The sequence below is a fragment of the Mchenga conophoros genome, linkage group LG7 (genome assembly GCF_057382185.1).
Source record: "Mchenga conophoros isolate Kocher_MC1m ecotype Shallow Benthic linkage group LG7, M_conophoros_male_GT1.1, whole genome shotgun sequence".
NCBI classification, from domain to species: Eukaryota; Metazoa; Chordata; class Actinopteri; order Cichliformes; family Cichlidae; genus Mchenga; species Mchenga conophoros.
The window spans coordinates 43,481,986-43,549,279 of NC_140532.1; the positions used below are offsets into that span (position 1 = coordinate 43,481,986).

A 67,294-nucleotide genomic window follows, 5' to 3' on the forward strand; every position below is an offset into this window, starting at 1 on the left:
ACACACACACAGACACACGCACACAAAAGACGGAAAAAAGTATTTTTAACTGGCTAACAGCATTAGACTATCACACTTGACCAAAGCTAAACACAGGAGCTACTTCGTCCTGTATGTGCTTTCCTGGAACCAAAATAGTAAAAAAAGGAGGAAGTGATTCATTGCAGAATAAGACAAATGGCAAAGCAGCTACTGTGCATCACTATTTCACTGATCAGTTCCTGCTGGCCTTGTGTTAGTGTGACTGTCTCTATATCTGTCAGTCTGACAATTTCTGACACCTCATCAGTTGGCACTGCTGCAGGGACACGCATTGGAAGCAGGAAGCCGACGAGGGTTGCTGTGGGTTGGCGGTGCTGGTGTTAGTTTTGTGGTTTCATTGGATTGGTGGTGGTGAATTTACTGTCAGACTTTTTTTTGTTTTGTTTGTTTTTTGTCAGAGGTTTTTGCTCGTTCAGTCACTGAGACTGAGGAACCCTGTGAAACAAGTGTTTTGGTGATTTACTGTTGCAACATTAACTGAATAGGAAGTGAAAGTTCACAAATGCAATCCTGCATTTTGCGCAACAGTTTAACTGCAACTCAGTGACAACGTAGCTGCCAGTGTTTGGCAATTTTGTAACTTTATTGCCCATACTGTGAACATAACTAAAGGCTTGGTACAAAGTTAAATATGGAAACCATTTACTGGAATGGATTTAAGCTTCAAATTTAAGACTAGTAGGACTGGGCCCTAACCCTCAGCCTTTTTTGTGATTCAGTCTATATTGCCTGGCGTTGTGCAATCACAGCCAAACTGCAGCTGAGTGAAATATTATTTTATAGCCTCTGCTTCAGCAGAGGAATGTTGGCATACTTTATCTGATGCCCACAGGCACTGTGATATGGACTTGACCAAGGCCTTCCCCACCACTTCAGACCTGTTAAGGCCTGTTTTCAGTACAGAGAGTTCTGCTTTTGCCTCTCATACCAGTATATTAAAGACTTGTTGTGGTGGACATTGTTTTTCTTATGATAGAAACATTTGAACCACTATTAGAAAGATAGAATTACAAGTTTTTCTTTATAGATATTGATGGTGCATAACCATCCAACTTGATGTACGTTTTTTCAGATTGATATTTGCACATTTAATAATCAATTTATCAGGAATATTTGTTTTCTTTCAGACACAAAATGTAAACTGATTTTGCGTAGATATTTATTTACTTGTTCACGCAGCTTGGATCAGCTGGTTGTTACAAACAGGGCAGTTGCATAGTGCCCTCTGGTGGACAAGCTATGCAAACTCACACTCGTAACATCTGAATGGTGATCTCTTCAATCATCTCTTCAATCATCTCTTCATTTTTCCCTTATCATTAATAGAATGATATCGATAAATAAATATCGATACTGATAGATTAATATCAGCATTTATAGACAGCTGATACTGGTTGATGATATCGGCCCGCTGAGTTCGTAATCCTTTGAGTTTTGTTTTTTAGCCTAAATCTCAGCACACAAAGTTGCGCCTCCACCATGATGCATTGCAGAAACTTTTTGAATTCTGGATTTATTTATGTTTTTAACATCTACCATCATCAGATATTATTATATTACTGTAATTATCATAATTGTGTTCTAGTTCTTGACTAATGCTTGCATAACTAACGCCAATGCAATCAACCACATGTTGTTTCTTGTTAGCATAATTTAATAAAACAAAGCATGCTCATAAATTACTAAATGATAAGCATGCATTGTAGCTGCTTACTGGATATTTGCAGTTATAGTGATCCTGGAATTGTGCTGTAGATCGTCAAAGAAGAGGACCTGCACACTTGCTCGTTCATTTTCCGGAAAAATAAATAAATGTAAGTTCTAAATTTATTACTCTGTAATTTATGATTGAGCTTTTATTGGGGTTTCACAAAATGATTTAACAGAATGTAAATCTTGCTTTTAAATTGAGCTCACCTCTCTACCCATACACTGATAAGTGTGCATTATCCACCCATTAAAATCCAGTAAAATGGCATTGCTAAAATTTAAAAAATGACTTAATATTTGGCAATAACTTATTGTTTTTGACAGCTGATGTCACAGGGTCCAGAAGATGTTTTGTGAGGGTAACTTTAGCTCAGAGAGCTGACTCAAAGGCAGATGGTTCACAGCCAGATGTCAGGGACAGTTGATAATACTCATTAGGAAGTAGTGCAGATCAGCAGCAGTGGTCCGGGACAGCAAGCAGGAGGTCGTTTCAAGAGGACAGAAGTTAAGTCTGTTTTTCAGAACTTCATTTAGGGCGTTAAGCTTGTGTTACAGGGGTCAGAGGAGGAGACAGTGTCCAAAGGTTAGTTTGAAGGATGAGGCTTGGCTGTCATCATTCTTTTTACAAAGCAAACAGAGGAGGGAGGAGTAAGCTGAGCAGTGCTGAGATGAGATGAGAGGATCGACTGGATTTAAAGTGGTAAATGGCAGATTTGCCACCAGATACAGGCAAAGAAAGACAGAGATGAAATACTAAAACTCTTCCAAGAAAGCCAGACCTGTGGAATTTTCCTACAGCTGCTTGAGGTTTGTCCATTTGATTCACAAGGCTGTTTACAGCCAAGAAGCAGGTGGGAGCAGATAGGAAAGCTTAGAGGGAAAGAGGGAGAGAGCGCCCTGAGGGAAATAGAGTGCAAGAATAAATGTGGAGGTCAGTGCGGAGACACAGGGAAAAGTCAGCTGAAGTAAGTTAAAAGAGTTGAGCTGAGGACAAGCGGAAACACAGAATCACAAGACATACCTAGTGGGAATGGCGTGAGGAAGAGTACTTATAGAGGTCTGGTTCTGGTCAACAACATGGAAACAGACAAGACCAGTTAGTGGGAAAGGCTTTGTTTTCCTTCTCTTTCTTTGAAAAATGTCTGAATGATTCAGGAGGCCTACAAATAGACAGGGCTGGAGCATGCCAGGAATTACAGATATTTATTGTTTCAGAGCTGTCATCATATGGCCAAAAATGTCTCTTTCTGTGCCTGTGGTTGTTTTTTGAACTACTTCTTATTTTTAGAAATGCTTCAGTCCTTTTTCCTTATTATTTATTGTATGTCCCAATACTGATGACAAACCGGAGGTTTCTGGCCCCCGTTTAAGTCTTAGATTTTTGGGCAATGCTTCACAATCTAAAAGTAAAAACAGTCAGAGGTTTTGTTATAAGCCGGTAATTTTTTTATAGGCCCATCAATCTGTTTCCATGTACTGTATTTCCATCACGTAAAACAGCAAAAACCTGACCCTGACCTCTGAATTCATATGAGAACGCACTGACCCATACAGACTACTAGGTGACAAAGTTTCTTGTAATATTCTGATAGATTTTTTTCATTTTGGTAAGTTTAAAATATAGCAGATCACAAGATTTTATATTCTTTTTTTTAAATATCTCAAAATGTTGGGAACACTGACCATTGAAAAGTTAGGGAACCTTCCATCATCTTTATTTTAGCCCTGTTACCATCCTAATTTTTGTTACTCTAGATCACTCTTTGTTAATTTTCTTGGGGAATAATTATTTTTGCATCTTTTTACAATGTATATACACAATGTACTGAAAAAATTATCATGTCACATGTATTGGTGAAGTCCTGAGCATTTCTTCCAGTTTCTTCTGCAGGGATGAAATATGCCAGCTATTTTGATCATAGAGGCTGCTGTCTGACAGGTCAGTCCAAAATCGGACTTTGTTCTGGCTACAAAGGCAGCATGTGATTCACATTATTTTCATACTTACCAAAGCATTCAGTGACAAACTCTTGGTCTATCACTCTGAACTCAATGCATTTAGAAACGTAGACGAGACGACCTGCTGGAGGTCAAATTGAGCATCGAATGAGGATGAAAGGTGATTTATATTAATTTGAACATTGCTGGTTTCCAGATGGACTGCTGTGAGTATTTCAAAAATTGTTAAAACTACTGGGATTGGCCAACAAGAGTGCATTTTTATTTTTACTGTATTTAGAAAATGAAATTTTAAGCTGTCATGAGTTTTGGCAAGCTAAACTGCGATCATTTCTAGCGAATTTCTTAAGAGTTATTAGACCACAAAACCCAGATCTGTACACATCACCAAAGGTTTGTTGAGTGTGTTGAAACATTTTACTGCTACTTTTTGTGTTATTTTTCTTTAAAAACCTCTGTCAGTGTCACAATGAGCTGCTTAGTGCTACCCTCTGACAGCATAAGGCCGACCAGTTTGTACTTCAAATTTTATTTGGAAAATAAATAAATAAACAAATAAATTATTTAAACTCCAGTCTCATTTGAATTAATAAACAAATTAATGAAAGAAATGCAGGACTTTGACCTTCTTTTTTTTTGCAGCGACTTCTCTCTCAGTTTTCAAAGTTGGCACCAACTCCAACCACATGACAGTCATAAGGCACAATTTCAGCCTTCTCAGAAATGAATTTTATTTATGTTCATCCCTCAAACAGATTCCCACTGTTGGTTCAATCAGTCCACAAAACAATATCCCCATGACCTGAAGACATTTCCCACACATGGATGTAGATCATGATGAAAGGAGGAGGATGTAAAAGGCAAAATAGTAGTTTTATTTAACGCTTGGTCCCCTGTGTGACATACTGAATGCTAAATCAAACACGAAAAAGTTTGTTCCACTTGAGTGTACTAGGATGGCCACAGGGTCATATCATCCTATTATAGGTTTGAATACAGTGAAAGTATTTTTTTAATAGCATATCTTCTTCCTTTAGAGTAGGGAAGTTTGAAATGACTACTTGACTAAAAACTAAGAAGTGCAAAAATCCAAAAGTATTTGTGGACTCTATCAGCCCACCTGGTGATGCTGGAGTTTATACACTAATTAGAATGAAGTCTGTGTGCTGCTGTGCACCGTCACCCAATCACACGTAGGCCAAGTTCATTCTGCAGTGATTTAATTGCATACTTTAGGTCCGAGTTCTGCTTGGCCCAGTGGCTACATTGTACGAGGAGGACAAACACTTTTTTGTCATCGTTTGGACACTGAAGATGGAAGCAAAGTTTCAGAAAGGGTGCTCTATTCCGAGTTGCAAAAAAATCACTCGATGCAGCATAATTACGAAAGAATATGGAGGGCCTGCGGCAGTCCGTCCTCTATAAACATTCCCCTCACGAACACATTTAAAACACCGTTGACACAATCACCACCCAAAAACACATTTACTACACCATAAAAATTTGCATAAGTTGTTTTATTAATAGTTATTGTCCTTTTATACGTCCTTTTTTGTTTGTTTGTTTCATCGTTTTAGTCTGTTGTTGAAGTGGACATCCTGTAAAGTCAAGCCCTTGGCTGAGTTGTTCTCTGAACTAAAAAAAGAAAGGGTAAGAGGAGGAGTGGAGTGGGATCTTCCTCCTCTGTCTCTCACTCTCTCTTTATCGCACTCACAGCATCCCAACTCAACCGTTATTTTTCATGTTGTTTGAACAAAGAGTGTACCTTACAGTATATTTACACATCATACTGACTGACTGGTTTAACAATTTCCATTTAGATAATGCAAGGACGATTGAACTTTGAAAGTTTGCTTCTTTGTTTTCAGGTTCTTCTACAGTCTCCCCTTTCACCCCCAAACTTCTGTAGTGAGGTTATCTTCATCACCAGTATATTCATCATCGCCGTTAGCATTGTCACCATAAAAATTCTGATCATCATTATTATATTTATATAACTCTTTTCAATAGATTCCTCTCTGACAACTGTACAATCGTACACAGTGTTTGACTTTAATATATATTTTTGGGAATATATTATTTAGAACCTAGGAAAAGAGGAACATAATCCCAAAGAAAATATATTAGTATCCCAAAGTAACAAAATCATGCATGATTTAATGTCTTCGTCCATAAAAACTAAACCAAAAAAAGAAAAAAAAAGTAACATAAAGGATGGGATCCAGATTTATTTACAAACTGATCTTGGCACTGTTTTTTTTTTTTTTTTTTTGTCTCTTGCTGGAAACGGTAATGAAAAATACTTTTGACTCTTCCGAGTGTAACATACTCCTGGTTTTAAGTCAGGGACCTGCTGTAAAAGCTGGTTTGAGAGACATGTTCTTTTTTTCTTTTCTTTTTTTTTAAGCGCAAAAAGATAAAAGAAAGAGAGGAAAAGAACAACAACAGACAGCTGATAAGGAAAGAACAGAAATGGTGCGTAAAAAACATGTTTCACTTCAACTTTAGACTGTGGCAGTTTCCTCTTTTCGGCAGAAAACCTGTGACGTCATGTTTACTGACTTCTCTTTCCCCCAGAAATACAGGCTCTCTCTCTGTCTCTATATCTGTGTCTCCTCAGGTGCCCTCGCCGTTTACTATTGTTTGGGTAAAAAGCCAAAAGAGAGCATTGATTCTGCAGAAATTATTTTCAATTAAGCAGCATTAACTGACTCAGGTTTCAGGTTTGACAGGCAGTTGGGGGCAGCTTTCTAAAAATTTTCCAGTGTTGCCTTGTCAAACCAGTGTCTGACTGAAGATCGCACGTGTGAGCAAACTATAAGGATGTGTGTTGGTGTGCATGTGTTTGGGTGTCTCTGCATACTCATATTCAGTGCAAACATGTAGGGTAGAAATCCCACCTCAACCATGGACCTTCAGCTCTGTTGTTTCCATTGAAACACTTGAATCTACAGTATTGTCCATCCCTCACTGTCTTATTAACTCATTTCCTTTCCAGTCCTCTGTTGCCCCCTCTTCAAAGAGATAAACTGCCCGGCAGGCTAACATGCCTTTGTTTATCCAGCCTCGCGGCAGGCTAACAGCAGCCCGCTTTTCACCCCCTACCACCACCCCACCCCACCCGTGTCAGGTCCTAGCATAGCCCAATGTATTTCAGATTGTTCTGGATGATCACGTCCGTGACAGCATCAAACACGAACTGGATGTTGCTGGTGTCGGTGGCACAGGTGAAGTGCGAATAGATCTCCTTGGTCTCCTTGTTGCGGTTGAGGTCCTCGAACTGCCGTTGCACATAGACAGCTGCCTCCTCATAGGTATTTTGACCTTTGTAATCGGGGAAGCACACTGTCAGGGGAATGCGTTTTATCTTCTCAGCCAACAGGTCCTTCTTGTTGAGGAAGAGGATGAGCGACGTGTTGGTGAACCAGTTGTTGTTGCAGATGGAGTCGAACAGACGCAAGCTCTCGGCCATACGGCTCTGTGTGAAGGAGAAAGGGGAAGAAAAGTAGTGGGGGGGGGGGGGGGGGGGGGGGAGAAAAAAGATCATGAGAAAAATGACTTCATGACAAAGAAAATGTAGCATTTAGTTTGTAATAACAACTCAAGCCAGCCCAGATTTTCGCATTGTGAAGAGTTAAGAACATAGACTAACCGAACTGGACTCATTCTGGTAGCTCGAGATTTCAGGTAAATGAGGACATGTTAAGTCTGAAATCATCCAGCACATGTCACAGACATCTACTAGACTAGCCAAAGGTACGCCTTCTCTGTTATGTCAACACAGACTTGAGACTAAGACAGCCGCAGACCTTTGTTTGAACTCTTATGCTCTCCTCTAAAACTGCTGATTATCTCTTCTTCCGCTGCTTGCTTAATCCAAGTCCTACACAGTGAAATGATCAGTCAGGGAAAACGTGTTCAAGTCTTTAGTCAAACAAACTAACTTATTCCCTAAAGAGTAGCTCACATATAAGAAAATGTGAGTGGCTCATGTGGAACACACTTCTATGGCCTTATATAGTTTGTCATAACAGAAACACTGTGCAGCTGAGACTTAGGAAAGCTTACAGAAGGATAATAAGAACAACACTGATTTCTCCCTCTCAGTGCCTACCTCTTTTCCGTTATGGTTCATTTGGATGCTGAAAACTTTTTTTTCCTAGCATGCTATAACTGTTGTGGCTTGATGACAAAGTTCACCTTCAGCCTTAAACTTTGATAAATAACATTGGAGCTTTTCAAAAAGTGGGTCAATTATCACATTTAGCCGTAGGACCACATTAGATGTCACATTCATTTTCTCTAAAGTGAGATAAAAAAATAGATTTCACAACTCTCTGATGGAAATCGCTGATGCCTGCTGTGTCCTGCAGACAAATCCGTTAGCCATGACTTAAAGTAAGGGTTGAGCAGAGAGGACTACTAGCGAGAGAAATGAGACTACCACAGTTATGTGTTTTTTTGAAACTTTATGCAGCTCATTTTTGATAGCGTGTTGCAGTAATCTTTAAAAACATGCAGGTTAGGGTGCTTAAGAAAAAACAAAAAGCCTGCGAACATGAGTATGTATGCACTTTCTTACAGCTGTGCTCATGTGATGTTGATTGTATAAGGCAAAGCTAAGAAAGAGAAAGCTGATCTGTTCATGGCATCTGCTGGCATGTGGCGAGTGGCCAGTAGCTTGTGACTGGGAGGTTGTCAGATGAAACGCTGCTGTTTAAAAGGTTACAGAAACAACATGATGCTCTGAGCAAATCACAAGATCTGCACAGCATGAAAAAAAAGAGATACTGAGGGAAATAGCACAGGATTAGGAAATCGCTGCCAGATTCAAAGTAAACCCTCATAATTCAGTGGTGTAAGTGCATTATTTTTGGATAATGATGAAAAGACTGCAGTTATGAGAAACTTGTATTGCAGGTATCCCTTAGATACTGCTCCAAAAAATGCATTTAAAGCTGTTAATGTGTGCCAAGAAGACCGCATTCACATGCACAAACTGTGTTAGTGCACTTTTTATGTTTTCTTATAATTATTTTATTCATTTCAGTGCTAGTTTTAAGCAATAAAAGCACACTCACGCACATATACATCACAATCTCCATACACTTTCACCAAAGTTTCCTCAGGCTTGATATTTACCCCCTAATTAACCTCTATATATTGTTTATACTTTAGCTAGTTTTATTTTTTGTACATCCAGTGATTATTCATTTTAACTACAGTACCCTTGATTATGCTAATTGTTTTGCAGTTCACTGAAAGAGCAGAAATGCCACCAGGGGTGTATTGACTGTGAAACTGAAAATGAATTTGTGATACAAACAGTCCGAAGTTTCAGTCCTGGTTCCTTGTACATTCTGCCTCTTCCTGACCGGCAGCCACCTTTTAAGCCTTATTAACAGAGGTGCCGTGCACAACAACTGTCTTCATCAAGGCACTGTAAATAGATAATTATGTAATGTTAAATAATAGTATATCAAGCTACTAGTTGAATCCTGAATGGGAAACAATACCTGAATACAATACTTTACAGTGGCTTGGTCCATTGCCTGTCGTCATCTAAGGCCTCAGTCACACAGACCAGTTGAGTGCCACCTGGCAACCACTGTCGCTAGGGAAAAATGAGCACTCCGTGACTGTTTGCTAGTGGGTATGTGGATTGCTGGCTGTTGTTTGGTGAAATCTACTAAAAACCTCTTTGTGATTGCTTTCATCGCTAGTAGATTACCGCAGTCACCCGTAGCTTGTACGGAAGATGCCAAATTTTTGCACACTCTGTAACTAACCATGGAGCAGTAATGAAATTTTGAAAAGTGCGACACAGATTGGAAACACAGACCATAGTAAATGCCGTGCCTAAACCACGAAACCATCACATTTCAAAATATGCTAATTTTAATTTGAGGGCAAAGTTTCACAGTATCACCACCGCTTAGCAAATAGCTGGCTATTGTTTGAACACAACTAAACATCTTCCAATGGGCAATGGCTACAATCTTCTAGAGACCAAAGCAATTTGAAGGACGTTGTCGATGCAGTGCTATAGTGCAACTATTTTCACTTAGCAACAGCAGGCAACTTCCACCGTCCACTCAGCAACAGAAAAACATGTGATTGGTCGTTACCAGGGGTCTCTACCAGACTGGTCTCTAAGTCTTTACAACTGGGATTTTGGCAATCAATTTCAATTTCAGCCACTGACAGCAACCCCCAACCGCTGCTTGGTAGGTAGTTGCCAACCAGTCTAACTCTTCTAGCACTCAGTAAAATGTAACATATTTTGATTTTTCTAACTAGATTATGTTACCTTTACCTTGCTTGTGTGTGATTCAGTGCAGCTGCTGTCTTATTATGGAGGTAGCAACATCTTCTAATCCATGTTTAAGGAAGCAGGTCTGTGCACATATTTCTGCTTTCCTGGGTTTAAAATTAAAAAATTTCCAATGACCCTCCTTTTACTGGTTATTGGCACAGCTTGTGCCACCCCACTTTAAAAATCCTGGAGGCACCCCTGCATGTTGAAAAAATTAGGTTGAGAAATAACTGTGATAAAGTGGATTGAGTGGTGATAGTTAGCCAGATGAAATGAAAGCAAGCTAGTCTGGTGAAAGCTGTAATCTTTACAGACTGTTCAAGTAAAGAGTGAACTGTAAAGCCAGAATAATATATGCTTTTTTGAGCATAATTTAAATAGTGTAGTAGAAAGCTAAAGAAAAACTGAAAATCAAAGTATGCACTAAACCATTAACTTTGAGAATCATTAAATGGCTCCCTGGCAGTCATTTTCGCTATCAATGCAACAGTTTGACAGAGTATCCAATAATAAATGCACCACTGAAGGAAGCAGCCTCAAAAGTAAAAAAGAAAATCTGTTGTAACAGAAGGTGATCAACTCACCGAGCTCTGTCTAAATGTCTTTTTAAAGCCTTATTGTCCCATCCAGAAATGAGCTAATTGCTTGAAAAAATCAAAATGAGACACAACAGGAAGAAGGAAATAATTTTGGCTTTAGTGTTCAATACAAATTGCATAAGAGTGTGTTTGCCAAATCTGCTCTGCACTTAAGCATTTAAGTGCCTTTTTCTTTTATTGTCTGTCTATTTTCCTTTCTGTTACCAGTCCCATGTCGCTACCTAATCAGATTGAATCACAAGCTCTCCTTCCTTCACAAGTGTGCATCCCAGGTGCTGAGACCTAAACATTGTATACCGCATATGGTCCTGTCAGGCTGTTTGAGTTCACTCCTCCTTTTTCCAGGGTGTCAAAACAAGAGCCCAGATGGTAAAGAGAGCATAGCAGGAGACAGCCAGCTGAGCCAAGGGACTCTCAAGTCTCCTCACCTGGCCACCTATCACTTTACAGCAAGTGTTTCCTAACGGGGGGTGGAAGGAGAGCAGGGTTGGGGGGTCCCCAAAGTACGCAGACCCCCTCCTTTGCTTCAAGCACCCACTGATGCAGACATGCTCACACATATGTGCACGCACACACACCCTGCTTCCCCCTCACCTCCTCCTGCCAGAGTACTCAAGAGAGCGGTGTGGGCTTTAATTAAGCTTAAGTATTAATGAGGAAGTTCATCACTGTGTCATTGCTTTGTTTCCCAAATACAAGCCATTTAAGTGTGCAGCCATCTCTCCATTACTCATTAAGGTTAAATTTACATGTCACTGCCTGACAAGAAATGACACCCTGCATCTGTCTGCCAAGGTTGCTTTTTTTCTGTCAACATATTTCTTTTTTTTCCCTGTTGCACCTGAGAGTTGCATTATTCAGACCGCTCCCTTTCTATTTCCGCTCTCTTTTTAATTACTAATGTTGTTACTGTGGGCAGCAACACTGCAGGGTGTAGCTGTTAAGAACAGGCAAACAAACATAAACACAATGTATTTGTACACATGACCAGAAGCACTTTAAAAAAAAAAAGTTGAACATGAGCTAAACAAATTTAACAAATTCATCTAGGCTATTTTGTTTAATATTTTTGTCTGTCATCTTATTATGACAATGATGTGAATAAGACAAAGTTCAAAGCACTCTAAGAAAAATATAGAGGCCATGACAGGTACTAGGCTTGTATGTCGCTATAACAAGGGTCATATATATCTTCTGTATTCTTAGTCATATAATGGAAAGCTCTTTTTCCAAAACACCATTATTTGATACGAAGAAACATGATGGTAATGCCTTTGAGAACCCATTAGCCAGTTAAGAAGCACAGGGCTGGAAATATTTCTGAAAAAAACTATCTGTCTGAAACACATTTAATGCCCGAGCGATTCTGAAAAACAGCCACTACTGTTCAAAGTCACCGATCAGGGAAAATGTTTTACATCCAGGCCCGTTCACACATCATCTCTGCTGTAGCTTGAAAGATAAGGCACACACAACAAAGGTCCACATTCGAAAACGTGAAACCCTATTCGTTGATTTCCAGCGTCCTTTCATGTGACAGGTAATGAATTCCCATTTGAGAGATTACTGAAATAATAAATGAAACAATAGAAGTAGAGCTGACAGTACAGTCAGCGTCTGTGCTCATGTTTGGCAAACACAAGCTTAAGCAAGCGCTAATCTCATATCTATGCTTTTCATTTTCCCCTCACAGATAAAAAGAATTGACTGCAGTTGCTCGGCGTCAGCCGTTGCATATAAACCTGCGCTACATATTCATAATAACACAAACACTCGAACAGGAACACAATACATGCATGAAACTTCATCTATTCTCTCCAGCGCTGCTGTTTATTGTACCCCCCCCCCCCCCCGCTCCTTTCCCTTCTCATCCTCCCTTCCCTAGTCACAGCTCACTGTCAACAGCACAGGATTAGGAGCATTTGACTGGCCTGTTGCTAAGCAACAGTAGCCGTGGTAACCGATTCATTATGAAGACAGGGATGGGACAGCGAAAATGCATCAGGCAATGGGATGATGGGTAAATATACTGTAATTATTATGGTGCATTTTCTGTCTTGCGCGAGTTGATGCATGGAAACGGAACCAGTGTTTTATCGGTCAGATGAGTTCTGATTTTTTTCTGCTTGTATGAATCCTGAATGCTGAAACCACTTAAGTGATCACCGGTCACAGCATTAAGGTATCACAATAAAATGGGACCTTTTGTTCTTGAAAGCAGCTTAAATGTATTTGTAAACATGCGCAGAAAAATCTGATGAATGTCTCAAAAGTTCTAATGACTGTTAAGAACACCAACAACGACCACACACCAAATGTGGTTGTGCAATTCAGCTTTCCTTTTCAGTCCTCTTGTGTTGTTTGTCACTATGTTTAATATATTTCTTATATATTTCTTACAAAGCCTCAGGGCAAACTTTTCTATTAAACCATCCTGCAATGACTGGGTTCAAACCTACAGCACTTCCACCTTACTCTGAGAAATCAGTGAGTCAGAGATGCACTTAAATGAAAACTGATGAGTCACTCCTGGGTAGGACTATTGAATCAGTACCCTGGTTTTTGTTCATGAGAAACTTGTTGTAATGCAAAGTTTTAATTCCCACGAACTAATGGTTTTACACTCTGTGACTCAATTGTGGCACTTCTAATGTAGATGTTAATAATCTTTCCAAGTGTTTTCATTGAATAAAATGTTCGATATTTGTGATGCAATAAAAAAAAATATGAATGAGTCTACGCAAATAATTTGCATACTGTGCAAATTTATTCAGTGTTACTGACATGCTTTTAACAAGGTCAGAGATATTTAAAGACCTTTAAAATGCCTCATTATGGAGCCAGCTGCTCTAACAACATTATTATAATGTGTCAACCCAGCTTCATTTTGCTGCTTTTGATTTCAACTTTATTGCAGATTATCTTGCAAAATGTTAAAGCAAGGATGTGGTCATGCCTTGTTATCTAAATCTTTGGAGTCTACATTGCTGACTCCCTATAACCTAACTTAAAAAGATGGAAAATGTAACATTTCTCAGAAATGTATAAAAAATGTTTCCCCTGAACGGAAGCTGCTTGTTTCCAGCAACCTTTGCGATGTAGCTGTGGTGTAATACTGCAACCTGATGATCATGTAGATTTATTGGGTGTGGTGTGGCAGCTGTACTAAATTGCCAGAATTTATACCCAAGTTCCTCAATTTTAAACCACTAAGTATCCAATATAAATATCTGTTATACATATGTATTTTATATGTAGCACTGTATAAACAACAGACTTTGGACATGTATAGTCTTTGTTGTGTCTGTTGTAAGACAAGCCATAGCGTTTTGACACTGCTTGTTGTGTCTGTTGTAAGACAAGACATAGAGTTTTGACACTGCTTGTTACATAAGAGTCTTACACTTCCTGCTTCACACACGTGTGCCCTGCATTCTGTACTGAATACTAATTCATTTTAGTTTTAATGTTTTAAAAGTCACCAATGTTTCACTTCGTAATCACCATTTTTGTCAGAATCTGCACTTTTTTTTTAATTTTTGCTTTTTTTCTAACCACAAAAAGTAAATGACAGTAAAGTACAGAACAACATCTAATGATCTGTAGGCCTCACTTTCATCAGTTAAGGTCAGAGTTCATGATTCAACAATGAGAAAGAGATGGTAGTGTGATGGTCTGGGTCTGGTTTCTGCTTCAGGACCTGGACGAATGACAGAACCATGAGTTCTGTTCTCTACCAGAAAATTCTGAAGGAAAATATCCAGATATTAGTTTATGTCCAACAGCAGCAAGTCCACCTCTGAATGAAGGTTTTTAAAGTGGCCTAGTCTGGATTTAAATTAGATTGAGATGCACTGGCATCACCTTAGAAGAGGCCTTTTCTGCTTGAAAAGTCCTCCAAGGTGAATGAATTAAAACAATTCTGCAAGGAAGTGTGGGCCAAAATTCCTCCAAAGTGATGTGCAAGACTCATCGTCAGTTATCACCAACACTTGATTGCATGTTTTCAACCAAGTATTAGATTTAAGGGGTAATTACTTTTCACAAAGAGTCGGGTAGCTTTGGTAGATTAATTCAGACACACAATTTCTCTGTGTAACAAACATGTTAACTTGTTCTTCTCTGGCTGTTTTTGAGCAGCTTACCTTGCCTGTATGCTAATGTAGTTTTAAACTTTGTGCAGAGCTTTAGATTTTTAACCAGATTTTTCAGCACTGTAATACTATTGGTTTTGGTTTGTCTCATCACATGAACCCATATGAATCGTGAGATTTGTCTTGCTGATACAGCACAAACCTCAAAGTACGCCTGGTTTGTATGCTAGATACTATCCGCTTTGAGAAAACTGCAGTATTTGATACTTTTGGACTGAAAACTACCTGATTATCAAACTTTTGTTTTAAAATGGCAGCATGTGTTAACCACTAAGACATGCTTAAAATGGCATATAAAATATAATGTGTGCCCATGTCATCCACATCTTATAGCTACAGTACAGTAAACAACACAAACTACCATAAATTAGAACATTAGTAATAAGCATTATTTTTTATTAGTTTTCACTAGAGTTAAAAATTATTGTTGACAATGGTTATTATAAAGCAATATTAGTTACATGCTCTCTTGTGTAATTTTGACGAGTATGATTGATGTGACTCGGTGATTAGCCCCTAGAGACAAAGCACGTACAAACTCCAAAACACATGCAAACCCCAAAACACATGCAAATTCCAAAACACAACGGAAGTGCTCCAGGACGCTAGGGGCAGTGTTGAGCTTTTGTTACCTAGTAACTACACAAGCCAGGAAGTACCAATGACAGGATTTACGCTGTATCCCAATTCAGGGTCTGCAGCCTTTTTTTTTTTTTTTTAAACTTTATTTATCACATTATAGACATACAGTCAAGTAAAACAGGGATCACATAAAAGATGACATTGTGGTAGTACAATGAGGAACAGAAAGAGTGACAAGGACAGTGAGACAAAAGTGAGTACAAAAAATAAAATAAATTAAGGGGAACATAAATAAACAAAAGTTTGCAAGAGCCAAAATCAAGTTAGCAGTTTCAATCGGTTACAGATGTTAACAGTCTTGAGAGCCTTAGTGTTTTTTGATGAGGAGATTGTCCTTATATATTGTGCAAGTTCCATTTTTAATACAAGAAGTTCAGGCTTTCTGCCGAGGACTTTGCTTTTGTGTATATGAAATTTTGCCAAAAATAAAAACCAAATTTATAAAAAAGAAAGCATCATTGTCCTTGTCTTTAAAATTATAATAGCCAAAGATAACATCCTTATAGTACAGTTGAAGATTAGGGAGAACAAAGTCAGTAATAAACTTGTGGAAATCCTTCCAGAATTTACACGTAAATTTACAAGACCAAAACAGATGAGAAACTGTTTCAGGTTGCTCGGTCTGCAGCCTTAAAGGCCGCATTTTAAGGCCGATTACGTCACAGCGACACGATGAAGGCTGTCCCAATTCAAAGGCTGCTCGAAATGCAGCCCTCAAATGCGTCCTTAATTTTCCTGAATTTTAAGGATGGGTCGGTGTAGCCTTCATGGCCCAACATATCCCAGATTTTATAGCGCCGCGGTGGTGTGGATAATTTTGCTGAAAAAAACAGCGGAAGCGGAGTCGCCGAAGAGTAAACTTTCGGAAGTAAGTACTGAATATTATGTCACTTATTTATGCGCAAATGTTTTTATAATGAAGAACATTAAAACATGTTGGCCACATGTCGGGAAAGTTATGTGACATTAGCGATGTTTGTACTAACTTGGTTTTAAAGCCTTTACTTCAAAATATACGCCGTTCAATAGTCGACCTTAATCTTACAGAGAATGTGATGATTTTATGGATAATTAAAGTCAGTCATATATCCACAAACACAACAAGCTGAAAGTCAGTGATGCTGCTCGGTTTGCAGTCCTGAATATCACGGCACAAGCAGGATTCACTGCACTGTTAATGTTAGCTATGTTATATTGCTGCCTCTGTTCGGTGGTGTCGAGCCAAACGGACTTTAACGTGTGTTTGAACAGCTGACTGTTCACTCGTGAAGCTGAAAGAAAGATGCTTTAATCACAGCAGTCACACATGTGTCCACTGTACCATCTGGGAACTCCTCTTGTTTCGTAATAACACAAACACTAAAACCTCCTTCTTTTGTGCTGTTTTGTAGATCAAGATCAAAACTTGCTTTTGCAAAAATGCTTAATGATTAAATTATTACTTTGAGCCAAAGAGCATGGATATCATGGATATCTTTCCTCTTGCTTTTCCAGCCAAGAATTCCCCTTGACACAAGTGTGAATTGCATTAATTGTCCAACTAAAGAATAAAACTGTGTATTCACAGTCAAAACAACTTTACATTGAGGGCAATGATAATGATAATGGCCGAACTGCTTTGAGCTGACAAAAAGGCAACAGTAACTGCAATGACCACTTGTTACAGCTGATATAAGCAAAAGAGCATCTCTGAATCCAAACCTTGTACCACTCCTGTCATCTAAGAACGGAAAACTGAAGCTATCAGTTCGCAGAGGCTCACCAAAATTGAACAAGAGAAAATTGGAAAAATGTTGCCTGGTCTGATGAGTCTCAATTTTCTGATGGTAGGGTCAGAATTTCTTGTAAACAACATAAAAAGATGGCTACATCCTACCTTGTATTAAAGGTTCAGAATGCTGGTGATGGTGTAATGGTGTGGGAGATATTTTCTTTGTACACTTTGGGCCCTTTAGTAACAGCTCCACAGTCTATCTGGATGCTGCTATTGACCATGTCCATACTTTTATGGCCACAGTGTATCTTCTGCCATGACACGAAGTTCCAATCATCTCAAACTGCTTTCTTGAATGTGGCGGTGTTCAAGACACAGTTCACTTTACTCAAATGGCCTCCACAGCAGCCAGATCCCAATCTAGTAGAGCACCGCTGAGTCGTAGTAGAGTGGGAGCCGAGTCTGCAACAACTTTGTGATGCTATTATGTCAATGTGGATCAAAATCTTTGAGGAACCTTTCCAACACTTTGAGTCTATGCCACAAAGCATTAAAGCAGTTCTGAAGGCAAAAGAGATCCAACCCAATACTAGCAAGGTGTCCCCAATCAAGTGGCTGATGAGGGCATTTTTGGTTTTTAAATTCATAAGTATATCATGCATTTTCCTGACAATCCACATAACTCCCCTTCCTTTGGATTTATACACTCTGATAGCTTTCCTCGCCTTTGTTTGAATAATAAAAGTTGTTTTTCCTTGCACCAGTTAACTCCCATTGCTATACAGTGCCTGCACAATCTGCTAATTCTCACAGGTACAACCTCACACTTTATTCTGTGAACTCAATTAACACCATACTGCATTTTCTCCTCAGACTTTATTTTTAACCTATAAAGCTAATTGATTTCATGTTCCAACCTGGCTCGATGTACACCCTGTTTTATCCGGGTAACCCATGCATTATCAGGCCAGTCCACTTCCAGCAATGACCAAGTTTCCTCTGCGCTTGAGCTATTTCTGGAGTTGACTGTAAAACATCAAGGTGAAAGTGGATGCTGGGATCGTGGAAAAAGTGAAGCAAGAGACGATCTCCCCTCATAACCAAATACAATTATATTGTTGATCCTCCGTTATCCCGGAGGCAGTTAAACAAGAAGTAACTTTTCTAAAACACTCAGATAAGATGATGAATATGCTATGGAGAAGAAATCGTTTAAATTCCAAAACCATGAAGAGAAGATAACAAACACAAGCCGTTCCCCTCTTTTAGACAGATATAAAATAACTGTGATTACTACATTAAGGCAAAGAGAATCCATTTCACCATCCAAAAACATTAGATAAGGAACTTAAAATGTAGATAAGGCTTTCTAAATTGAAAACTAAAACTATAAATGAAGTTCAGTAAAGCAGTATCATTCCGTGTTTTGAGTAGTCTTGGGTACCATGTCACAAGTGGCTACCAGTCTGAATTAATGTGGCTAAGTTCATTTTTGTTTATTGTGGTAATTACATTTGTTGCACAAGCAGTTATCAGAAATTTTATTGGCGTCACAGCTGTAACAGCAGCACCTGTCAGCAGCAGCACATGGTTTGGTTTTGCTCAGTGGTGTGTTTTGCAAATTTTACACTGTAAAGTGGCAGCATTACAAAATGTTCCCACACAGAAAACAAACGCACAAAGTGGAACCACAGTTTACTGTTTTTCGGTGGGTTTTTTTTTGCACATTTAGCCCAAGGTAGGAGAAGAGCTTCATGTTTTAATCGAGAGAACTATTTTGGAATCTGGATTTATGCAGAGAATTAAAAAGTCCTAGATCCTTTGCCTGTTGAAAAATAAAAATGACAAAAAATCTTTGTTTTCCTTAGAAGAGATCATGCAACCAAAGTTCCCTAAATTTGGATACTGTGCATTTGCTCCCTTCAGTTTGTCTCTATTAACAGTTGCCTGCCAGGGTTTTCAGGAAAATGTGCAATTAATAATTTTATTGGTTTAGAGGAGACCAGACTAAACATACAAGTTATGTAAGCCTCAATGGCTTTACTGAGTAATCTTTATTTCTTAATTGTTCCAGGAAACTCAGTAATCAAACTACACAATTGTTACCTTAATTGTCAGCAAATATCTAACAGCACCGATTCTAAAAAGTGTTTTGAACATATCCCTTAATACTTTCAGAGTGATGTTATAGCAAACAATTTCTGACACGAACTAAAAACCATGTGTGTCTCGGTGGATCCATGTGACCACAGGAGGCTTATCTGTGCTCTAGAAGGGGATGCACAGAGAGGAAGTGACACAGCAAAAATGACTTTTCGGAAGCCATTTCTTACATTGATTGTTTCATAGCATGAATATCCAAGCTGTGAAACTGAACTACAGTTCACTGGCAGGTGATTATTAGATATCTCTGCTTTTAAGTTTGCCTGTCAAAGAATCAGAAGTAATCTTACAGACTAGGATGCTGCTGATAAGATAAATGGTACCTAAAATCCACACAGTAAATCGGATAAATGGTGTTTGTTGTATAAAAGAGATGAATTGTCTCCACTTTAATGTTCTAATCTGATGGTGAGAAACATCCCTCTCTCATGACTGCAATTAACTTTTAACAAGAGATAATAATTACTGAATTTGTGCAAATTGGGTAGATATTTGCCTCGTCCCTCTTCACACTACTCTGAGTGGCTGCTGCCTGTCTGCATTTGTTTAGGCATCTGTGCATAAGAGCATTTGCACTGTCAGAACAAAAGTTGGGCCTTTTTAAAGCTGAATTTTCTTACCGTCTGGTTGTCCTCGTAGAGTTTGAGGTCATAGCCGCTTAGCTCAACACAGAAAATGATTGCTGTCACGCCCTCGAAGCAATGAATCCACTTCTTTCTCTCCGAACGCTGTCCGCCCACGTCTACCATCTTGAAGGTGAGCTCCTTAAAGGTGAACTTGTTCTCCACAATCCCAGTGGTCATGTCACGGGATCGTAGGATGTCCTCGACCGTGGGGATGTACTCGGGTGCAGAAATGCGGTCCAGGTCATTTAGGTAGTAGGCAGTGTTGTCCTCTAAGTGGTATTCATTGGATCGTTGAAAGCACTCCTGGACCCCTGAGTCTGCCCACAGACGTTTCATTACCCCTAGCAGCTCTGGAGTAATCTCCCCCTTGCTCTCAGCTGGCCCTGTAAGGGCAAAGAGCTGCACAGCATCATAGGCGCGGTCAGGATTGTGAAAGTCAATTTTAAGAGTGCTGAGAGCACGGATGATGCGGGTGAGAGAGTCGATGGCATTGTACAAGATGAGTGGCTTGTACTCCTTGCAGGCTTCCAGATTGAAGCCTCCACTGTGGATGATTTTCATCTGTTTGACTATGGTGCTCTTGCCAGAGTTGCTGGTGCCCAGCAACAACAGTTTGATCTCACGCCGCTGCCGCTGACTCTCTGAGCGCAAGTGGCGGTCGATCCGCCGCGAGCGCCGCGCCGCTTCCTTCTCCTCCGAGCTCTGACGGCATCCCATGGTCCTCCACCACGTGGTAAACCCAAAGGAACTCGTGCTGCTACTTGATGGGGAAGCAAATAGTAATGAAGTGGTGACTGAATATGTGGCGGTAGAAGGAGAGAAGAGGGGGGTTTGTGTGTACAGGCCTTCAGAGATTTCACAATAGACTAGTTGAGGACAAGACAGGAAAGCTACCACACTGACGAGTGACTCAGGAGTGTTTCATGCTTTTTGTTCAGGGGCAGTCTGTGAGTTCTGTGTGGGCAGAACCCAGACTTGTGGGATGCCCACACAGTGGCCTGGCTCTGAGGTCTGACTGCCTACTGAAGCCTGGGGTTCATAGCAGGGGCTCCCCCTGAGAAAATGTTCTGGAGGAAGGTTCGAGAACGTTCAGTGTATGTCAGTAGAGAAAGTGTTTAGGCTTGATGCGAGCAAATAGCAAACCCCTTTCACTCTCTTCCCACATGGCTCTTGCAGTGTTTTGCCCTTCTTCAGCCTCTGAAATCATCCACCAAAGTTGTATCTTTGGCCTGTTTTGCTTGGTCTTCCTGTGGTGAAATATCTCCCAGTCAACTGAAGGCCTCCAAATCTGCCAACACACAAGACAGAGAGGAGTCGTGAGCAAGATAAATAGCAACAGTTTTATTAATGACAATTGTGCTGAAGCGACAATTCATTATATATGTTTTTGTTTTTCTGGAGGTTAGAAGCTTACTTCAGCACAAATAGTTACCACTGGAGGAATTAACACTTACCTACTTTGTCTGGTACCTACACAAACAGATCAGCTGACAACAGACTCTCTCCTAGGGGAGTGAGGTTCATATCATGTCCATTTTTTGTGCAATTATAGACAATATGTTTTCATTTGCTTGTAATGGATTGTATTTTTTGCATCTTAAGTCTATGGTTATAAAAGCGAAAGTTACATTTAAAAGCTCCATTTGGCAATACCTTTTAAATCAGTCATAGTATTTACTGTGAAAATACCATGTTTTACATTTTGTAGTTAGACTTTTTGCAGTACAAACTTGAAGTAATCTTTTTTTTTTGTCTGTCACATCATTGTGGAGGAATTTTGCTCCACTCTTCAGTTGCTTCAGTTCATTGAGGTTTGCAAGAATTTGTTTCTGCACAACTCTCTTAAGGTCTTACCACAACACTTCAGTCAGGTTGCGATCTGGACTTTGACTCGGTCATTGCAACAACTTGATCTTTCCTTTTGCAAACATTCTGTTGTGGATTTGCTGCTGTGCTCGGGATAATTGTCTTGCATGACCCAATTTTAGCAAAGTTTGAGCTGTCAGATAGATGGCTTCACATTTGACTCTAAAATACTTTGGTACACAAAGGAGTTCATGGTCCATTCAATGATTACACGGTGCCCAGGTTGTGTGGCTGCAAAACAAGCCTGAATCATTTGCCCTAAACCACCATGCTTAGTATGTGGGATGCCCACACAGTGTGCTGATATGCCGCCTTTGGTTTTCACCAGATGTAGAGCTTTGCATCTTAGCCAAAGATCTCCACTCTGGTCTTATCTGTCCAAAGGACATTGTTACAGAAGTCCTGTAGTTTGTTGAGATTCACCTTTGCAAACCTAAGCTGTGCTACCATGTTCAATTTAGAGAGAAGAAGCTTTCTATTGGCAACCCTTCAAAAAAGCTATACTTATTCAGTTTTCTAATTGTGCTGTCATGAACTTTAACTAAGATGTAGCTCAGGTTGGGTTTTTTTCTGGGTTTTTTTATTTATTTATTTATTTATTTTCTGAGCATTGCCCTGGGGTGAATTTGCTGGGATGTCCACTCTCAAGAAGATGGTGGCATTGTGTTAACACACACTTGAATGCTCCAGACCTGCAAACTGCCAAAACTCCTGCTTTTATAGAGATGCTAACACTTATTGATGGTCAGTTAATCTCTGTATTTTATTATTAGTATCTGGTGTCCTCTTTCCCTCTTCTTTCTATGTAAGCAGTAAGTGTGCTTACTTTTAAAAACTTCTCTGATTGTAACTATTAACATTTTGCTCGAAGACTGGGACTAAGTCGTTATCCAAACAAGCTGCATACTAAAGGCCATAGACGTACTTATGGTAGGTGTTTGAATGAGGGAGCTCTAAAGGTGCTGGTAGATTTATTTCTGAGCTCGAGGGAGTAGGGATAGCACTGCTTTTGGTTTTTATGCCAAGCCAAGCTCTAGCCTAGTATGACATTATTATCTGCATATTTATGCAAAACTGAGAAGAAGAAATGAAAAATAAATGCACTATTGATTCTTCCTTGATCCAGCAGATAGTTACTGAAAGCATGCTTACTAACCTGCACACTTCCCATTTAAACATTGTCATAATACCTATGTTCTGCCTCTTCAGATTACTTCCCTTAACAGGAGTCTTTTGTTACCACTTACTCTGAGGCAAGCTAACCCTGCCTATCCACTTAACAGTACCACACACAGACTCATTTTATACACAATCAAGGTCAAACATAGGATTGAACCAGGCGAGATAAACTAAAAAAACAAAAAACAAACAAACACTATCCACCGTTTGAAAGGGAAGTGATGCAGTGTAAACAAAAATGTGTTTTCTCTTGCAAACAACAGCATCTCATGCTAGTTCCCTCACAAGCCAGTGTCTCTGCCTGCACTCTTTCTGCGCTGGTGTTCAGTAAAACAAGGTGAAATGCTTATTTACTATCAAAGTGGAAAATAACAGGCTCAAGCCAGCAGGTGCCTCTCATGCTTTCATGCTACTGCAAAGCTCTTACTCTTTGTCCAGTCATATGTGTGGCTATCTTTCATATTTCACATGCAAATAGTTTTCGTTCATCTCCCATTTTCATACATTATTTGCATATGGCATCACTTTTATTTAAATAAAACAAATACTGCATTGGAAGAAGCTTGGTTGCTTGAATTTACATAAATGTCTCAAATGTCCAGAGGCTGACGTGAATAATTACAAGCAAGAATAACTGTGCTACTGTTGTTTCTATCAGATTCAGCAACAAATGGGTGCACACTGGAACAGACTAAGCGATGGCAGAATATTGGTATTATCTTTAGACACACACAGAGAGAAGGAGAGCACCTTTTTTTACTCTGGTGCGTGGCGTCCACTCTTCAAAAGACAAAGGACAACAAAGCAGAACAAAGCCATAATAAAGCATCATGACACAGACAGAAAAGAGAGTTGGTTCCTGGCTTCAGGCACCTTACTACCCTCTCAAAATGGCAAAGCCAGCCAAACCGGTTAATGCACATCACTGATTTTTAGAGCCCATGAAACACATTAAAGCTGCGTGCGAAGTCATTCCATTTTGTTATTTCACAAATATGCAGCTCTGACATTTCTGCACTTTTTGAAGTTATACCTCTTATTTGATAATTTCTGTGGAAGTAGTGCACTGGTGAAGTAATATTAGACACATTTACACACTGCATGGAGAGGAACGTGGGCTTTTTCTTCCTTACACATGGATAACTAGAGCATATCGCAGCAGGAACCCACAAAATTTTAACAAAAAACAAACACAAATTAATTAGGGAAGTGCCTAGAGGATGAAAACATGCTTACTCTTTGTAACAAATTATACAGTCTAGTTTAAAGTCGAAATAGCTCCAAATGCAAGCGACAGCAAATAAATAATTAGCTTTTAAAGGTCAAGAAAATATCATTTCTATATCAGGATTTCACATCATGCTTACAGTGCCAACTTTACTTTACAAGGATACATCTCAGGCTTTGGTAAAACTTACAAAGAGTTTGGCGCAAAGACTTAAAATGTAATTGTAACCAGACACAATACTATCACAAAGGCCCCAAATTCATTCCACAGCATGACAACAACCCCAAATATATCCAGGCAATATACAACAGATGCCACTGTGACCTGATCTCAACATCATGGAGCCAGTTCAAGAATACATGAAGACAAATGAAACTAAAGGCGCCTACAGACTGTGGGCTTTCAGCAGTCTTGTAAACTGCATGCCGCTGTTGACAAAAAGACCTCTGGACGACACACACAAGCAGCATTTCTGATGTCACAAATGACGTGAAGCCTATGAGCTGGTTCGAGTCACACAGGGTCATTTATGTAGCGTGTCTCAGTCTCCTCACGCCATATCTCAAGCACACCTCACCAGTTTTTTTTCTGTGTATTTAAGCTGATGAATTTCCCATCGTGACATTTAAGCATTGCTGCCTGCAGATTCAACCATTCCACCACCCCAACATCCACCGATAGGCTCCAGGAGGATATTTACTCATCACTTCACAATTTTTATCAAATTTTTGTCTTCTTTTTCCCTTAGTCTGTGTTTTGCCACAGCTCTCTTTTTTATCTTTTCTCTTTCTCTTCATCCACCACCATCACCAACCAGTTATAGCAGATGGTCGCCCCTCCCTGAGTCTGGTTCTCTGGGAGTTTTTACTTCCCACCATTGCACAGTGCTTGATCATAAGGGATCGCTTGAATGTTGGGGTTTTCTCCAGAATACCGCAGGATCTTTACCTTGGGGCGGCCGTTGCTGTGAATTGTTACACACCTGAACTGAATTGAATATTTGCACTAGATGGCAAACTCTAACTGCATCCTGCTGCTGTAATAAATCATGTGAGTTAGTAACTTTGTTTTCTTTTTTTGTTGCCTCCACTTATTCCACTTGGGTTTGTTTTTGTATTTTTTTTTATTATGCCAATGTATTTTTGATTATTGTGCGCTTTCATGTCTCGCCCTATAGGTTGCTCAGTTGACCACAGTTGCACTACATGGACAAATGTGGGACACCTACACATCACACCTACAGGAGCCGTTTAACCATGGAAACCTGTGCAATGAAGCTCTCAGGGGAAATTTGTTGTGCTGATGTTAATGCCAGAGGAGGTTTGTAACTAAAGAAAATAAGTCAACAGAGCATTGATGACTTTTACACACAATGTGTCACAGTGCTTACAGTTGACGGTGACATATCCATTAGAAGACATTTCACAAACTGACTTGTTGAAAAGGTGGCATCTTGTTCAATTACAACATTGAAATCCAGCGAGCTCTTTAGAACAACGCATTCTTTCACGAATGTTTGTAAAGGCAGACTGCATGGCTCTGTGTTTGATTTTATACACCTGAATTCAAAGATTAATAGGTGTGGCCCAGTACTTTTGTCCATATAGAGTATTTTTAGTTGCAACTACCAACTTTGAACCTCTCTCACAGTGCAACACTGGAGCACTGTAAGATATAACGATTCTCTCCTGTTGGTCAGTTTTTGTCTGGGAAAGTGCAAAATTGCTCAGCTTAACACAGCATGAATCCACTACAAGGTCTCAAAGATCATTGGAGGAGCTCACCTTGCAAATGGATTGAAAAACTGTTTGCAAGTCTACAATACAAAGCTTCTCCTGTTTTTTTGTTTGTTTGTTTGTTTTGTTGCATTGACTAAATACACTAACTATTGATTTGATTTTGCTGCATTTTGCACAAAATAGTTCTGAATATTTGTACTAGAACTATTGCAGACCGTCTTCTAGAAAGTGAGTGTTATGGGTACATCGAATGACTGAGTATCAGCATGGAGGCCGAGTGATGAGTGAATGCAGAGCCACGGGGGCCAGGCAGAAAGGACAGCATCTTGATGCATCATGAGGGCTGAAGAAATCTGATAGCCATCATGTGACAGAGCCTGGTCACTCTCTTGCCTTTCCTGCACAGCTCTGGCTGCACACGGCCCATCATCTCCCCCTTCACTACTGCTCCCAGAGGCTTACCTCTAATTATTAATTCACCATGCTGCAAATAATTACAATCACACGATTGATTCAAGATGAGTATATGCAGTCACGGTGGTTTCTGTTGTATAACCTCTCCTACTGTCCTACTGCTGTAGTTATTTAGCCCACGAAAATGCTCTTACAATTAGGGTCAGTCACATTAGATTGAGTGGCGATTTTAATCCATTAGAGGCTGAATGGTATTGCTCAGACATGAAATTTGTTCAAAGAAAAATGCATTATGTAACGACTACAGATGACTTACCAGAATGGACAGTATGTGAACAAACATTGACATCTCATACTGATGTTTAAACACACAGGAAGGATCACACCATATAGGTAGGTAGGGAAAGTGTTTCTTTTAGTCACATCAGTTAAAAGCCTTAGTTTTTAAACAGAATTTAAACATTAGTTAAAATTAAACTGGAGTGGTGACCAGATCCTGACAGTGAACTTAGTTTTCCGGATAAGAACAGCCATTAGAAAGCATGTTTGGAAGATCTGATTGCAGCTAATGAAGACATGTTGCTGAAGTCTGCTTTGTGAAATGAAACTTATGTCAACGGAATAACAAAGAAAAGGCAACTGAAGGTCCAAGACGGTGCTGAGATGTGCAATGATGAGACTGACAAATGCAGTACAGAACTGCTGGTGATATGCAGAATGGAAATTCTACTGTTTTTATAAATGAAAAGGAAAAATGTCGAATGTTAAAAGAAAGGTGAAAAGTGCAGGTGTGCTTTTAGTCATCTTGTAATGGTTTATGAATGAGGTGAGCAGGGCTGTGTGTGTGTGTGTGTGTGTGTGTGTGTGTGTGTGTGTGTGTGTGTGTGTGTGTGTGTGTGTGTGTGTGTGTGTTTTAAATCCATGGCCAGCGGGCTTCAGTTTCAGTTGTTGTATTGCAAAAACCCCTAACCTAAGAATACTGTCTCCAACAGGTAATAAGCAGGCAAGTTAATTCACAGGCAGATTTATTATTTAATCAGCAATTATTGAAATCCATACTGAATGAATCCAAAAGGTAGGACATTTATTATGACTAATGTCTCAGTCACACTAGAGTGAAAATGAGGCAGCAAAGACCTTGCAACTAGGTAGTCTGATTATTGCATTTTTTTTTGTTTTATTTTTATTTTTTTGCATTTGGTTATGAGTTGAAAGAAATCTACAGTCACAGGTTGCAAGTAGTTGCAGTAACAAACTGGTTGAGTGTGTAGCACCCTCAACCTCTTGGTGACCACTTACAAGGTGATTGTGCAGATGTGGTAAGAAGCCCATCTCCAAACAATCACAGTCCGACTCAGACTGACTCAAATTGCCAAAGGTTTGCAAATAACTGCTATCTAATTAATAAACGCAGACAGGCCAACTCCAATTCCTATATTAAAGTAAAGTACGCCAACTAGATCACTATTTATGGAGGAGTTTCTGAATTTTGGATTCAAATCTATGAGTTTCAGGCCATTCTTGTGAATTTCTGTGTATGTAGACAGCAACAGAATTGCCATTTTAATCGAATGATTACAGTTAACCATTATCACAAAGAGACTGCATGCAGTTCAATTGCAAGGTGATGACAGACTAAATGCAGACTGACTCTGTCCTATTACCATTTTATTGAAGTCTTAGTGCACCAAAGTTGCTTTGAAGATGCCAACTGAGTGCGAGTTGTCCCTGTCTGTGAAGAAACCATTTTAAAGTTCATTGCACACATTTGCAATCATTTTGGTCATGCTACAGTCTCCCACCAGTTTTCCCTTGTGTGACTGTAATATAAGCAGAACTATCTGGGAAGTGGCACCTGTGACGTGAAACTGCAACTATTTCATTTAGTGTTTCTAATAGGATCACACAGAAATTCACATGTAATTCTTCTTGATGAACACTTATCAGCCGCAGCATTAAAACCACTGATAGGTGGTGTGGATGACCTTGCGTTGTGTATATCACATTTTTTCCCAATGTAATGTTCCACTGGGAACCACTGGGTCCAGGTAGCACCAGTCACAGCATGTTTGTAGACCACTCCAGCCTCCTGAAACAGGACAGACTGCCCCACAAGTCCCAAAGATTCCGCAGGAGTGGGTTGGGAAAGACACGAGAACGACGAGGACTTCACCCAACTTTCTGGAGCCCAGTCCAGTCGAGCATTTGTACCCTGTGCTGGAACAGTGCTTATGTGTTCTGACCAAAAGGCATCTGTTTTGCTGACTGAAAGCTTGCTTACTGCTCACAAAAAAAAGTTACTAGTAAGTAAGCAACTTACTGGAATCAAGATAAAGAATTTTCTTCCCCTGTTTTTATAGTCATATCTGAAACCTCAGAAATGAAACAGAAGCTAATCTCTAGCAGTGATCAAACCTTTGAGTATGTCATTTTTCACTTCTGCCTTCAGAGTAATTGTCATATTTATATAGAAAAGTCCAGTCTAAAACGAAACTGAGGTGTTCTCGAGTAAGAGATTCTTAAAAACCATCAGCCCTTAAAGCCAGTTGCCCAATCATGTGATTACCACAGAGGTGGTGAATAATCTGAGATGACTGCAACTTCCAAGAAGTTATGAATAACACCATTTGGTACAGACTGGATTTTCTTAAGTCAATTTGACCGACAGGTGATGATGCAATAAGTTTAAAAGCTTTCTTTCCTAAATGAAGGTATATATAAGAAAATGCCCTCATCTGTCAGGCTGGCATTGACACAGTCATGGATATTATTTGGAGCTGTGCTCATGTTTTTATGTTACTTCTACCATAAATATTTAAAAAAACACATCCACATTCATACAGCAAAGACTCTTGAAATAAGGAAGTGTTTTATTTGGAAGAAGATGAGAATTTTATATTTAGCTCGGTAAAAACTAATTTGAATTGAAGGCATGTGATTCACATCTTATACAGTATTTTCCTGAATACTTTGGACCACAACATCATTGTGGTTGATGCACTACACATGACTGAAATTAAGTCTGAAAGCTCAAACTGCCTTTTAGCTGCTCCGGCTTCAGATACAGAGAAAGCGAGTGAGTGAAGTAGATACCATATGGAGAAATATTAGAGATTATTACATTAGCCACAAAATGACTTGCAAACTTTAATCTTTGACAAATGTTACATGTTTATATAGCAGACATAAGCGGAGAGGCTTAAGTGGAGGGACCAGTGGCGCGTTTGATGTATTTCTACCCCCTTTGTGAGCCAGAAAATACCCGTCTACAAAACTGACATTGATTTTAAACTCAAATGCACTCTTGTGAGGTGTCATGGCAGTGTGCTGATAGACAGATAGCCTTACAAAGTATACAAAGCAGCTTTTGTGGTAATTCCTGCTACAGTAGGTGTCTCCAAAACCACATATTGGCTATTCATAAGTGAAGAGAGTTCAAACACAAAAGCCTCGCTCAACGTCACCTTCTTGAAAGAAATGAGAGAAGGCTGTAATATTCAGACACTTTTGTTTCATGTCCCTCTAAATCCACACCCGAACCTCTTGATCTAAATAACGCTACCCTTTGTCAGCAAAAGCCACTACTGCATGTTCGTGAGGACGCAAATCAGGTCACATGACATTCATGCAGGTCAAGTCCCATTTATCGGTTTGTTCTTACTGGATGTGACGACAGTGAACTCTTTTTTTATAGTTTCTTAGTTTTCCTTATTTGTTATTTTGGATACTTCAGGTCATTTTATATTAGTTTTATGTTCATCAAGTTATTGCATAATATCGTCTGTTTATTGTTTATTTTGCTTTTGTTTAGCAATGAAGTGCGCCTGTCATTTTGTGTGGTTGCATGCAGTTGTGCTGTGCGGTTACTGCTGATCAGTTTGTGCAGTTTTTTCATTCTGAACTCTGATTTCATCATTTGTAATGTTTCCAATTGTGCCTTTAGTGGTTTTGCAACAGTTTCCAATGTGGACTTGTAGGTGTCTGCACAAGGACAAGCAAGGACACCGAAGCTTTAGCTGCACGAGGCAATCACAGTTGTTAAGAATGAATTGTCTCAAGTTACATTTACAAAAAACAAGACATTTCACTCAGTGACTGATAACCTGTTGGTAACTGTCTTTTTTAAGTTACAATAATATATTGTGAAAGATGCTGCAGCCTTTCTATCATCGTTGCCAGCTTGATATACTTGAGTGGCTCCAGTGTGGAAATTATGACCCAGATAACCAGGATTTCTTATCACAGAAAATAAGAAAAAGACACTAAAATGGGCCTTGTGAAAAAAGTAATCATTTACAGGCAGCGCTGCTGACAAATTAGCTTGGAGCAGCACGAGCAGTTACATAACCCACTCTTAATTTTTCTTTTGTGTACGTTATTTAATTGTACTGCTGGGTTTGTGTGTTCTCATTTGTCCCAGTGGCATTCTGTTTAGGTCTCCTACCAAGAAGCAGAGCAGGGGCTGAGAGGAGTCTTAAATCAGTGCTGCTCGAGCTTCTGGAAAGGGTGCTGGAGATGTTACCAGTCTGGGAAGGTTTCCAGGAAATCTTACATCTAACAGCTAATACACAGCAAGATAAAATGGAACTGGTTACTGTGGCTATGACAATCTAAATCTCTCAAAAATCCTTGTGGGGAAACAAACAAATAAAAAAGGCTGGATTTTTTAACCATACTGCATTTGTTGTGTAGATAATTGCTGTCACTTTGCTTCCACGGGTAAAAAAAAACAAACATAGATTGACTCTAATTGATAGATTATTCACTGTTGCGAGTATTATCATGTGAAGCAGGGCACGCTGGGCAGAAATCTAGCTAGATGAAGTAGGATGAAAGCACAGAGTGTGTTTATAGAGAGCTGCGACGTGTAATAGGACAGAAAGAATTGGTAAATAATATCTGGGTTATCTGAACGCTGCACTGAATGATTTTCATGTTTCAGTTCATTGACTGGCTGTGCTGCAACACAACGCTGCAGAATGAGCGACATAAAGCAGACAGTGAGTTTCATGCTTTGAGCTGCAAACTGATGCTAGCTGCTAATACAGATTCTGTAGATTATGGTGGTCCATGTGATGCTTTCAGATAAACATGCCATGTGTCTTGTCGATCGTGATAACTGAAAGGCACTCTGTTGGTTTGCATATCTCACAGGAATTAAATAAACAAAGTTTTCCAACCTAGAAGGCCCGGTTCTATGTGATGAGTCAGAGCTTTGTGGTCGCCCCACTTTACGTCACATTCACAGCTCTATTCAGCAGTTTGCACCTCTTTAGATTTAACCATATGGCTTAACCTTCATTTTTTTCTAATAACACACTAATAATCCTCACTTCTTATACATCAGCGTTCTTGAGAGGAGATTGGATTATAGTGAAAACTAAAGAAGCAGTAAGCCTTGTCATCCAGGCTGAGAGCTGATAGATAGTTAACAACATATATACACTGAAGAGGCATTTGAATGGGCTGTCAAAGAAAAACTAGTCTAGTCTGCAGCCATGTGTCTGAGAAGCATCTGAGGAGAGGCATTCTGAGAACCTGTAATGACCGCACAGTTGCTTCAAAAACACGTGTCAGGAGACCAACCATTGGCTGGTGGTTGCAGTTAAGTGAACTCAAAATCACCAACATCACTTATGTTCCCTCTGTAAACACTCTTGAAACACTGTGGATCAAAAATGGCCTTAAATGCTCTTTTAAAAAAAAGTTCCATATCTGAGTCTGGTCATTGTAAACTCTTAATTTAGCCCTCAAAATTGTTTCTTTAACATTTCACGTTCTTACTTTCCATCACGTCCTCACCGCAGACCTCTGAGGAAGATGCCTGCGTAGTATACACATGTGAGGACACAACTCATTCATTACTGAAAACAATGATGGGCAGTGTTCTCCTCTCTCCACTCCCCCAAAACAGTGGGCTATTTAGAGGGTGGAGACAGGGTGGGGGTGAGGTCGCTGTATGATAGATGCTTTTCCGTGATAATACTCTGTTTAATGTTCCTCATCTCAGCGGCTGTGTTCCCCCTTCTCTAATCCAGCGGGTCACACTGAATCACAAGGCCAGCCAGCGATGACAATGGCATGTTTGTGCACAGGCTGAGCCTGTACGCTGTGTGATGTGAAGGGATAAGATGGCACAAGGTGGACACTAGAGGCTCGCGTGCACGTGCTGCTGTATAAAAGCAAACGGGGGCGCGCATGCATGCCTTTGGATACAGTAGGCATTCTTCGGCTTTTGAACCGTATTAGGTAGATCAAATGCAGGTTGGTGCTATGAACACTGTAATCTGCATTCAAACACTCACTACAGCACAGCATTCATTTGGGTCATGACAGATAAGATAAACGCCTTCTCTAACAGAAGGAAATTGCGGGTAACAGACACTTTCAGGCTTCTACAACCCACAGGCATTATCTGCTGTTAGTGATTTGATAACGGGAACAGGAAAAAGAGAAACATCTTACACTGCAGCAGATGCAACACTTTAATTGCCATTAACCCACCCAATGAGCTCTGTAGAATTAAAGCACAAAGGACAATGACAAATGAAAAGGGAAAAAAGTGCTACTTAAACTATTAGGCGCAAACTATCTTTGATGTTACAGTGGGTTTCTGGTGCGGAAGTCTTGGAGATGACGATGAAGTATGTTTTTCAATAAATGAGTTCAATTAGACGAGTATAGTTTAACTGTATGTTGTGTGTTTACATGAAGAAAGAGCCTAGAGCATCGGCTATGTGAAAGTGCCGAACTTTATGGAAACAGCAAGGAGCAAGAAGAAGTCACCGAGATACACCACCAGCCTCACGTCATTTTCAGATGTTTTCTTGGAAAAGGCGACCTGCACGCCCTCATCAAAACAAAGAAAAGTGGCTGTGATCCAGAAAGCCTGAACTAAGAGTACAGACTGTAAAGCTTGCCTCTCCTTTTCTCTCTCTCTCTCTATATATGTGGCATATATCAGCTTTCACTTCTTCCACTGAAGATCAACATCCCTCAGCAGTCGGTTGTAGGCCGTAGCCCTCGCTCACCACCACCCTCTCTCTCCACCACCTCCTTGTTGTCATATGACCACTGTTATGTGTGTGCAGTGGAACACAAAGTTGCTCTGTTAGTCCCCTCTGCTGTGCCCTCTCATCACTCAGATTTGAGTGCTGGAAGCAAGGCCCTCTTGCTGGCCTGCCTCAGGAAAACAGACAGTCCCCTGTATGCGACTACCAGCAAAGATTAGAAAGGAGGGCAACGAGAGAGAGAGAGAGAGAGAGAAGGATGAATTGAGCTGGTGTGGTTTTATATAACACCAAAGATAATCTAATCCTTACTCATTCACTGAACCCCACCCTAAGATTTTGTTCGATTCCTCTGACAGCTTTCCCTCATTGATGCTTTACTGTGAAGTCGATTATTAGCCCTTTCTACAATCAGCGGCTGCCTGTTGAAAATGAGCTGCCAAAGCATGTCTTACAGCTGTTTGTGTGGAGATGACACTTTGTTCCAGTACCTGGCTAGGATTAAAGACCCAAAACAAACACAAATGCTGAGCCAGCTGAACAGAGCGGTGCCCCGCCTGAACATAGCGGCAAAGCAGCTCCAACACACATACACACACACACATACCTTAGGGACACGCATTTCCTTAGTGTTTATTTAACCGTGCCTGCATAAAGATTGGGCTTCATGTTCACTCTCACAACTACCAAGACAAACGCTGTAAGAGTTGTGTGATAATTCTGCTGGTCCCCCTCCAGGAAATAAATGACACCTTAGATTAATCATTTTATTAAGTAGGCTGCTGAGGGAGCTACGCTCAGGCCCCCTTGGTACTTAACTGTAATAGAGCTGAGTTTAATTGTCCAAGCTGGTGGTGTGCTCACCTACAAGGTTAAAAAGATTGCTAAAAGTGCACCGGACGGTGACGCTGGCCTGCTCGGTGTTGCGAGTGACTACCTCAACAGCCGCTGTCACTTTAAAACCAACTGTGTCCCTGCTGTCCCCTGCCATTATGTCACCCAGTGGAATGGATGTAGCAAGTAACAAAAGAGGTGGAAGGAGGTCAACTCAGCATAGGGTTTGCTACACTATTGCTCTTATTTGAATATGAAAAGCAGTGCAGTGTAACCGCACACTGCCACGTTATATATATATATATATATAGGTCAAAATGGGAGATGCCCCCAAGGGTGGTGGAGAATGACCGAGCTAAGATCCTGTGGGACTTCCAGATACAGACGCACAAAATGGTGGTGGCTAACCAACCGGACATAGTGGTGGTAGACAAACAGAAGAAGACGGCCGTAGTGATCGATGTAGCGGTTCCGAATGACAGCAATATCAGGAAGAAGGAACACGAGAAGCTGGAGAAATACCAAGGGCTCAGAGAAGAGCTCGAGAGGATGTGGAGGGTGAAGGTAACAGTGGTCCCCGTGGTAATCGGAGCACTAGGTGCGGTGACTCCCAAGCTAGGCGAGTGGCTCCAGCAGATCCCGGGAACAACATCGGAGAAGAGCGCAGTCCTGGGAACAGCTAAGATACTGCACAGGACCCTCAAGCTCCCAGGCCTCTGGTAGAGGACCCGAGCTTGAAGGATAAACCGCCCACAGGGGCGTGCTGGGTAAAAAATATATGTATACATATATATATATAGGTTTATATATATATATATATATATACACTTGTTTTCTCCGACCTCACGTCCAAATGATCGGCATGAGGGTATCGTGACATTTTTAAGTGTGCGCGCGCATGTGCATGTGTGTGTGTGTGTGTGTGTGTGTGTGTTTGTGTCTGAAACTTGAAGGCCCATTATGTAAGCATGTGATTAACCTTTATACTTCACACTGGACCTTGTCATCCCTCATTTTAAAGCCAAGGTCATCGGTGACCTCTGACATTTGTAACATGTTGCAGGGAGAAGTGGAAAAAACAAACAAACTGCACAGCTGAAATGAAATGAGATGAATCTGTATTTAGAGCAGCGCACGTTGCTGACTGGAGCTGAAACATGCGAGATATAGGGAGAATGCAGGGAGAATGCAAAACGTTCACTGTTTTGCACCAAATCCTGGTTCAGGCTGCAATGTTACAGCCCACAGTTTCTTTCTTTCACCCAAGACAGGCATCTTCTCTTGAGATAGCATCACGATGCATCTGCAGGTTTTTGTTACAAGCTCTAAACAACAGGTCAGATCCCTTGAAGTCAAACATATGTGGGCAAAATGACTAATATCAATACCTTTTGTTTTACATTGATTTCAGTCATATCCTACTTGAAGATTGCATGTGATTTACAAACAGAACGTTCATCGAAAAAGTGCTAAAAGTCTGGCCTTGTCTGAAAATGCAAAGCATTTAGTTTCGTAGGAACACTAGATTGAATTTCCTGCTGCCCCTAATGGGTTTATCTGCATTTGTAGATGCTGTACGACAGTATTTCCTTCCACTTATTTTAATCAATCTACCATTTCTGAGCCATCCTGAGATCACTGGTCCTCAAGACAGAAGAAGAAAGAAGGCGTGGTGGAATTTCCACCATCTTTGCCTTGCTTCACAGATGTCTCAGGGCCTCACTGGCGCTGCTGCTTTTGCTGGTGGAACTATCACAGACACATCCATCACTTTGTCTTCGCCCAGAACGAGCGCTGGCTTTCTACCACCGTGACATTAACACAGTCTTTTGGTCCCACTCATCCGTCCATTCTGTTCGAAATCTTGCCTTTCCTTCTTTCCCTCTCTTGCTCGATGCTGCATCAACCTCCGCCCCTCTGCCACATCTGCCTCCCTATCGTTAAATCCCTGGCCCCTCAACCCCTCCCTGCTTTGCTTTCTCTTTTTCTCTCTTGAGCATGTAACACAAACACACATACAATATACACAAATACACATGCTCTCCTGATGCTACACAAAAAATTCCAACTGCCACTTACAATAAATAAATAAATAAAAATACAGTAATGCTCTGTTGGAAATGTGAAATGTTGAGACAGAAAATGTTAGAAATTGCCCTGCTTTGCCTGCTGAGTAATGAACATGCTCTGCTTTCTGCCTCTTTCCCTCTTCTCACCGTCAGGATTTAAAATCATGAGGCAGACACAGACAGCTGGACAGAAAACAAACCAAATAAATCCCTGTTCAACATCCAGATTATTAATTGCTGTAAATTTACCTCATGGGACAGCAAGCTCCACACTGGCAAATCCTACAATGTTCCCATGCCAGTGTCGGGCCACATTTTGCCTTCCTATCCCACTGTCTGCAGAACCAAGCTCCACAGGAATGGTACACCTCCCACTCCCACACTGCACGTTCACATTCAGTGTCTCGTAAAGCCAGTTGTAAGCACCGAACACCTGATCGTGTGTGTGTGTGTGATGGCGGTTTCGCTCATTTCCCCTCTTTCTGTTACACCTTATGGCCTGGACAGAGCATAGAGACATTCATACAAACATACAGCCTCGCACACGCACACACATTTAATCCATCCTCCACTTGCCCTATATACAGTAATTAAATGAATTTATCTGCACGCAGATAAAAGCATTCTATAAGAATTGAGGATGCTCTGGAGAGATGATGAGTCAAATTGCAAGCACAGATAGCAGCGTCCGCTGGCACAGAGCTAACAGGGTGGAGGAGGGGACTGGACAGGCTGCTTGCTTGCTTTGGTGCATTTTATGGGAAAATACAGTCTGCCTCAGCAGCAGAACGGCTTCAGTGAAATATCATCTTCCTGTCTCAAAGCAAGCCAAAATAGCGAAATAGGAAGCGTTGTGAGAGTGGCGAGGCTTACCGTGTTCACAAGCCAGCATCCATTTACAAAGGATACTGCAGACAAGCCCTTGCAGGGTGAGAAAGGCTCTGTACAAGCCACCTTTAGTCCTGCTGCTCCATCTTCATGCCTTCCTCATGTTCACAGGGTGAAACATTCACATATACATCTCTCTCTTCCCGCGGCCCTCTTTCTCTCTCTCTCTCTCGCTCTCATTAACGTCTGTGTTCTATATCCTCTCTTGTTTGCTTCAAGGCAGTTGAGACACTGCAGCGATGGGGGTGGAGGGTGTGTATATGCGTGTGTTTGAGTGTGTCAGAGACGGAGAGGCAGCGAGAGGGAGCGCAGGGCAGAAATGGAGGGAGGAGTCAGCAGGGATAGAGAGAGAAGGGGGAAATGGTCAGGATTAAATCATGAGAGTAACAGAGAGAGAGAGCGAGAGAGAGAGAGAAAGAGAGAGAAAGCAGGCTTTGATGGGGGAGCCACAGCATCCTTGCTTTATGCTAGAAAAACACACATTGGTATTTAAGCAATCCTGAAGGTTAGATTATAAGTATATATGGCAAGTAGATCTGCCCCTTAAAGAGCTGTCTCCTTGTTGACAGTGCAGCAGCAGGATTGGTTGTGATTTCATTGATGACTGAAAAAAACATACAAGATAGGGAGAGAGGGAGGTGGAGGAGGGAACGGGACAGAAGAAGAGAGGAAGGGAGGGGAGAAATGACGACAAAGGAATGGGAGGGGGATTGGACGATGGTGTAATGTGCTGTTTCCGTGCCAACTGTTTCTGTGACAGTGTGACCACTTCCTTTAATGCTATTGGCTATAACAAAGAACTGATAGAGGCTTGGGCAAATGAGGCAGCGTGTCATGCGGGGTGTGAATGGGTTGTTCTTTTCCTGTGTTTCTTCCTCTTTTCGTTTATCTCTGAGAACGACAATAAAACAAATGTGTTTGACTAGACTGCGGCCACGGAGAACACACGCAAGTCTACCCCTAGAGACGTAACGATTGCACCGCTGGAGTGTGATTGCTTTGTCATTACGAATGCCGCTAGTGTGTGAAGAGACTCCCCTTATATTACTAACGCACAGATTCACACAGACACGCACACACCCAAATCAGACCGATCAACAAGAAAGAAATCCCCCAGATCAGGTTGCTCAGGGTGTGTAGTGTAATGCAATTGCCTGGACACCAACCCTGGTGTCATGAACAATGAGATAATTAATCGGCTATAGGCCAGAGCAAGTGCACATCTGGTGCGGGTGAACAACTTTGCCTCTCGCCAACCTTTCATCTGGGCCTTTTAATCCAGGCCGGCAGGCACGTGTTGTGCTGCTCCCATTCTTTCTCTCTGTCACTTTCCCCCTCGTCTCTCCTTATCCTTATTACCCCATTCAACGTCTACCAATATTTACTTTAAACACCCTGCTCCTTCCTCTTTAGCAGCTGTCAGGTTACGGCAGAAATCTTCCAAATCTCGGTTTCTGTGCAGAGGGAACTGTTTTCTGATAGATGAGTGACTGAAACTAAAAACATGGGTATAATAGCACACTCTAAGTCAGGTACACACAACCACAAGCGCCCACAGTGGGGAGCCCCTATCCGTATCATCGATTCAACAGGACAAGACTGCATTGAGGCTTCACTGGTGCACAGAGGACGGCACGGACACAACCTGCCTGTTCAGATAAGACGTTTTGGCTTTATACTCAGTCAGTGTTTTCACTTAGGCTTAGTAGCTGTTGTTGACATTTCACCTTCAAATGTCAAGCCAGTGATGACATACCTGTTGAAGAAGAGGAGATAAAGCTCCAGGTGTGACGGAAACATTTGCGTCAGGCATGTTTTGATGTATATGAATACAAAAACGTTCACACTCACACACACACACACAAATGATATGCACCGTTGCCACCATTTTTTCCCTCTGGTTCACATAACATCTTGACTCGTTTAAGTAAACACCTCGCTGATCTTATTTTGGTCTCCCCTTGTTGTACAAGCCGCTGTGCACTGAAGAGCACCAGTGTTTGGCGGCACACAGTCTCATACTGTGTTTTTTCATAACTGTTAACAACCAAGCCTCACGATTAACACACTGCTGTTCAGGCTACATTAAGTCTGGAGATAATCGTTTGGATGTAATGTTCATATAATTAAATGATAATGGCTTTCATCCTATATTTTCTTAATTAAAAAAAAAAGAATAAAAAAATATCACTGCTTTCATCTTTTTGCTGCTTTTAGACTCAAAACCGTTCTTTTTCTTCTTAAAGGGAGCGTGTTTTGCTTTTCCATTTATATCGTCACAGTGGTGGACTGTCATACTAAACATGGCAAAAGGTTTAAAATAAAGAGGTTAAAAGGCTATTAGCCAAAAAGTTCAGACTGCTCTAGACTCTATAGCAGCGGTCCCCAACCTTTTTTGCGCCACAGACCGGTTTATGTCCAACAATATTTTCACAGACCGGCCTTTAAGGTGTCGTGGATAAAAACAACAAAATAAAACCAGTACCAAAAAAAAGAAAATGTATTCATAACACATGGGAAAAGACCAAGTTAACGATTAAAAAACAACGATAAAAAACCTGAAAACCATCAATTTCACACCCGAGCTTCAACTCTCGCGGCCCGGTACCAAACGACTCCGGTCCGCAGCCCAGGGGTTGGGGACTGCTGTTCTATATGGTCGTCTCGGGCACATGGCTGACATGTGGCACACGGGAGGGTGGCCTTTAGGGGAGAGCAGGTCAAACAGCTTGTTTCAGACACCAGATGAAGAGCCACTATAAAATAAATGAGGATTTATTTTTGAACCGTGAATCATCAAAAGTTAACAGTAATAACAAATAAAAAATAAGGAGCTGCTATGGAGCATAAGGGCTTCACTTTAAGTAAGATTTAACATGCCCATGGAGATATTTCTGCAACAGCTAGTGTGTGCATGGCTACTGCAGAGTACAAGATCTTAAAAAGAAAGAGCATCTTAAAAGGAAATAGTTCACTTAAAGTAGTATGTAGCACTAATAGTGGCCCAAAATAAAAATATAAGTGAACTTAACAGATGAGTGATGGTCAAAAAGTGTTAAAAACGAAGAAAATTGCCACCCTGAAATATAGGAAGCTGAATCATACTGCTAAGAGAAAATGGTTAAAAAATAGTTCAAACTGACACATTTAATCTTTGATGAAGTTAGGTAAGTCCAGTAAGGCTAAACTTGCTATAATGTCTTTTAAATCCTAAAAATAAGTTTTGCAGAAAGATCCTTTTATATTTTTATGTTTGCTTTATTATTACTGTGTACAATCATTGGTTTTATGTTTTATAAAACTTCAGCATTCCTCCATCCCTTTCACTCTCCATATTCCTTTTTGTCTCTCCCAGATTGTCTCTGTGCCTCTCACAGCTTCCTGTCTCCCTAATCCTTAATCCTGTGGAAATCGGTCAGGCAGAATGAGCCAGCTTTGATCAGGCTCTCATATCAGGCGTGCTAACAGTGTAAGCGCACCCGGATCCCACAGAACCCTGGAGCCCAGGGGGAGAACTTCAAACAGGCGTTCACCCCTGACTCTGCCTGAGAGGAAGGTGAAAGCGAGGCAGCAGAGATCCTGTCTCGAGAGACTGTGAAAGAAGCTGTCTCTTTCTATAAATTTAGCAAACATTTACATACGGACGTGTCACCATCCAGCTGTAATGACACACTTTCTTTCCTGTGTGAACTAAACTTGCTGTGGGAACAGAGATCAGTACAGGGTGTAAAGCAGAGATGTAAAAGTCGCTTTTGTGAGCAGTGTCTCTGACACCAAGCATAGAGTCTGTGTCACTGGTGTTCCTGTGTTGTGATTTATGGCTGAGGATTGTAATATTTATCCTCAGCCTTATCATAAAACGACTAATGGACAACCTTTTAAGCTTAGGCTTCTTTAAATGGTTGTACAGAGCACCAAAAAAAAGTCCAAAACAAACATGGCACATATGCCATATTCATTTGGTAATTCGGAATGAATCCCATGAGGTACACAAGTTATGAAAATGACATCATCCTTTCAATCATTCATTCTCTTCAGACTTTGTGCACAGGGGCAGGTATTCTAAGTGGAGAGGTTATCGTACATTGCTAGATAGTGATCACATAAAAAAAAAAAAATGAATCACAGAGGCCAGCCTTGTAAAACCAACAGACAGGGTACATAAAGGATTTCCTTTCTCACAACCACATGACCTGGAGGTTTGTGCTCTCTGCAGATGTACAACAATACTGACAGTGTACTCAGACTCTCTGTTTAATCAGTTCAGAAGTATAATCAGGTGCTTTAAATCAGCCAGAGAAATGAAGCATTTAGCAGGGCCAGCGTGAGCGCAAGATGTGCACCATCTGATCTGTGATATGTGACTACCTGCTGCTGTAATAATTTTTCCTCCTTTTCTCCTTTTGAAAACATCACTTTTGGCAATACTGGACTTTAAAAACTTAGTTTCAGCAAACATGGCCTATATAAACTGAATTTTATCTGATAATAACAGCAAATAACAAACAATGAGAAAAAATAGAAAGCCCTGCATTTACATGATCTTCCAAGTGTTGCGCTCTGGTGTGGCATCTAGCTTGGTTTTACTGTAAATGCTGACACCTAGTGGCCAAGCATGTACATAACATATAGTTAAGAGGAAACAGTTTGGATGTACCAGCTGTGGTGAGCCCTGGTGAATAAGGGAGCAGCTGAAAGTTTCTTCTCCTTCTTTTTGTTTCACCACATAATTATATATCCAAAAGCATTGTCATAGATGCAACTTCACCTGCAACCTCAATCAGGTACAAATGTTTTCAATTAAAAACATTAAAATATACACATGCAGCCTATTATCATTGTTGTAGTGTGTGTTTCTCTCTGTGTGAAGACATATTATGACAATGTAATCCATCATATTTATTGTGTGAAAAAGTCCATTGTCGCTGATAAGTAATTCTGGTTCAGCTATATTTTGATACTTTTCCACTATTTTTAAACCTTGCCCAAGGTCCTCATTTCATTTTTTGCAATATTTATCTATAGACATAAAAACACACATTAGACAAGATGTGTCACCTCTGAGCTCATGTGTGCCAATTACGGGAAACGGTTCAATATTTGTAATTATGTACTTTATAATTTCTTTTTTTTTTTTTTTTTTTTTTTTTTGGAACTATCAGATGAGGATTTATTTATTTATTTATTTATTTATATTTTTATTGAGAGACAAGTGTACAGTAGTTTACAATGACAACACAATCTGTTCCCCTCACATATTTTTTAGTTTTTCTTACATGAACAGACACAATAACACACACACAGGCACATCTACACACACGCTTAAGTAAACAAACAAAACAAAACCTAATAAGAAACCCAAAACAAACACAAACCCCAAAAGGGGGAAAAAAAAAAAAAAAAAAAAAAAAAAAAAAAAAAGGGGGGGGGGGGGGGAGAGACATGATATTAATCAGCTGGTAGAGCGTTTAATGACTTGCAATAGTCCACGAAGGGGCCCCAGATAGAATAAAATTCTCTGTATTTGCCCTTCGCCACAAGGCCTATCTTTTGCAATTTAAGAGATGACATCACATCTCTAAACCAAAAAGAAACTGAAGGTGGCTTTGAAGATTTCCAAAGGAGTAAGATGCAACGTCTAGCCAAAAGTGATGTAAAGGCTAATATTTTGAAGTGTGTAGGGTCGGTTAGACCAGTGTTGACTGGAAGCCCAAAAACAGCTAGAAAAGGGTCCATGCAGATTTGGGTCCCAAGAGCTTTGGAAAGAATAACTGAATACTGACTCCAGAAGCCATGGAGTCTTGGGCACAGAAAGAACATATGGCCTAGGTCACATGGGGTGGCATGACATCTCTCACACTGATCCATCACTTGTGGGTAAATCTCAGACAGACGAGACTTTGAATAGTAAACCCTGTACAACACCTTGAACTGGATGAGTTGTAACCTGGCACAGGACGTACTATAACGGACATTGGATACTGCTTTCTCCCATTGCTGATCCGAAAAAATTATTCCTAACTCCTGCTCCCAAGCCCCCCTAATTTTAGCAACGGAATGGACATTTAAATCCATAAGTTGTTTATATATTAAAGATATAATTGACTTCTTATTGGGTTTAAGGGATAAGAATTCCTCCCACGGTTGGACATTTGGGAGAAGAGGGTAGGAATAGATTGGTAGCCGGAAGATTTGTTTCTGAACACAGGTCTAAAAAAGTTAAGAAAGTGCCATCTTTATAGAGATCCTTAAATGTATTAATACCATGACGCTTCCACTGTACATAGGTACCATCAATGAGGCCAGGAGTAAACAGATGGTTCTGCGTGATGGGCATGTGTACTGACGCAGAGATGTACTTAAAATGACTCCTGAATTGTGACCAGACCCTTAGACTAGACTGTACCACGGGATTTTGGGTGAAATGAGAAGGCTTAAGTGGTAGTGGAGAGAATAATAAAGCTTCTAAGGATGAGGAAGTGCACAACAGGCGTTCCAGTTTGCACCACAGCAGGTCTTGAGATTCAAGCCAATGGGTCAATTTGTGAACATGAGAGGACCAATAGTAAAATAAAAAGTTAGGCAAGGCAAGACCACCATCAAATGTCAGTCTCTGTAATAATGATTTCCTCACCCTGGGGTGTTTCCCTCCCCACAAAAACGATGTAACTAGCTGGTCTAACTTCTTGAAAAAAGCTTTAGGTAAAAATATAGGAATACTCTGAAACAGAAATAACAATCGAGGCAAAATGTTCATCTTTACAGCATTGATCCGACCAATTAGGGACAAAGGTAGCGATTTCCATCTCTGAAAATCTGATTGAATTTGAGTCATTAAAGGGGAGAAATTGGAAGAGTATAGAGAAGACAAAGTACGAGTCATGTTAACTCCCAAATATTTAAAGCCAGCAGGGCTAAGTCTAAAAGGAATGTCAGATTGTTTAAGTGTAAGACTTAAAGAATTTATGGGGAAACATTCACTTTTAAGAAGATTTATTTTGTAACCTGACAGAGAGCCGAACTTGTTTAGTAGAGACACAATCGATGGTATGCTAGATAAGGGATCAGAAACATATAGAAGCAGGTCATCTGCATATAAAGACAATTTTACGTCAAGGCCTGACCGGGAAATACCACGAAAATGAGGAAGGGCCTTCAAAGCTACAGATAGGGGTTCAATTACAATAGCAAAAAGTAGGGGGGACAGGGGGCAACCCTGTCTCGTCCCGCGTGACAATGAGAAGTAGCCAGAGGAAACACCATTTGTATAGACACTGGCTTGGGGTGCCCTGTACAACAGTCGAATCCATGAAATGAATCTGTCCTTGAAACCAAATCTTTGCAAGACCGCAAAGAGAAAGCTCCACTCTACACGATCGAAAGCTTTCTCAGCATCAAGTGAGATAACTACTTCTGGATTAATGGTTGAGTGTTGGGAAAGAATGACATTCAAAAGCGTGCGGACATTAAAGAACAGCTGGCGGCCTTCAATAAAGCCATTCTGTTCATCTGAAATAATAGTAGGAAGAACCTTTTCAAGGCGAATTGCTAAAATTTTAGCCAAGACTTTAACATCAACATTCAGCAGTGAAATAGGCCTATACGAGGTGCAAGACGTAGGATCCTTACCCTTCTTTAAGAGAACAGTAATTAGTGCTTGAGACAATGTAGGGGGCAATAGACCACGTTCAAAAGATTCATTATACACTGAAAGAAGTAGTGGGGCTAACTTGTCTATAAAAGTTTTTAAAAATTCAACTGAAAACCCGTCAGGTCCTGGTGCCTTACCATTGTGCATGGTCTTGATTGCATGCACAATTTCATCCAGCCTAAGAGGGGCATCTAATTGTTCAGCTATAACAGGATCGACAGTGGGCATTGTAAGACCGTTAAAAAAAGAATCCATCTCTGAGGCGTCAGCAGCAGATTCAGATTCATATAGGGAGGAATAGTACGTCTTAAACACCTCGCTTACTTCCTTTGAATCAGAGACCGAGTTGCCTGCCGCATCTTTAATTTGGGAAATTAATCGAGACGAGGCCTGACGTTTTAACTGATGGGCCAAAAGCCTTCTGGGCTTATCACCATATTCATAATAAGTCGCACGCGCACGAAGTAAAAGACGTTCAGCATCTGCCGTAGAAAGTAAATCAAATTCAGTCTGCAAGTCAAGTCGTCTTTTATGCAAATCGGGAGTGGGACTGTCAACAACCTGTCTATCTATGTCACAAATTTGTGTAGTCAAAGTTTGAAGTTTGGCTTTGTGGCTTTTAGTGGAATGGGCAGAGAAAGAAATTATTTGCCCACGCACATATGCCTTAAGAGATTCCCAAAGCAATGACCTCGTAACAGTATTGCTGTCGTTAAACACCATAAATTCATCAATTGCGGATTTGATAAAGGTAACAAACCCCTCATCCGAAAGCAACAAAGAGTTAAATCTCCAGGGTGAGGAAAAAGAGGACTGGGCTACGAGCTTGATGTCAACGCTAAGTGGTGCGTGATCGGAAATGACAATAGGATGATATGTAGATGACAGTACTTTTGGAATAAGGGAACCGTCCACAAAAAAATAATCAATCCGCGAAAAGGACTGATGTACCTGAGAAAAGAAAGAGTACGCTCTGGCAGTAGGGTTAGAAAACCTCCAGGGATCTACAAAACCATTCTGAAACATAAACTCAGAAATAGACTTGGACATAGAGGATTGGGTCAGGGTCCGAGGATTCGAACGATCTAAGGCAGGATCAATAACACAGTTTAGGTCACCACCCAATATCAAAAGATGAGTATCAAGGGAAGGGAGACTACTCAAAAGTGCATCTGTAAAACCTGGATTATCAAAATTTGGCGCATACACATTGACTAAGAGGACGGGTACATTGTACATGGTGCCTACAACAACCAAATACCTCCCGTTTTTGTCAGCTTTAATCTCAGAGGCTGTAAACTGTACCCTTCTGTTTATTAAGATCGCCACCCCCCTGGCTTTTGAATTAAACATTGAATGGAAAGTATGACCCACCCATGGGCACCTGAGCCTAAGATGATCCCGATCTCGCAAATGGGTCTCTTGCAAAAACATTACATCACTCTTTAAACGTTTAAGATGCGTAAATATTTTAGATCGTTTAATTGGGCTATTCATACCTTTGACATTCCAAGTTAAAAATCTAATACCACTATTGCCTAAGGACTGACCTGAAGTGCTGATCATTGCAGAAAGACAAAAGAGAAAATACTTATTTCTTCACCCCCAAAGAAAGAACAAGTGGGAAAAACACACTCACACAAACACACAACGCAAACCCACAACAACAAAAGTACAGCTTCAGAATAAAAATAATAATAACACGTCAAACGCACCCACCCGCCTCCCCCCTGCACAGCAAAAGCCCCCATCCCCAAACGACGGAGACGGCAGTGCACGCTCCCACCCGGAGCAATCTGAACAAAAACGCTCCCGACTACGAAACGAACCGTGTCAAACCAAAGCTCCAACAGAGTCTTTTCTCAATAAATTAAAAGGCACAAATAAAATAAAAATAACCCAATTATATTTTACTATTAGACTGGTAAAACAAAACAAGTGTTTGGCAGAGTAACAAACTTAGCTTACCACAATGATGTTTGGATTAGGATCATACGCTATTTCAAACAGACAAACATTGTCCTGCTATATCTTTTATCTTGTGGTTATTGTCTTAATATATTCCTTGGCCTCATCTGGCGAGACGAAGTCGCGCTGCATTCCTTGATAAGTGATCCGTAGTCTTGCCGGATAGAGGATCCCAAATCGGACTCCCTGGATGTCGCGAAGCTGGCGACGGACCTCATTGAAAGCCGCACGGGCCCGCGCTGTCTTAGCGGTGTGGTCGGGGAACACAGAAATGGTCATATTATTTATCTGCACTCTCTGCAGCTCCCTGGCCTTCTGGAGAATCCTAGCACAGTCCGCGTAATAGTGCAGCCTCACAACCACAGCACGGGGACGTTCACCGGTGTTAGGTTTGGGGGCCAAAGTTCGGTGGGCTCTGTCTACAAGCGGCTCCTTCCCAAGCTGAAATGCCTCCATCAACAGCACGGACACATCTGTAGCGGACAGGACGTTCTCCTCTGGCACACCAACAATGCGTATATTATTGCGGCGAGACCTGGACTCCAAATCCTTGCATTTATTCTCCAATTTGGCCAACTCCTTTGACATCGCATCAACTTTGGCTTGGAGGTGGACAATATCATCTGTACATGTGGAGAGAGACTGCTCCATCCCCGTAACCGTGCTCCTGAGGCCAGCGAATTCCTGCCGCATGGTAGTTATATCTGAGGAAAGGTCCGTTTTTAGTTGCTGTATGTCGGACCTGATAGACGTGAGATTCTCCGCAAACGCTGCCGTCAGTTCCTTTTTAAACAGTGATGAAATTTCTTCACGAAGTTCAGAGAGGAGTTCAGCCTTCGTGAATTTTTCCGTATCGACGAGCGGCGTGTCGGGTGACCCAGGCCGTGGCGAAGTTTTACCACGAGGCGGGGATGCAGTGTTAGCAGCAGGCCGCAAGTTCGGCTGAGAGGTGCTTGCGCTCTTATTAACCTTACGCGACATTGTAAACACAAAAGGCAAAAACAGTCTTGTCTCGGAACTATACAAAAAGAAAAAACCCGTCAAAATGTGCCTGGAAATGCTAGATAATAACTAGACTCTGCAGGAGCTACGCTCGGTGCGACCTACGCCATAATCACATAAACCGGAAGTCCTTATAATTTCTTTTAACAAAGTTAGCTTTTACCAAATACATAATTCCCATTTTTATGTCATTTGTAGGCATAATTTGCACTTCTTGTTTCATATTTTCACATTTCATTATATCTGGAAGATTTTTCTTGTGGTGTTTGATTAAGTGCTGTTATTCTTAAGCTTCTGACCAAATAAAATTATTTTAGGGAGAAACTGGTATTTTAATGACTTTCAAACACCACTTCAACCATCTGTTTCACCCAAAAGATCTCCCCATTTTATCCTCATTCTACCCGTTGTTTAGAAAAGATTAACTTAAGATTCCTACATAGTATTCATTTTTTTAATTAAACATTCTGCATGTGCTTTCTGTTTACTTTTGGGATAATTCTGCAAGGCCAAACGCGCTCATGCACCAGTGGATGCACTGATGGACATTTGCCTATAGACACTTTGACATGTGGATTGAAAGAACCAGGGATTGAACCTGTGACCTTCTGTCTGGAGCTACGGGGACAAACTTTTTATGTAAACATTGAAGTGCTTCATCGTGTATGCACACCACTGGGCTATGGTGCATTTCTACATATGCCCGATGTATCTGCCATTCCCCTGTTGGTGTTCTTCCTTCGTTATTGGAATAATGTTGGTCCAGGATCAAAATTGCAGCTACTCAATCACACTGTTGTGACGTCATAGCTTTATAATGTGTGGAGGGGGGCGGAGAAAGAAAAATGACTTTTTTATAAATTAACCTGTCTTTTAGAACAAACAGTAAGCACTTTTTTGTGTTTTTCCTTTATTAATTTATACAATATAATAAACATATTATCCAGTTAGATTTGCCGTTAGCTAAATTTAGGTCGCGTTCGTCTGCTAACTTCTTGGCTAATGCTAACTGACTGCTCAGACAACACCAACGCAGGGATATCAGTTCAGGCCATGTAACCACTGACATTAGTCAATTGTAATCCCACAATCAAATGTTAGACTGCATAATCAGCTCATAGATCCATATGTTCATGTCCACCTGTCACCGTGTGGACAAAAATTTTCATTACTACTTGGCAGCTTTTTAAAATGTTTTTTAAAGGCTAAGAAACGTCAAAGATAACAGGATTATGTCTTGGAGTAGCACTTTTTTCAGTAGGTTTTTTTCTTTTAGATATTTTATCACTTATTCATCTGTTACTTTGGTCCTGGTTAAGCTGTAAAAAGTTTTCTGCCATCCAAGATCTTATATCCAAGATACAGTTAAAAAGGGCATCCATTGGTCTGGTGTCATCAGGAGACACGGAGATGTACAGCTGCGTGTCATCAGCGTAACTGTGGAAGTTCACTCCATGCCTCCTGATGACACTGCCGAGAGGCAACATATACAAATTAAAAAGTACAGGGCCTAAAACCGACCCTTGAGGCACACCACATGTCATTCTATGGATCTTAGAGGAGCATGTATCCATACTCACCATAAAAGTTCTGTCAGAGAGATAGGAAGTGAACCAGTTATGTACAGCACCAGAGAGGCCCACCATGTGTTTCAGTCTGTTTAAAAGAATAGCGTGGTCTACTGTATCAAAGGCTGCGTTTAGATCCAGTAGCACCAGGACTGAGAGCTTTTGGGCGTCCCAGTTACATCTAAGATCATTTAAAACCTTTAGGAGAGCAGTCTCTGTGCTGTGGTTCACCCTAAATCCAGACTGGAATATCTCCAGGATCTGTCTATCATTGAGAAAATCAGTAATCTGAGTAAAAACAAGTTTTTCTAAGACTTTACTTAAAAATGGTAAGTTGGATACAGGTCTGTAGTTATTAAAATCATTACAATCCAAATTGCTCTTCTTCAGAAGGGGCCTCACCACCGCCGTTTTAAAGGCAGCAGGGAAGACACCCAACTGAAGAGAGCAATTCATCATGTATAAAAGCTCAGCCTCAAAAAATCCATAGTCATAGGTTGTTGTTTTTTTGTCTTCACTATGTTTCATAGTCACTCAGTGTTCATGGTTTCCTCATAGTTTTTTCACTGAGTTTCATAGTCTTTTAGTTACACGGTGTTCACAGTCCTCTTTGTTTTAAGTTTCATGCTTTGTCTAGCTTTATTTAGCTGACAACGCCTCTCTCTCTGCATCTGCATCTGGGTCCTGAAGTCAAAACACTCCGGCGCACCTCGTTGTTACAGTACCAGGGTTTAAGCCCATTATCATAGTGTTTGATTTTTTTTTTTTAAACATTCCTTATTATTAGTAGTAGTAGTAGTATTAGTAGTAGTAGTAGTAGTAGTAGTATTGCCTCCACAAAAAAGATTGCATGCGTGTTTTTCTGTCTAAAACATGATAGTTCAAAACGTTTTGAATTAATTCTGATAAAACTTTGTAGGGGTGTAGAGTGGGGTTAAAATTGGGCTTACATCCACCAACATCCACCAAGGTCTTCAAAGTTAACATAAAAATTTATTGGTCAAAAATTGACAAAAAGCCTTATAACCTAGCTTAACTATGATTCTTACAGATGTGGTACACACTGTCAACATATACAGAGCACTGTATAAAGATTTCAAACCAACTGTCACATTGACCAACTGTTACATTGACCTTTGACCTCTCATTCAAGGTTAATAAATTGATCTGAATGGCATAGTAATGCTAATATAGATCTATTTAAAACTGCCACTGTTTGTATTAACAACATATAGGAATACAGGGCATGATGTATGGCAATTTTAAATAAAAGATTACTTTGGACCTCTGACCTCTTCTTCCAGGTCAAATAAGGTCACATTTCTTTAAAACTATCCTTCAAACTCTGCTGTCTTTGTTTGTTTGTTTTGGTAACTTTTAACAAACGATATGGGTGAATGGGGATTTTTTTTAATATACCATCATAGTTTGGATCCAAATATCATGTCATATTTGACCTCTGACCTCACTTTTACTTTTCACGTCTGCCTTTCTTTTAAGTTGACCTTAAAGGTGTTATTTTTTTAAAGAAAATGGTTTTTGTTGTTGTGACTTGGGAAAAAGTAATTTGCAAAGTAACTGCATAAAAGGGTGTGCTGTGCATGATACTTTTATAATAAATTAATGTAACTGATCTAAAAACTGTGATAATGTTTAGACACAGTATATATGAATAAATCCCTACACTCTAACTAGACTTCACTGTCTGATTACATTCACAGGGGTAAATCTGCAGTGTTATATGCATTATTATTACTAAACAGAGTGTTTTATGTTTCAGGGAGATGAGGTTATCAGATGCTGATTCTGAGAGATGAGCTTCTTATTTATAGAAACAGAGAGAAAATAAAAAGCCTTTTTCCTCTTTAACAGTTTCTCTTTTTCTCCTAATGCGGCACGTCAGCTGTGTTACTTTGTCTGTCAAAATGTACGTTTTGTGTCATAAATCTTTTAAATGTTGGCTGAAGTGCAATAAAAATATTCAACTACATTAGTGTAGAGGCAAGTCTCACGTAAGGACCTTGAATAAGCCTAAATTCAGTGTAATGTGGATTTATGTTGCAAAGGTTATTCATCCTTGGAGATATCCCTCGTAGTGAGTAAAACAGAGCTGTTAAACTTCATCACTATAGTAAAGATATTTTATTTACCCCTTTCCTTGCTTGTCCATGGCTCAGGTCCCTTACCTCACTTCCTGTCTTTGTTTTCCCATCGCTGATTGGCTCCTGTTTTTTCTGCGTTCCTTAATTGACTCACCTGGTACACATAAGACGACTGCACTTCCTTGCGCTCTCACATGGCGCAGCGGCGAAGGGGAGCTTATTTTGGTCTTCTCTTGAGTTTACTGAATAAATTTTTCTTCAAGTTAATGTCTAACCTTCTAAAAACAAAATGAACCTTAAACACTGGAGAATCATTGACATCTGTATTCTTTACAGCAGTCCTTTCATTTGAACCCCCTAATTAAAATGGTACTTTGAGCTGGAGTCATGTTACTGTCATTCACAGGGAACAACTGAAACCCTCAGATGTTCCGGTCACGAAAGTCAACACTTTGCTTTCCTGCAAGATGATAACGTTTGGTATCCTGGAGCTAAAGGTGCTGGATGTGAAACAGGAAGCCAAACAGTATGTCAGCATGTTGACACAGACACACAATGGCTGCAGGATAATAAACAAGACTAGCAAAGCCAACAAGATCCAGACCCTGATCCTCTGCTTGCTAATTATTATATTTATGAAGGAACTTTAAGCGATAATAAAGGAAGCTGGTTTATGATTAACTCATCCACTCCCCATTCTCAATGATTCTTCAGATATCCAAATCTGGATCTGGAGATATCAAACCCTCTGTATGTAAATAACCAGCAGTTTCCCAAATACAAAGGCAACCTGAACAGTACCTGGTAATTAAACCACCAACCTTTCAGTCAAGTTCTTGTCCGCCGCAGGTTAGCCATCACCCTACATCTGTTTCCTCTGCCATGTCCCAGTTACAATGATTTGTCAGTTCTCGATGCTTCAGCTAGTTTACTATACCAATCCTCGCTGCACAAGATGATGAGATACCTTCTAGTTTTCTTGCATCACTATTACAGGGTCCCCTACTGAGTTGTTGTGATCAGCTTTCAAATTCTCTAGTTGCAGGCTCCACTCAGCCTCTTATTTCCATTTCCTCTGGGCAGAGGCAGTGTTCTACTTTAAGGCCATAATCATCTACATCTCATGCCTTGCAAAGGCAGCCAGTACTACGACCACTTACTAGTAGAGCACGTGCATACCAGCTTGAGCGCCCTTCATTCACCACACTTTACTAAAGATGAAATGCAGTGCGGGATATTGCAGATGGCACTAAGTAACTTACTTGACCCTAATGAGACAGTACTTTAAATATAAAGCTAAGTGACTAGCCCTTGCCTTTTATATTCATCATCATCATCATCATCAACTTTATTTATAAAGCACTTTAAAACAACCACAGCTGACACAAAGTGCTGTACATTGGAACTGTAAAATAAAATTACATGAGATATAAATAAAAAACAAATAAAAGAAGAGTGAAATCATTAATTAAATAACTACTGCATTAAAAAAGAAACTAAGTCTCACTGAGGTTAAAAGCCAAGGAATAAAAGTGGGTTTTAAGACGTGATTTAAAAGTGGACAGTGAAGGGGCCTCTATATGGGTATATTGTTTATACCCATAAATTCAAACTGTTAAAGGCAGATATTCTTTATCTCCTTTTATCTCTCCATTCTTTATCAGAGTAGGTGAAGGCCATGCTCTTAATAACTTTTCGTTGTTGTGTACAAACTCTTCTTCTTGGCACCAAGGATGATCAAGGACATCCAGAACTACGCTATGGCTGCAATGTTGTTCTTCTCCTTGAAAAGCTGCCTGCAGAATGCACTAGTCACTTTAAACAGCATCTCTAGAGGTAATGACGACATAAAATATGACTTACCATTTTTCTCATCTTAGTTGGAAACTGTATCAATCAAGAAAAGAGATTTATTGTCACGGTCCTGGGTCGGGTCGACCCAGTATTTTGAGTTTCTTATGTTTTGGTTTATTTTGCATTATGGATTAGTTATTCTCTGGTGATACTGTTTTGATTACAATTATATTCTGATTCTTTAGTTATCTGATGATGATGTTGATGATGATTATTTCTGGTTTAGGTTTTGTTATCTTGCCCTTATGTTTGGTTTAGGTTGCCTGTGCTTAGTCTTCTCTGCCCGTATGTCCCTCTGTTTGTCCATGACGTCATTATGCCTGTTTACGAGTCTGTCTCTGTCTGGCGTGTGCTTCCTGTTTTATTTTGTAGGTCTGTGCCCTTTGTCAGTGCGTTCAGCTTTGTGCTCTCCCTGTCTCGTCAGTGTAATCAACGTCAGCCGTGTCTCCCAGCTGTTTCCTCTTTGCTCCGTTCACCTCTTGTATTTAGTGTCTGTGTCTTCCCCTACTCGGTGTCGCGTCGTACCCTCAACTAGCTGTGTGTTCTGCTTCTATGTTCCTAGTGTTTGGTCTCCTGCTCCAGTTTAGTGTTTCTTTCCAGTGTTTCAGTCCTTGGTTCCTCTGTTCTGACTTTTGGTTTTCTTTTGGTGAGTTTAGTTTGTACGAGGTTTTTCCCAGCAATAAAGCTGCGCCTTAAGTTTCACTTCCGTGTCTGAGTTCTGCATTTTGGGTCCACCACTCCTGCTTGCCTGCCACACAGCGATTCATGACATTTATACCATCTTCGTTACTATGTTACTACGTGTCCTTTTGGCTCTCGGAGGAGGCGGACGCACTTTTCTCCTCTCTTCTCCCTTATCTTCCCTGCTTAGCTCTTATGTCCTTGTCTAGTCTCGTTTTTTTTGTATTACTTTCCCTGGAACACTCTCTCACAGTCTGTTTCTAAAACCTAAAGAGAATTATGGATTTGATCAACTGGTCTCTGAATGCTATTGACACCCTTTTCTCAATGAGAAGTCTGGGCTCAGGAGAGCCCGAGTGCCCTGGAGGGACTTTCCCTGCCGGATACACGATGGACGGGTGGCAGAAATGGGGGGTCGTGTGCCTGGCGGGACTGTCGATCGAGGACGCTGAAGATATCTACCTATTCAGAACCATGATAACAGGGTTCTTGCTGATCTGAACTGGCTTGGCCCTGGCTTATCGGAGAATTAAGAAAGTGGAACTGGCTGTTCAAACCCCCCAAGGCTGCCCGCTGGGATTGAAACGATGGGACGAGGCACGACTTCTCAGAACGGGCTCATTGAAAGCAGCATGGTTAAGACCTTGGAGACGCTTACAGCTGCCGTGAATACTCAGAATAACACCTCTGAGCGTATATTGGGTTACATCAAGGAGAGGCCTGCTCAGAATAACACCTTTGAGCGAAAGTTGGATTACATCGTGGAGCAGCTAACTACAGTTGTGAGGTCTCAGAATCGGCTCTCTGAGCAAAAGAATGACAACACCAGTAAGTTTGATACCATCACGGGGAAGCTCGTGGTTCTCCAACGAGAGATTGAGAGACCAGTGTCGGAGTGTTAAAGAACAGCTTTGAAATTCTCATGAGTTGTTGCAAAAGAAAAATTACCATCACAATCCGGCTACCCCTTCAGCGCCAGCTGTGGGCTCAAATCTGGAGCCGAACAAAAACTCTCTGATAACGACTGTGTTTAGTCTGTTCCTTCCCATTCCATGCAAGGCCACCTAGGTTGGCTGGAAGACTGTTTACTTAGCCTGGCAGGGCGAAGGACACTGTCTCAGCTGAACTATGGACACGCACACACATACATATACTGATAAGCACTCACTGACGCATCACCCTCCCTACCCCGGATCCAACGCCACCTCCAATGCTTACCTCCCCTCTGATGTGGACATTGGGACAGTTGGAGGCGCAGTCGAAGATTGCAGCGGTCCCAGATCAGATGTACACACTGGAACTCTTTCCCATGTTGCTTGTCTGCGTTTATTGTGCTATGGTGTGTTGATATCTGTGCATTCCTGTATTATCCTTTTGTGTTACATATTTCGATGTTTTTTTTCCTCGCTACCTAGCCTGACCTGTCTCCCCAATGTGATGTTTGTGTATTGTATGTACGGTCGGCAAGGTCTGTCATCTTGGTTGTGGGCAAAAGACCTGCAACTGACAAATAAAGGCTATCTCATCATCATCATCTCATAACTCCATACTTCCCCCTAAAACAATTCTACATAGAGCAAATAAACTTTGTGTTTTAGTGCAGCCTTCAGAGCCTTTTGCAATGTGTACAAAAAAAGAGCAACTTGTGTATATTGTTGCTTCTCTGAACAACACATTAGCAAATGTCCCGGGTTCACTGATGTATGAAAAGATAAAAAAGTACTAGGACTCACCAGGCTGCTTCAGAGAACACCTACAAGTCCTGTGAGAGGTAAATCAGAGATCTAACAATGTTGCTAGCTTTATAGTGCAGATATTGTATCTGCACTATAAAGTGCAGATACAGCATGCTGACTGTGACAGCATATTTCTCAAAGTTGTGAAATGTTTCTACATAATAGCAAAAGAACCCTTGAAACATGTACTGTTCTTGTAGTATGTCCACCTAAATGGGAAAGCTGAAAGTTGTCACTCTTTTCTATTTACCAAGAAGTTGAAACCATTCGAGGTTCTTTAAGAGTCCTGATCGCTTCTGTCCTACACCTAGATAAGGTTTTCACTATGAATGCTTTAACTGCAGGCACTAACTAGCACTTTCAGACCTCACATATCTTGTATTGTCTCTTCATAGAAAGTAAAAGCATCTTCAAAGCATCACATTGTCATCTATTAAGGCCTTTCTACTGCTTCTCATAGGCTTTGACTATACCCACCTTATTACTCCTATTTCTCCAGTCAGATGCATTATCTTAAGTCTTATGGGTCTCTGCTGCAGTCAAAACCCATTTAGGATGGATACTCCAAGGCCCCCTCACAGATCTCCCGTCACATAACCGTCCAGTGCTGCATGGGAGTGTTGAAAGGTTTTATAAACTTGACAAAGTGCCAGTGTGCAGTTAAAAAAAACTATCAAATCCAACCAGGACCCACAACAGAAGCCTTAGAGGTTCAAGATGGCAGTTACCATTATGGCACTCCCCTTGCAAGGCCAGCAAGCTCCCCCCTCACAACTCCAGAAAGGTGTGAAGAGACAAAGTATAAATACTTTGTTACCGTATTTTACTTGAGTATTTTTCTGACAACTTGTTACTTTCACTTCCTTCCTTTTTGCACAATTATCTTTACTTTCTACTCCTCACACTTTCAAAATAGGCTTGTTACTTTAGGTTTAACACATTTGAGTGAAGCTTTTATTTCAGATTGCCACACGCTTTGAAACATCAAACTAATTTGAGCCTAAATGGAGGGAACAATAATACAGTACTATTGGTGTATCCATGACAGAGGCTTATCAACAACACATACTTTTATAGCATTTACAGTTCTATAATCAGGGATCTATAATTGGGTCAGAACAATCAGGAACTGCGTTTTTGGTGCAAATGTCCATAAGCTGTAGTGCAGTACTTTGGCATCTAGCTAGTGCTACAAATGAGAAGTGAGCATAAAAGGAGCAATGTTGGGCGATCAGCTCAACAAAAATCAGTAAACACACAAAGTGTGTGCAGTTTGTCAGTCTGCTAGCTAAAGGTGCAGCAGCTGCTCCTTAATTTCCCAGAATGAGACACAACTTCACCCAAAGATGGAGAAAGATTAAAAAAAAAAAGATGGGCCATGAGAGGAAGAAGAGAGGTTATTTTTAAAGGTATGCTTGATAAACTGAAAATGTAAAGCTTCCATGTAATGTCATAATTATTTAAATCAGATATTGGTTTTTTAAATGATATGAAGTTATGGGTTTGTTTGTTTTTTTCACTTTGTGAAACATCCTGCAAAAGCAAATTTTATATTGTTTAAAGGTTGCATGAAGCCCGAGTCTGAGTTAGGTTACATCAAGTGCAAAGATTCATTCATTCATTCATTCAAGATTTAGATTCATTTGCTGAATTCAACCTTTATACCAACATTATATGGTCCATTATTAAGTTAGTATAAACGGCATACTGACAATGTAGGGAATGGAAATCGGGTAAATCCACAAAGAGCAATAAACCTCAAATCAGCAGCAGCAGCACAGTTCACATGAGCTCTCAGTATAAATTATTGTGTTATGATTCTTTTCGATCGGCCAAATCCCACTTTAAGCCCCAACTGTTCTCACTTTTCTTTGTAAGCATGGAGGCAAACAAAAAAAGTTTTTCAAGTTCTTTCAATTTTCAAGTGTTAATATTATTTCGTAATTATAGTAATATAACACAAGGTTTATTTAACTTTATGCAAAGACAGTGGGTAGCTATCTTCAAAGAGCTTTAAAGAGCTATACTTTCTTACTTGGAGTGCATTTCAGAGCCTGCACTTTGTCACATATTATTTGTATTTGTACTTCAATATTTGTATATGTACTCACGTAAAGAATGTGCCACTGCTGCATGCACTGTCTCTTATCTGTTGATCCAATCAAAGCAATCTTGTCTGCAGACTGTTATGAACCCTAGTTGATTGTTTATCCTAGATTAGTGACTGGTTCGCCAACAATTACCTTTAAATTTTAACAAGCATGAGTAGGGATGGGTATTGATAAGATTTTCACAATTCCGATTCCAGTTTCGGTTCTGTTTAATGATTCTATTCTTTATCGATTCTCTTATTGATTCTTTTAAAAAAAAAGGAGAACACTAAGGTCGATTAGCTTAGAACTTTGTTTTATATCTTCTCTTTGAACAAGATAGAAATTTAGGAGTACCATGGCCTTACAAACCCAACAGTGACATCTTAAGAGATCCAGCCTATGGTGGGGTGTCACAGGGTCCCCAGGAAAAAAAATTGTAAATGTAAAATTATAAAATAAATATTCTTCTGTAGCAATACAAAGTATAACATAAATTATTCTGTAGCAATTACACAAGAATATCCAGTAATGTCCCTGCCAACAATTAAACACATTCACTTACCGAAAATCGGGGGCATCTGCTGTGGCAAATGGGTGCAAACCTTTTACCACAAACGTAGACACTGCTCGGTGACATTCGTCTATCCTGGCCTGAAAGGAGACGCTACCGGTAGACTGCAGCGAGAACTGCCAGCATCTGAGCCAGCCAGACTCTGTCTGTCTCTCTCATCATGGTCACCTAAATGCACAGTAATGGCAGGTTTTGTAAGAAGGCAGATCGCGCTAACATAATATGCACTGTTAGTTGATTATTTACCTGCCGCATTAACGGGAGAGGACGTGCAAACGTTACCGCTGCCGCTGGGTTGAGATTCACGAGTCCGGAGCAGAATTAAAAACATGACATTCATTTAAGGTCATCATGTGTTTTGTGAGCAAATGCTTTTGCATATTCGTAGTGTTTCCTCCCTTAAATGAAATATCTACTTTTCAAGTATTGCAAGTTGCCCTGTTGTCATCCGTTCTCGTAAAGTATAACCAAACTTTTGAGCATTTGAGCCGCTTAGGCGCTGTGTTTTCTGCCAGGTAAATGACGCTCCGCAACGTGGTGACATCATTCGGGGCGACTGGAATCGATAAGGGAATCGTTTGCAAAAATGGCAAACAATTCCAAGGAATTGAAACAGTGGGAACCGGTTCTCAACAAGAACCGGGTTTCGATACCCATCCCTAAGCCTGAGGCCATGATTGTATCTCCACATGAACTATATCCTTAACAGCAGTAAAACACTCACTTCCTTTTGTTCAACTGTGCAATGTTCATAATCTTTATGCATTATCAGATTCCTCACATATAAAAACCATTTCACATCTCTGTCTTTCATTTAATGAACATTTTGAAATTGTAACAATTGCAATTGGTCTCTTTGACTGGACTGGGAAAAAAATCATTGTTTTGTGATCATAATTAAATTGCAAAGGCCTGTTTACTGGTTTAGATGAATCATCTGTCTCTCACCTCCATAATACACAAAATGCCCTTCCAAACTATTAACAATAAGTTCTAGTAACTCAGCTCACCTCGACCCTATTATATACTCTTTATTGGCTCACAATTTATTTTAGAATTGATTTTTAAATTCTTGTAATCGCATAAGGAGTATAAACAGACAAGACTATTTATCTTCTTATCAACCTCCTAGAACCTGGCGTCCACATATGTGGACATCAGTTTGGGTTGTCTAGACCAAAATACAAGGTTTTGATCTACAAGGGCCTGATATCCACTTACGAGGACATTATACTGCCACTGTTCTATTAAAATTTAAAACAAATGTCCTCGTAGATGCCGCTGGCACAGCTGGCAGCCTTAACCCAATTTCCCTCGGGATGAATAAAGTATTATCAATCAATCAATCAATCAATCAATCAATCAATCAATCAATAAGTGGATCTAATTTTTCTCAGAAACAAAAGTCAGGTAAAAAAAAAAAAAAGCAGGTAATTCTTTGTCTTTACATTCATCAGATCCCAATCAGCCCAAATAGCAAAGAGAAGTTAAATGCATGCCATGAAAGATTTGGGGTCTTAGGAGGTTAAACACACTGCTGCTCACTCTTTGTGATGTTCAGAATTTTTTGGTTGCTCCACGTATGAGATTACAGACTCTGGGAAGACAGAGCCTTTCAACCTGTGGCACCAAGGACCTAGAGTAAATCCCACTGGATTCTTTTAAAGAGCAGCTAAAACCTTTTTTGTTAAACCACTGATCACTGACATGGTTAAACAACTGCACACTGGCAGGGCCCCTGGGGATAAGATTTGCTCTAAGTTCCTGGATGGTGGTGGTTCCTATCTTTAAGAAGGTGGGACCCAGGACGTGCTCCAGCTACAGAGGGATCATACTCTTCGGCTTCCATGGGAAAGTCTATGCCAGAGTGCTGGAGAGGAGAGTCCATTCGTTAGTCAAACCTCGGATTCAGGAGGAACAATGCAGTTTTTGTCATAGCTGTGGAACAGTGGACCAGCTCTCTATCCTCCCGAGGGTACTTGAGGGTGTGTGGGAGTTTGGCTAAGGGGTCTACAAGTGCTTTGTGGACTTTCAGAAGATATTATGGGTCATTCTATCCCTGTATAAACGTAACAAGAGTTTGGTTCATATTGCCGGCAATAGGTCAGACTTGTTTTCGGTGGGTATTGGAATCCGCCAGGGTTGCCCTTTATCACTGATTCTGTTCATAGTTTTTATGGATAGAATATTATGTCTTACCGGGAGAATGCTGCAGTGCAGACCCAGGACTCGCTGGAGAAGATATATTTCTCGGATGGCTTGGCAATGTCTCAGCTCAATATGAGTTGAAGGAGGTGTCTGGGCTGAGGGAGATCTGGGGTTCTCTGCTGACTGCTGCCCCCGCAACTTAACCCCAGAGAAGTGGCAGAAAATGGATGGGTGGAGGTGATTCATCATTGCCAGGTTCAGTGGATTGAACTTTGGAGCAGCCATTTGATAGGTGTGGTGGGCCACTGGTTCATCTGTTTGGGATGATAAGATTTGACAAGAATTTGTCTCTTGTGTAATCTTTACCAGCATTATGGGTTAGAGGAGAAGTGTATTAGGCTTCTTTAGTGCTGTGATCCACTTTAGGGGTTAGCTTAGCCACATATTCAGTGTACTCTAGGATTGGAAAGTGCTGTAGAGTAATAAATCTGCTAGTTGTTTAAGTTTCAACACTTGGAAATCACCAACAAATCTCCCCATTCCTTCCAGTTAACCCAAGAGCAGAATAAGAAACTCCCCGTACACAAATGGGCAACTTTAACATTCTGGATCCAGTCCTAAAGGAAGTATGAGTCACTTGCCTTAGTGTCTTATCCTGGCTCTGATCTCTTTGGTCAGTGACACTGGCAACATGGGCAAATACTAGCAGATCATTTGTAGGACCAGTTTATCAAATTTCTATCAGGCCTATAGCCTGTCAGCCCTCCCTGAAGATACTTCCAATTACGGTTTCTTTAAACATTTTTCTCTCTAAAAAATGGGAGTGTAATAAACTTCTCTATTTAGCCTTTTCCTATCCACGCCTCCCCACCCTTATCTCACTTCTTGTCCTTATTTTTCTTATAGCTGATTGGCTCTTGTGTTTCTTTATTTCTTAATTGAGCTCATCCGCCACACATAATTCAAAAAAGGCACTCCCTTCACCACCACATGGGGTGGCGGCTGAGTTATTGTGTCTTTGTCAGAGCTCAGCGTGTTGTGCATATGTTCCCTTTGTTTAAACTACCTATAATAAACCCATAATACTGGAGTAGTCATTCATGAATGTGTTCTTTGCATTTTGACCAGATGTTCATGCTGATAATAATCCCTTTGTTTGACCCTTGTAATTAACAAAAAAGAAGAAGAGTGCATTTTTATGATATTTTCTCACTCATTGTTTGATGTCTCATGAAATACAGCTATTTAGCTATCTCTTGTCATGAATCTAGAAGTTTTCTTGCATGGTGAAAAGTGACTGGAGCTGCTCCGAGGCAGCCGGGAGTTCTACATAGCCAGGATGTTTTTACCTTAAATGGCTTCATTTATACTCTAACATCGGTAATCAGGTAAACGGTATGAACTTGATAAGTCAGCCTGAGGTTTTTCAATCTAGATTTGAGCATGTTAACATAAAAGAGGTTTATTAGCAGCCGAATGATATTCATTTCAAAGTAGCAGCTCAAAGTATAATTTTAGAAGAATACAAAAAGCATAAAAAGCATATAGGTTAAAAAAACAGCACAGCTACTGCAGACAAGAAGCAGCGGGTGTGAGTGTGTATTCTACGATAAGTGATGTACACTGGCATTGTATTATTAAAAGGCACCGTATTAATGTGTGCACTTTAAGCACTGTGGTCAGTGAGACTTCACTGTAAGCTGACAGACCTCTACAGCTCAGACTGGGACTCCAAATTTTGTTTTTACTTAAGTTAGCAGTCTATGCTGTTTAATGTGCTAAACTCACGACCTTATTCTTTCAGCTGCAGACATGGAGGTGTTAAATAATCAGAGAGTAAGAAAATTAATTCCAAAAAACTAAACAAACAAGCAAAAAAAACCACATCTCCATATTAAGGATTATAAAACAATACAACTGTTTTGAAAGTGCAACCAACAGGAGAAAGCAAAGACAAAAACTAGCCTGTACCACATCCTCACACAACCAGTTCCTGGGACCCTCTAGGAATAGTGACACTAATATACGGGGAATTAATCAGTTAGTGGGGGTTGACATTGTACATTCCTCCCATCTTGAGCATAACCTGATCCAGAGCAGATTAGACCTGCAGGAAAAGTTACCATGGCAATCTAAGGTGTGATGTAAAATGTGAACCACATTAATTGAACTGAGAACCCAACAGTCAAACAGTCAAACCTTGTGGTACCTGTTAAGTCCCAATTCTTGTTGGTACACGCCCATAGTGTCCAAAAGTTTAACTGTTTATGCAACAACAGTGTTAAACCTAATGCTCAGCAATCCTACTGCGTGTTCAGTGACAGCACCAGCTAAACCGCAGAAAGGTTAATTACCATGAAGCTTTGGGTTGAGCGCAGCTGCTCCTCTCGTGAGCCGGTGCAATCTCGTGCTGCGTTTAAGTCCCAAAGGTAATTGCCAGTTTCACCATTTACAAATAAAGTTCTTTGAAGTTGTAAACATGGGATCTTCACATCAGTAACCTGCAATTCCCACATGACATCAATGCAGCACCGTGGGTCCGACCAATAAAATGCTGAAATAAGTAGTGACAGGACGGGGCACTTCAGGGACCAATCAGATCTCAGTTCTCATTGCCCCCGCACCTGGACCTGCCCGTTATTTAACAATAACTTTCCAGGTAGTTCTTGGAAATTGTTATAATTACAGGCATTTTCTTGGTATTTTGTCACTAATAGCAACCCCTTTGTTCCAGGAAGCTTTTGACTACAGCTCCTGATTTCAAGGAACACAGAGATTTTTATCACAAGCACTACACAAGGCAAGATCTGTTTGACGTCTGTCTCAGTAAATAAGCACGCCATGGTTACGGGCGCCAAAATACATAATTTAAGAGTTCTGACATCTAAAGTTACTATAACTATTGTGCTTGGGGTTGCAAAGGTTATTTAATATCACTTAACATTAATTCGCTGAAAGGCTGTGTGTTACAAGGTTAGCTCATAGTTCCTTCTTGCCTCTGTCAGTCCCGATCTGAAAGCGAAACCACTCCAACTGGTGTCTAGAAAGAAAGAAAAAAAAAATCCTCTCAAACTAAACCAGCAAGTGGTTTCTAAGAAATGAAAGGCTAAACTTGCTCTCACGAAAGACTGGGGTAATCTCGTGTTTTATTTCACGAGGCAGTTAAATGTAGGATGGTCGATTATGCCCTAGAATTTCAGCTGTTTTTTTATGCTGATTCTGTGACTATGTGTCTCTCGTGCTGAGAACAGATTGTACATAATCTGTAAGAAAAGAAGCTCTTTATGGACTTTGGTAATCCCAGCACTCATTGGCAAGAGGGAATCCCACTGCCCCATTTATGACCCCTCATGGTATTTGTAAGGAAAAACCTCCCTTCTTCTGTTTTCAAGCATCTTATTTTCCTCTGATGAATATATGTACAGTCAAAACTACGTATTTTGACAGCTTGAATGTGGGTGTTACAAATATGCAAGAACTAAATAGGAGACTTTTAAGGCATAGTTTAGAGGTTCAGAAGTAATTATACTGATCTGCATGAAGCTCAAACAAAATTATCATCTGCAGTGCTTTGTTTAAAAGCTGTCTGCAGTCATGCATAAACTATACACACATGAGCAGAAGGCCATACTCTCTCAAGCGTTCTCTGCAGCTTCTTTCAGCCTATGTTGTTGTAAGGTGTTAGGATTCAGCCACTTCGTGTATACCTAATATTCAAAATTGATTTTTTTAAGTGTCTACATTGGCATAACCACAATCCTCAACTTCCTCATCACATAAGAAAAAATACTGATAACAACAAGTTAGCTTTCCAAGACACACTACTAAAAATGAACAAGCCACACACAGATTTAGTTTACTTCAAATAAATGTTGTTTAAGTCAAACTGAATGACAGACAAACGAAAATATAGAAAAAAATATAGTCAAACATGAAAGTTGCTCACTTAGAAATGAACAAAAATCAAATCCAAATGCAAATTCTTAGTGATAAAATCAAAGACAAGGGAATTTCAAGTTTTCGGTAGACAATATGTACATTTGCATGCTTGAATCTATTCAAATGAGGGGAACACTGTGTATGACCTTCAGAGTGTCAGTGAATGTTTCCAGCAATTCGTATGAGAAGAGTAAGTGTGTATTTGTTAGGGTTTTAATGCCCAAGAAGTTTAGAAGATGAGAAACATTAACGTGAAACAAGGACCCACAAAGACAAAGAGGTCACTGCTGTTTCCCAGCAGGTCAGACAGGTAGTTTCATCCAAAATTGCTGCAGAAATCAGCTCATTTTCCTCTTTGTCTGCATGCCAGGAAAATTCAGACAGGTCTGTGAGCTCTCTGTAGCACTTATGGTTACAGTTTATGAGTACTTCTGCTGCTTTTTCTTTCCCTATCTCTCAGTCTGGTTAACCTTCCTCCCTTCCCATCGTCAAAATGGAACGGGCTGTTCTGGAAAGATATTCTTCGCTGCGTGCTTGGCATTGTTGTCGCAACACTTCTGTCAGCAGTAAAATCATCAATGAAATTAATGTCAGTGTGCCAGTTTTATTGGCAGCTGTAGATGCTCACTCTGTTACTGAACCAACAACATGTTTGACAGATTGCTTTATGATCTGGGTCATGAGCCGTTCCCCTTTCTTTTCTTTCATCAACCCATCATTCTCTTATATTAAATCTGGTGAATTACACGTTCATGTGTCTTGTCTTGTTAGATAAGGTCAACACCTTGCTTATGTGCTTATTATTATTATAATATAATGTAGTTTTGTTTCCATGCACTCATCTGAATACAGTTTGATCATCCAAAGTATATCTATGGAAAATTCCTAGTGAATATCAGACCCCTGCCATGACCCTGCCTAATGCCAGGACTTTTCAGCACAACTGCTTGTGACAGTGTATCTAAAAAAAAGATAATGTCCACGAGATATGTCAAATATATTGAGTCATTGCCTAATTCTTCTTTCATCCCCATCAAACCAACATTTCCACCGTAGCACAAGAAATACTGAGCAGATTACCATCAAATTTCCTGACCACACCCATGATACCTAAAGAATACGCCAGTTCTATTTTGGACATCTGTCCTTTAAGACCCCATCTCATCAGTTTGTACATTTTGTGTGGCCTTTGATGGTCCTCCTGGGAACTGAGTCCTTAATGGTTTTGGTGACCCCCTCTGACCTTTCCTCTCTTACCACCGTCTGGCCAAAATATCCACTTGAGGACTTCAAAGTCTAAAGGGCAGATTGTCATTCAGTTTACTAATATATGCTATCCAGAGGATAAAAGGTAAAATTTGCATTCTTTTGTGCACATTTGCTCAAAAATGCATCTTTATCAGATTGGCGTATTGATTGTGAGAAACTCTTACAAAGCATTTGTGTCATTCTCAAAGCAACAAACCCTGGCTTTAATGATACATTGATCTTTTAGATGTGTTGTGTACTGATAAGGCTTCTTTAAAAGGACAAACAGTCTATAGATGTGTCACTGCAATTGTGAGTGATGAGAAAAATAAACTGTTGCAAAACGTGGCTACAGGAGAAATCAGGTACAGAAACGAAATTCCAGAAATTCACAAAAGTCTGCACAAAAACAGAGCAATTCATACAATAACTGCAAATCACAAAAAAATAACAGCCACGGGTTAAAGAAAAAACCCAATGTTCATCCTTTACACAAGACTTTGTGGCAGTCTGTACAATTATAAAGCCTGGACCAAAGTCAAAGACCGGCAGACAATGCCATCACTAGAGCTATACATTTAACAGGACTGATAATAATAATTTTGTGGTCTTTGGGTGCCATTTGGGCATTAGACCAGTTGGGTATTGCAGTGTTTTTGTTCCCATAAAATCTCCATTCCATGTTCACAGAGGGAATCAATATTCTATTAGTGGGTAGGCTGTGGTATCACTAGTAGGAAAGGACAATAGAAGGCAGCAATATGAAGTTACACAATGGCACCCAACATTTACCGCTGCATGACTGACATAAAACATTTAGAAATTAAAGCTGAGCCAGTCTTAACTTTTCTTTCAGTGCTCCAGTGGTGCAGGCAAGCATCAACCAAACATATGCTTCCATTGTTTGCTTACTCACAGTGGATTTATACTTTTGTGTTAAATCTGTGCTGTAGTTACATTGTAATTGCAAACCCTATGTGGTAACTGGACATTTACCTCCCTAGAAGTGTAACTACATGTTGCCATCGACACAGAAGCACAGATATAATTGCAGGAAATGGCGTTGGCCACAGAACTATAAATTAAGCTACGGATAAGTCCGCCCATGGATAACGTCACTGAGTGTTTGAGCAGAGATCTTGTAACTTGGTCAAGCCCAATACACGTTGACCTTTATTTCACCTGCAAAGTCCCAATCTTCATGTGGAGTTTATGTTTTTTTTACCACTAAAAGGGGAACGACAGTGAATGCCCTACTATGGTTATTACATTGAGGAGCCAGAGGGGGCGACACAACAAATGGATTTATTTACGTAATCATCATCATAAACATTGAGAACATAAACATTGAGAAAAAAAACAAAGAACTAGGCCCAATATATTTTTTATATAAATTTGACTTGATTATTTCAGTAAATATTGCTATGTTGCACACTCTTTTATTTATATTTTGATAAAGGGCATCTATGGGGTGATTCACATTTCCAGTCAACATATTGTCCTGACAACTTGATAACCGCACGACATTTCTTTTATCGGCTTTTGGTCCCTTTTAAAAAACAAAAAATCACCAAAGGAGTC

The 67,294-nt window shown here is 40.3% G+C and overlaps 1 protein-coding gene across 1 annotated transcript; it reads right to left on the reverse strand.

Annotated features, from left to right (window-relative positions):
* Window positions 1-4,417: 4,417 nt before the first annotated feature.
* On the reverse strand, window positions 4,418-37,439 carry gnaz (guanine nucleotide binding protein (G protein), alpha z polypeptide). The gene is made up of 3 exons (XM_085279421.1): window positions 37,138-37,439; window positions 19,920-21,213; window positions 4,418-7,189 (listed from the first exon to the last, which is right to left on the reverse strand). The coding sequence occupies exons 2-3, from the start codon at window positions 20,640-20,642 to the stop codon at window positions 6,845-6,847; spliced, it is 1,068 nt and encodes a 355-aa protein (XP_085135547.1). The 5' UTR covers window positions 20,643-21,213; window positions 37,138-37,439; the 3' UTR covers window positions 4,418-6,844.
* Between the last annotated feature and the right edge of the window lie 29,855 nt (window positions 37,440-67,294).

What these genes read in the sequence shown, in the direction of transcription:
- gnaz (XM_085279421.1), bottom strand. Translation starts at nt 20,642, where the DNA reads ATGGGATGCCGTCAGAGCTCGGAGGAGAAGGAAGCGGCGCGGCGCTCG. An exon ending in TCTACGAGGACAACCAGACG is followed by an intron (nt 7,190 to 19,919) that starts GTAAGAAAATTC and finishes TCCTTCACACAG; the next exon opens with AGCCGTATGGCCGAGAGCTT.